The sequence below is a fragment of the Lathamus discolor genome, chromosome 2 (genome assembly GCF_037157495.1).
Source record: "Lathamus discolor isolate bLatDis1 chromosome 2, bLatDis1.hap1, whole genome shotgun sequence".
In the NCBI taxonomy this organism is placed as follows: domain Eukaryota; kingdom Metazoa; phylum Chordata; class Aves; order Psittaciformes; family Psittacidae; genus Lathamus; species Lathamus discolor.
Window position 1 is genome coordinate 73540591 of NC_088885.1, and position 71401 is coordinate 73611991.

Consider the following 71401-nt stretch of genomic DNA (forward strand, 5'->3'; position numbering starts at 1 on the left):
CTGGTGCAGCCGTCTGACTACTACCCACTGCTGGTTTTTCAGGTTGGCAGTGACGAAATTATTACGAGGAACGTAAGGGCAATGAAGAGAGACTACAGGGCCCTGGGACGGCTGGTTAAAGGGTCTGGAGCGCAAGTGGTGTTTGCCTCCATACCTGTTGCAAGCGAGGGTGAAGGGATATATAAGAAGACTCTGCAGGTTAATGTATGGCTACGTGACTGGTGCCAAAGGCAGGGGTTTGGGTTTTTCAGTCACGGGCTGCTGTATGGGACACCTGGTTTGCTGGTGACAGGCGGGATACACCAGTCCCAGAGAAAAAAAAGGGTTTTGGGGCAGGAGTTAGCAGGGCTTATTGACAGGGCTTTAAACTAGTTATGAAGGGGGGAGGGGATTTAACTGGGCCTGTTGGGGACAAGCCCAAGAGGAACATGCTAGGGATTGAAGGATGGCGGGCTAAGGAGGACTATCAATCTCTTGTTTCACTTGTGGGAAAGGATAGCTCTTTAGACCCTGTCCCGCAGGGGAAAAAGGGTACTAGGATTGGCTCCCTGAAATGCCTGTACACCAATGCACGCAGCATGGGGAATAAACAGGAGGAGTTAGAAGTCTGTGTGCGGGCTAAAGGTTATGATCTAGTGGCATTTACAGAGACATGGTGGGACAGTTCACATGACTGGAATGTGGTCATGGATGGCTATGTCCTTTTTAGGAAAGATAGGTCAGCAAAGCGAGGTGGTGGAGTTGCTCTTTACGTGAGAGAGCAACTAGAATGTATTGAGTTCTGTCCGGGGTCGGATGAGGAGCAAGTGGAATGTCTGTGGGTACGAATCAAGGGGCTGACTGGCACGGGTGATACAGTTGTGGGGGTCTATTACAGACCTCCTGATCAGGACGAAGGAGTTGATGAGGCTTTCTACAGGCAACTGGAAGTAGCCTCGCGACTATATGCCTTAGTCGTCGTGGGGGACTTTAATTACCCCGATATTTGCTGGAAGACTCACACAGCCAGTCATTCACAGTCTAGGAGGTTCCTCGAGTGCATTGATGATAATTTCTTAATGCAAATGGTGGACGTACCAACTAGGGGAGCAGCGCTGCTAGATTTAGTACTCACCAACAAGGAGGGTTTGGTCGAAGTGGTGACGGTCAATGGCAGCCTTGGCTGCAGTGACCATGAGATGGTGGAGTTTAGGATCCTGTGTGGGAGGAATAGAATACCTAGCAAAGCCACAGTTCTGGATTTCCGAAGGGCCAACTTTGGCCTCTTCAGTCAACTGCTAAGGGAAGTCTCATGGGAAAGTGTACTAGGCGGTAAAGGGGCTCAAGATAGTTGGTTAGCATTCAAGGACCGCTTCTTCCAAGCTCAGGATCGGAGCGTCCCAATGAGTAGGAAGTCAAGTAAGGGATCTAGGAGACCGGCGTGGTTAAACAAGGAGCTGCTGGGCAAACTCAAGTGGAAAAGGAGAATCTATGGATTATGGAAGGAGGGGCTGGCCGCTTGGGAGGAATATAGGACAGTTGTTAGAGGATGTAGGGAGGCAATTAGGACAGCTAAGGCCTCCTTGGAACTCAATCTTGCTAGTCGGGTTAAAGACAATAGAAAGGGCTTCTTCAAATACATAGCAAATAAAACTAAAACAAGAGGCAATATAGGCCCACTGCTGAACGAAGTGGGTACCCTGGAGACAGAGGATATAAAGAAGGCAGAGGTGCTGAATGCCTTCTTTGCCTCTGTCTTTACTCCTGCAGACTCTCCCCGAGGGCCCCGGATTTCTATAGCCCCAGAAGGAGTCAGGACAAAGGAGGAGTTTGCTTTGGTAGATGAGGATTGGGTTAGGGATCAGCTATGCAAACTGGACATCTGTAAATCGATGGGTCCGGATGGAATGCACCCACGGGTGCTGAGGGAGCTGGCGGAGGTCATTGCTAGGCCACTTTCCATCATCTTTGGTAAGTCGTGGGAAACGGGCGAGGTGCCTGAGGATTGGCGGATGGCAAAGGTCACACCAATCTATAAGAAGGGCAAGAAGGAGGACCCGGGTAATTATAGACCGGTCAGCCTTACCTCCATCCCTGGAAAGATGATGGAACAACTTATTCTTGACTCCATCACTAGGCATATCAAGGATGAGGGGGTCATTAAGAACAGCCAACATGGTTTTATGAGGGGGAAGTCATGTATGACCAACCTTATAGCCTTCTATGAGGAAGTGACTAGGTGGAGGGATGATGGTAGAGCGGTAGATGTGGTTTTTCTTGATTTCAGTAAGGCATTTGATACTGTCTCCCACAGCATCCTCATAGATAAGCTAAGGAAGTGTGGGCTTGACGATCAAGTAGTGAGGTGGATCGAGAACTGGTTGAAAGGAAGAAGGCAGAGAGTTGTGGTCAATGGCGCAGAATCTAGCTGGAGGTCTGTGACTAGTGGAGTTCCTCAGGGGTCGGTGCTGGGACCGGTGCTGTTTAATATTTTCATCAATGACCTGGATGAGGGAACTGAGTGCACCCTCAGCAAGTTTGCTGATGACACAAAACTGGGAGGAGTGGCTGACACACCAGAGGACTGTGCTGCCATTCAGCGAGACCTGGACAGGCTGGAGAGTTGGGCGGGGAGAAACTTGATGAAATTTAACAAGGGCAAGTGTAGAGTCTTGCATCTGGGGAAGAACAACCCCATGTATCAGTACAGGTTGGGGGTTGACCTGCTGGAAAGTAGCGAAGGGGAAAGGGACCTGGGGGTCCTGGTGGATAGGAGGATGACCATGAGCCAGCAATGTGCTCTTGTGGCCAAGAAGGCAAATGGCATCTTAGGGTGCATTAGAAAGGGAGTGGTTAGTAGGTCAAGAGAGGTTCTCCTCCCCCTCTACTCAGCCTTGGTGAGGCCGCATCTGGAATATTGCGTCCAGTTCTGGGCCCCTCTGTTCAAGAAGGACAGGGAATTGCTTGAAGGAGTCCAGCGCAGAGCCACAAAGATGATTAAGGGAGTGGAACATCTCCCTTATGAGGAGAGGCTGAGGGAGCTGGGTCTCTTTAGCTTGCAAAAGAGGAGACTGAGGGGTGACCTCATCAATGTTTACAAATATGTAAAGGGTAGGTGTCAGGATGATGGAGCTAGGCTTTTTTCAGTGATATCCAGTGATAGGACAAGGGGCAATGGGTGTAAACTGGAACATAGGAAGTTCCACGTTAACATCAGGAAGAACTTCTTTACTGTAAGAGTGACAGAGCACTGGAACAGGTTGCCCAGGGGGGTTGTGGAGTCTCCTACACTGGAGATATTCAAGGCCCGCCTGGACAAGTTCCTGTGTGATGTACTGTAGGTTACCCTGCTCTTGCAGGGGGGTTGGACTAGATGATCTTTTTAGGTCCCTTCCAACCCTTGGGATTCTGTGATTCTGTGAGAGCATGAGGGACTGAAGTCTTTGATCAGAGTAAGCATTACTTAGCAACAATTAAAAACATCGGTGTTATCAGCATTCTTCTCAGACTAAAGTTGAAAACACAGCACTGCACCAGCTACTAAGTAGAAAAATGACTGCTACAGCTGAACCCAGGACATAACTAATATATTATCATGGAAAATGATGAATTTGCTGGTAGAAGCATTAAACAGTACTCAATCTCATCTCTCTTCATCCCATTGCTTCCTGTAAACTGGTTTAGAAAGTAGGTATTTTCATTTACTTCAAAAGCCCAACTTTTCTTTTACACTGGAAGTGAGTTTAACCAGAAAAATTCAGCCACTCCTCTAGAAAAACAAACAAAAAAGGTCCAAAATCAAACTCTGCATTAAAGTTGCTTTAAATCTCAGTGGCTGAAGCCCAGATTACTGGAGGGCAGAAATGAAGGTAAAGGGCAGACTTTCATAAAAAGGGAAGCAAGCAGCCAGCTGTAACTAGTGTTAGACCCTTCGTATTTTATTCTTCTGAGGTTTGGTATTTAGAGAATGAAAAACAGTAACGCGTGGAGCTGCAATGTGGGAATAAGAAGGGGTCTGGGAGGACTAGTGAGGTGACTGAGGGACAGATATTAACGGGAAGGATAAAATAGGAGTTGGAAAATTATGTACCGCAGAAACAAGGTAATCTTGCTTCCACATATGCAGAAAACCTGTGCTTTGGGTTAATTGAGTAATGATGCAACACTGCAACCGAATAAAGAAAACATTTATATTTTCTTCCTCATTCTGGTTTTGCCACATGGACGGAGGGAAGCAGCTTCTTAAGACCTGGCATCAAAGTTTTCAGTAGAGAATCAAATACGCACTGAAGGTAGGGCCATAGAGACCAAAATCCTCTGTGTAACCACAGAAAGGCTCACACAGGCATCAACAACATAGACTTCCCAAACATCAACATACAGCAATCTTAGAATAAGAGAATCACTCCTTCCAGCCTTTTTTCCATCCTTTCATCCTCCCTCCCTTCCTTCCTTTCTTCCTTCCCTGCACCTACTCACCCACAGTACTAGAAATGGTAGGGTGACCTTTTCTATATCAGAAAACTTTCAGGCTTTTCAGTGAATGTTGCACTGATGGGCTGGAGCTGGCTGTCACCTTTTGGTTTCAAATAAAACATAAACTTTGTTGGGGGTTTTTGAAGACACAGAGTAGTTTGATTTGACTCAGCAAAATCACCCCTTTTTATGAAAGGTCTATTTCGAATTTCTTACAGAGGCAGAGAGGCACTGAATGCGCAACAGGGACAGGATGTCATAGCTCCTGTTCCTCGAGAGCCAGTGCTTTGCCTTGGTCTGTTTCCTGATGAATTGAAGAAAATATTATTTCCTGTCATGTGTTATAAAATAGTCCCCACTTTTGGAGTGAATAAACTGGTAGAGGTCTGAATGGTTCAGTCAGCGTCTTGCTGCTACATATGACTGTCCACCAAAATGTCAAATGGAAATACTTTTCTTCTGTATGATCACTCATATAGGTGTCAGTTATGTACAAGTGGAGGAGGCTTCAGCAAGGAGAGCCACTGAACAGCTGCCATTTCTTTGTGTGCTGTATGTACATTTTTTTCCCTTGAGCTTCTTGGGATTGGTATTTCAACCAGCGTAAGTTATTGCCACCTGGCCTAGCACCAGCTCTGCTGCTCAACTATGAGTCGTAGCAACATACATGGCAGAAATATGTCTTGGGAAAGTCACAGCAGCAACTACATACTCCAGGGGATGTTTATCCGAATGCCTGCAATTTCCATTAGCCCTCCTTCTACCTACATCCTTTCTACTGAAGACACTGCTTTCAGAAAAGACAATACACAAAATGATGTGTGGAAATACTAATTTGCTTATCTCTTTATGTTCCTTCTTTTTTCCTGTATTGAAGGGGACAACATATTTGATTAATAGAAGATGCTAAGATGACTTTTGCAAATACATCTGTCATCATCCTGCTGACCCAAGATGTGGAATGAAGGTGAATAAGGTGAAGATGTTTAGATTCATGTGTTGGGTTTTTGAAGTTCTTCAGGTTTGGAAAAACTGCATGTCTTTTACCTCTGGCTTTTCAAGCATGTTTTCTGGGCACTGAATCTCTGGAAACACTTCCAGGAAAAGGGATCTTGGGGTCCAGCTGCCACAGCATATTTCTGAAAGCATTTTTATTCTAGTAACTTTTGTCTTTGTTATTTCTTTCCTACAGTGATATTTTATGTTCAGCCCTGCAGACAACCTGGTGCCATTAAGCCACATCCATCCTATTGTTCTGCAGTGCTTCCAATTTGCATGGAAAATTATTCATGTTAATAACTCTCCATTGTTCATGTCTTATCTTCCTAAGTCATGTCAGAGAGCTACACATTACAAATGCTGCTGTCAAAAGGCTTCTGTACATTTCATAGCATGAAGTGACTTGTCTTCCATGAATTCCAATGAATTCAAGGCTTTTAGGGACTTACATAAAACCAGACAGAATTCTTAAGATTTTCTTAGCTTCTCCTCAGGTCATGTTGTTCACCTTGGCCTTTGCTAGCCATCTCTGACCCAAATATTTCTGCCTATGCCACTGCTGAGACTTGTCGTGTTTCAGAGGGAGACCACTTGTCATTCTGCATGGCGATGGAAGGTGTTCAGCTCACAGTGCAAGGGAAGGGTCCTTTCTCAGCTGACGTCCAGTGAAGGTACTGATTACAGGTATCACTTGAATTCAGCAAACACTATCTGTCCTACCTTTGCATTTGCTGCAAAGGGGTTTGCCTGTTTTGCAGACCAATGGGATAACTGCTGGTCTTGTGAAGATACCAAGGCTTTTAGGTTCATTGCCATTTTTCCCCATTTGTATCCATAAGATAGTACTCTGGGGAAAAAAAAAAAAAAGGTTTTTAGCAGTTAGGTTCATGGACATGTTTTTCTAATCTTCAAAAACTGCTGACATGCTCATTTAAGAAACAGGTTAATGTTTGTTGGGTATAATCTGAACTACAGGAGCAACACTAATATAAGATGCAATGTGCTTGTACACAACTGCAGAAAATTGTAACATGTTTTTAGAGTACAAGGGAGTGCTTAAAAAAACATCAAAGCATCTTTTCAGTTGCTGTTTAAAACCACTCTTGTTTCTCAGTTTTTAAACACTATCACTCAGCACTGGTTTTGCTTCCTAATGTTGATTTGCTTTCAGCTGAGCTTTTGTTTCACAAACTTTGTGAAACACACCTGCTTAAACACTTTGGCAATATGGAGCAAATCTGAAAATGGCTCAGTATCTATTATTTCATAACTGAAACCCAGTCAGGTTTCTTTTGTATTTTAGTATGATACTGTAAGCCACACAGGAAACCTACCTTCATTTCTATAGTGACATATTCTAGAATATTTGGTCAGATATTATCAACTATATAATATATTAAAATTACTCAGTGTTGGCACCACTCCTAAATACAAGCCCATTGACATGCAGTATAGCTCTACTTGGATATTAAGAGAGTATAAAATGAGTTTCATTTTCTGCCAGATGACAAATAAAGTAACCATCAAGCAGGTGAAATAATACTAATAAAATGAAAGAAGACAGTATGAAATTTCCGGAAATAGCATCTTTCTTTATTTACAAAAAGATTGGGTCAGGTGAATCTTTTATGACAAATGTGCTCCTGTTCCTACTGAAATCAATGACAAAGTTTTATTGACTTCACTGGCAGCATAAGCTGTTCCTGTTAGGCAGTAAAAATATAAACCCTGACTGTGCCTTCATGGACATCAGTAGAAGGTTGCATTAACCCTACCCAAATCGAATTAGCGTTTGACTATTGCATTCCATCCAGGTGGGTCTGACTCCTTCTGAACAAAGTAGAATTGTTCGCAATGAAGAGACAAAAGTATTTCTGCTTACAGACCCATGTGCAAAGACATGAGTTAATGAAACAAAACTCAGTAAATCTACTGATAAGCAGACCACTCAGCCTGTATCATCAGCATCACCAGATGTATTTCAGTGGAAGCAGTGCTCTGGCAGACTACACAATTTTCTCAGGTTAAGGGGAAGCTTAGACATCAGGAAGTCTAAAAACTCACTGGTCTCAGAGGCAAACACATCCCCTTGCTCCCCACCCTTCTCCTCAGTACAGTTTCCCCCAGCATTTGCATAATGGCATTTTTCAGAAACCTTTTCACAGGATTCCCAAGCCTCAAAAGGCTCATTAAAAAGCCTTAGTTTGAAGGAAGGTCCTTTTATGAATTATTAACTGGTTAGGGGATGAAAAGCGAAGGTGGGAACTACTGATCATTTTTCACAATTAAAGGAAGTTGCAAGAGGAAGGCAGGGGAAGGAGACTGTTCCAGGTCCTGCATTGTCCAACACATTGACAAATGGGCTGGAAGAGATGGTGGATAGCCAAGGTGGCTGATGATACAAAGTTGTTTCCAATAGTCAAAATCAAAAGCTGCCTGAGAAGGTAGCACAGGGATCTCACATTATCAATTGACTGGGCAGCAAAATGGCAGAGAAAATACATAGCTAATAAATACAAAACAGTGCATTTGAGAAAAATATAGCCCTAATCAATGCAACCGGTTCTGAATGAACAGTTGTCACTCAAGGAGAGTTCTTGGCATCACTGTAAATGTTAACATAAAAACACCAGCTTAACATTCAGACCAGGGACTGGGTGTGCCCTTGGCTCACAAACCTGACCTTCTGGTTGCCAGAAACTGGAAAATAAAAAAGGGGAAGGAACCCTTTGTACTCACCCTGTCTCCCATAGATGTCCACTACTTGCCACTGTTGTGAGAAGATGTGAAGCTATATGGATCTTTGCTATGACCTAGAACAGGTGCTCTTACATCCTCAGGTAAAATGAACTGTCCAAGATAGTAGATCTAACCTGCAGTCACAAAGGAAAGTGAAACTATAGAGAAGCGTACAACCTGAGAACCAATGTCTCAAGTTGTGTATGTAACCAAGTTCCAGACAAAGGACCAAAGGATCAGAAAAACAAAAAAAAAGCCTCAGAAGAAACCACAAGGAGACCTGAACTAACCCCTGACAGGTTAGACGCCTGCTAGGTGCTGCTGGTGCTTTAGCAATGGGGATGACTGAGACTTCAAATAAATAATCACAATAAAACATCAGAGGAACACCTAAAAAGCTCAGAGACAGATGTGAGCAATATGTCCTGCAACTGCAAGGTGTCCAGTAGGTACAGAGACATACTTCAGCCTAGTGAACAGAGTGTATACAAGTGTCTACATGGTACAACCCAGTTGCCAGCTGGACTTAAACCATGACAAGGAAGGCAGTTATCAGCAATTCCAGTAGTTCTTCCCTTGGACAGAGACACTTGTTGAAAAGAAGATCAATAAACTGTCAACCTGAAAGCAAAAGAGACTCATCGCACACTAGTAATTCTTCTCTTCTGTGACATAAATTTACTGATCACTGTTGTACTGGACAAGGCATATGGCATATTATGATGTCTGAAAATGTCTTTAGTGTAATGACCCTGAATTTACACCCTGTGCAGTGGACCACAGGTTTACATATCAACATCAGATGTTAATCTGTACTTAACCAGGCCTTATCAGTGGAATAGTTTGCCAGCAGTTGATACTTTGCTCAGCAGACACAGTGCTCAGCAGATGATGCTAGAAGAATAGAAATTTGCAGAAGTATGGGGAGACAGATAAAGAAAGGAACAATAGAATTTGAAGTCCTGGCATTGTTACTACTTCCTGAGCCTGAGATGGTTCACATCCCCAGAGGTACTAAACAGCTGCTGAGAACAGTTGCTATCATACTGATCCAGAATGTCTCAGGTGACCATATACCTAGAGAGAAAACGCATTTTTTTATTATAATTTGCAGAAGGCAGTCAGGCAAGGAACACTGGGTCTGCTGCTTAACCTGAGAACATCTTAATCGTTTATACTGATACACCCAAACAGGCCTGTCTCTTGCCTACGAGTGGGCTTTGGGCTCTGCTCCCCACTCATCTCCCATTCTCAGCTGCCCCACAGAACACTCACAGAGAGCACCCTTTAGTGTCCTGGGTGTGCAGAATCACAGATGCACTGGAGACGTCCTGCCAGACTTTCTAGGTAAGCAGGTAGCTTGGAAGCAACTTTGGAGGGGCACTGCTCCCATGATCAGGTAGGTAATTACAACAGGCCAAAATAACCAAACCAAGTGAAAACTCTGCAAGAAAAAGCAAATTGCTAACTCTGGGTGACAGTATTGTTGTATCAGGAGTGAGCCACCAGAACAAGCAACGATGCCAGGGCTTCAAGAGTAACTGAGTGTACTTGGAGAATATAGTGAATGTGTTGGAAATGTAAGTATTTGGACTGCGGTTTTCATAAGCAGTATTTAAGGGCTACTATCTTACATCTTGGCCAAGAAAATAAAATACGTAATCAAGAACTGTGGCTTTAACAGTTTTCAGTTTTCCAAACACAGGACATTAAGACATATCCCTTTAAGCAGAAGCTATTGGGAAAATGTCATCAAAATAAAGATCTGTACCCGTTGTTTTGACAGGAGGCAGGCAGTGATTACCGAAAACCACAGTCTATGCTGAGTACCATGATGGTGAAAGGATGGCGAACTACCTCTTGGCTCTGACCACACCTTCTTCTGCATAGAAGCTGATTCAAAGATTCTGCTGGCTTTGGTGAGTCACATCCTAATGGCTCTCAGCTGGTAGCTTAGCATCTCAGTGATGTTCACCAAGTTCCAATGTGAACTTCAAAACTGACCTCTTTCTACTCTGAAGAATTTTCATGGACCATGTAAGCAAAGTCCAATGGATACTATGGTCTACGGGGTCCTGCAGAGAGATGTTGGGAAGGCTGTGCCCCTTTAGGGACATGAACTGGGTACGTACATGAACTGGAAGAGAGGTTAAGTTATTGTAACATTAATTTTCCATTTGAGGACACTCCGACATGTGCCCAGAGAAACGAATACATAGCTAGCTTATCAAGCGAACGCATCTGGATATTTTCCCTCACACTCAGCAATGGACTATTCTTAGTAACTAATAATACACATGTGCCTTGCAGCATGCTTTCTGATAGCCTTGTTTCTATTCCTTAGGGATCTAATATTCTACTGTATTTCCAAAGAAACATGGATTAAAAGAGAATATATTTCCAAAGTAATCTGGATTAAAAGAGAATATCTTACTCTTTTTATAATGTGGCTGTTTCTTACAGTGAAAAATCAACAGAGCTGCTGCTAGGACCAACTTCTTTCTTATATATGCATGGGAGGTAAAGGTGTTGGGTTGACCTGGTAATACATGCAAGTCAAAGCAGTACAAATTAAGGGTTAGAACTGACTGCTATAAATGTTAAAGAAATGATGTAGTTTTTAACCACTTAGAGATTAAAATCAGAATTTTCATGGTGTACTATTTTTTCTATCTCTATTTTCTAAACATTTAAACCAAGCACCCCAAGGCAATCCCAGTATCTGCACTTCATTTGCAATCCATCGTGTGTTTTAAGGTGGATTCTTATAAGCCTTAAGTACATGCAAACAAAGGTAGCTGTTGGCAGGTTCAGAGACACAGAAGTGCAGTAATTTGGTACACAGTTGCCATGGCAGCTAACCTACATCTAAATTGTCCTATACACTTTTCTCAGCCATTCTCTAAGCATTGTTCATACTGTCTGAGTTGTCGGTTCTTTTTTTTTTGGAGACCTGCCTTCTGCCAAACCCTCCTTTGTGCCACTTTGGAGTATCATCTGCTGGCTCAGTCCTTTTACCACAGTGTACTCCATATCCTGTTTGTATTACCTATTAGTGGAAGGAGGAGGAAGGAGTATGAGGCAGAAGCAGGTGATGGTCTTCCAGCTACTCATAGCTTGTTGAAAGCTGGATTTTGCTTAAGTAAACCACAGCGGTAACTCCCTTCAGTTTCAGGACTTATAGCTTGCTGCAACACCACTGATTTTGACAAAGTTACTGCAGATTCAGTGACATAATAAAAACCAAATTTGTCTTTAAGACTGAATTTATCAAATGATGAATGAATTCTGCTCTGTGGATATGTGGCAGTAAGTCAGGGGGCTAACTCTTCTGTCCAGAAAACAGGCTTTGATGTGCTTTAGCAATGCTAATTACGAAGTAGAAATATTAAAAGAAAGGGCAGTTAGTCCTCCAAGCTCTTTCCCTTCCATTGACCTCCCTCTGAGCACAGACAGAAAACAAGCCTAGTGCTATTTATGAACAGGTTTCATTATTTATTTCTGGTGAAAAAATTCCCTTCTGTCAAATTGCTCTGTTTCAGAGGAAAACCATCCCACTGGCTATTTCTGACCAAACATCCTTTTTATCTCCCTTCTTGCCTCCTCTGAGAACTAAGTTGTGACGCCGCTTCAGGGGAACCCAGCCCAGGTCTTATCAGTTCCTGACAGATCACGGGTAGCCAACATGCCCTCTGCCTATGGTGGAATGTGAGCTCAGGGTTTACAGAAAGTGAGATCAGAAGATAAGAAGCAGAGAGTATTTACTTACTTATGTTTAAGTGAGTAAGCTCAGTGTACTGCCAAAGCAGAAGTTCTGTCTAATTTTTAACAAGGTTCAGTTTTGGTATCAGTTTGACTGTTTGTTAGTTTACAGGCAATTGCCTAGAAGATGATTGACGCTGCTGACGACTTGCCATTGCCAAATACATCTGTGTGTAAAGTCAAGAAGTGGGGATTACTCAATTTATCATCCTCATATCACAAGAAGTAGAAAGATCCACAAATTTGGAGGACTACAGGCCATGCTAAAGTGAACTCTTTTCAGGGATACTGAAATCTATGAGATTCACCAAGAGCTTTTGCTCTTATTTTCTGTGTTCACTTATTCAGTCTATCCATCCATCAGACTATTTATTCAAGCTATCCAGGACAGCTTGCTTTTTAAAATGGAGTTCCAAAATACTAGAAACAGTGCAGATGCTAAGCACAGGGAATAGGGTCTTGAGAAATGACAATGAATAAACACTTTATGATAATTCAGGCTTGATGAAAATCTGCCCCCATAAATGCATTATGTGGTAGTTTATTAAACAACAGGTAAAGAACTAAAACAATCAGGTTTTAGAATAACTGTCAAGAGAGGTATGGCAACAGTATCAGGATTCCCCTGTGAATAGACATGTGGAGAGGAAAAGGATATACTATACGTCATGGTAAAAGCTTAAGAGAGAAGTGGATTTCCTCCCACTGCTTTTTCATATCAGTACGTTACTCTCTCCCACTCTAATTTTGGTCTCTCGCTGTAAAATGCTGCCTGCATACAATAACATTCTAATAAGGGAAACCACTGCTGGCTGAAGTAGGCATCCTGAAGTGAGCCACGAAACTTGAAAATAAAACAGAATCAGGGTTCCCATTCAGAATGGGAATGCATAACACTTCCCATTCAGAAAAAAATGTCAGATACCAAGTTAGATAGACTTGTTTCCATTTGTATTTCCTAATATAACAATTTCACATGGATTGTTGTACTTGTGCACGGGACTTTTTAGGGCTTTGTGCAAAGGTCAGAAATACTGTTATTTGCATTTTACAGATACAGAAGCTGAGTTATGGGGAAGAGAATTGCTGAGTCCAGATTTCCAGCTTATTGACTGGAAGGCCTTCCAATTATATGATCCTCATAGCACAACACAGATCCCTGCAGTTATCAGGGATATTATTTGTTGTTTACCCTTTTTTTTCTCACAAAAAAAAGAAACTACTTGCCAAAGTTGCTGACAAGGAATTCTATCACTTTGGGGGCATGATGTGTTTAGTAGTTATTACTGCAAGCCATGATTCATACCATTTGGATCTCAGTTCTATTTTGCAAAGCATGAGAATAAAGTAAATTACATTCTGGAGAGCTTTGCCAATGAAATATTAAAGCCAGCATCTGTGATCAAGCTCACTGCTATGCTTTTCAGCAGTACTGAGGGGGAAGGGAGAAATGCAGTACATTAAGTTGGAAGAGTTATCCTTTGTGGCCTTGCAGAGAGACTGCTATAATGGTTTTGAGGCTGATGATGGCATCATACAGCCCCCAAACGCTGTGAAGCCTCAGTAGGGATAGGTTCAGGAATAGTTAAAAAACAGAATTAGTGTCTCACTGGTGTTCCCCTGTTCTGCTGTGTGCTGAGGCAGGGCCAGGCACACTGCTAGGTCTGAGAGGCTGGGGATAGGGGGAGTCATAAAATGAAGCTGAGGTCAGAATCCTAAGCGATCTAGGTTGAAACGTGTACTGGCTTCCACTGGCACGGCTCCATGCCCTAGTATGCAGAAAGCAGCAGGGGCTGGCTCACATTGAGCCTCCCCTAACCTGGGTTAAGCTATAGCTTGGCAGTGCTCCCAGGGCCACCCAGTTCAGATAGAGCAGAAGCAGCCTAGCCTCACCAGTCCGTGCTTCTTGCTTGCCTCTTACAACCCCAGAACAAGATAACCCAGCAAATCTCTTGCTAGCTCCCTGCCTCCTCACTAGCCAGGCCTGTCCTGCCTCAGCTGCCCTGGGCTGCACTCCTCAAGCAGCCTTGCTCTTAGGCATGTTCCCTTCTCCAGAAATTCAAGCAGCTGTGGTGATGCCATGGCTGTTTCAAGGCAAGAGTTTTTCAGCCTTCTAGGCAGCTAGTCTGATGGCTTAACTTATGTTGGTTTACAAGCATAAGTTGTTTACAAGTTGCTGGCTTCTGTGGGAGCAGCACTAGTTTTTGAGGATGTAGCAATCTAATGGCAAGCCACTGCTGAGGTCCATGTGTGCTGGTCTGACCCCATGGGAAGTAGGCTGGCATCCCCAGCTTTCTATGATCTTTATTCTCTGCATGAGTTTGGCGCTGGGTCAGACAGGTGTTCAGGGTTGCTTAAGGAAGGGGCACAGAGGTGCTGTTAGGGTAGTGGGGAGGATGGCCTCTTTGGCAACAGATGATGTTTGATTGCAACTGGAGGTTGTAAGATTGTTCCCTTAGAGTTTGCTTATACTGGCAATCACTGCCTCTATGCAAGAGTCCCACCGCCACCCACCTATCATTTCAAAGTTCATCCATCAGTTATTTGATACCTGTCAGCATTACTCTGTTCTCCATCTTTCACCCTTCCACTGCCTACCCTGGGCTGCAAATGCCCCTGACCTGCCCAGTCCTACTGAAGTGTGCTCAACAAATGACATCTGACATCTTATTTCATGCACATTTCACGCTGATGCACATACAAATGCATAGGGAACCTGATGGTGGCTACAACAGCACCATCATTTTGCACTTGAGCCACTAAGAATGTCAGATATTATGTAGTAATAGCCTGTGCCTGGATATTTAAACTATGTGTGACTCTTAGGGCCTTGCCTGCATTTCTTATCACATTAACTCTTTGTGGTAAATTTCCTTCACCAACCACCATTATCGCCCAATCATCATGCCTCCCTGAAACACATCCCCGTGGCTAAGGGGATACGGCTGTAACATGTCACGTTTAGCTGTGCTAACATGGAGCAAAGTGCGGGTTTGGAGGGACCAAGCGTGCCTTTGAAGCCATGCCTGCCAAAATACTGCCATGAGCGGCTTTCCCTGCTTGAGTGTTGGACCAGGTGACCTCCAGAGGCCCCTCCCCACCTCAGCCAACCTGATTCTGCAATGTTTGCTTCAGACTATTTGCTTTCTCCTCTCTGTTCGTCTCACTTAGGGACACGAATGTCCTGCGTGCTGGCCCACCACACCTGTAGCGTGGCTGGGCTCAAACAGCAGGAGACCCATGGCAGGAGTGTACTGTGACAGGGCAGAGGTCGCTCTGCCAGGCCTTGCTCTACCCATGCAGCCCAGGCCTCACACCTGCAGCCTCGCACCAACCCTCGGCACACCGGAGAGGCACAGCCAGGCAAGCGGCAGCAGCCCTAGCACCCAGTACCTGGTGCCTTCTTCCAGGCAGGCCACTGCGCCTGCCGCCATGGCCCGTTTGAGGTCGAAATAAAACCGGTTTCGGGACCGCAGAAGCAGGCAGGCAGCACCTGCCCGCTCCAGCAAGGCGTGCCACAGCTCTGCCCTCCCCGGGCGCAATGGCAGCGGGTGGGTCATACCAGGGAGATGATCCCACCGACTGCTACTGCTGCGGCCGCCACCGCCGCCGCTTCCTCACCACCGCAGGAATGGGGCGAGGCCGCGCCGCACCGAGCGCCCGCAGCCTGCTGCCGGCCGCTACAGGTGGGGCAGGTCGGCGGCGCGGGGGGCGCTGGGATGTGTAGTTCCGGCGGGCGGGCGGCGCGGAAGCGGCTCGGCGGTGTGGACTACAAGCCCCAGGGCGGCGCTGCGCGGTGGGGCCGTAACCGCACCGGGGGAGGAGGCGGCGGCGGCGGCCGGAGGAGGTAGTTCCTGGTGGCGCGGCCCCGCGGCTCGGCGCGCTTGGGGGCGTCCGAGTGGAAACCTGTCTGCAGCCGCCGGACAGCCAGCAGGGAGCCGCGGCCAGGGCGGGGGGAGATGCGCCTTACCCTTCCCCACAGCGGCAAGCCGCAGCCGTCCTTCATTAACAATTAGCTGGTTCCCCAGTCACCCCCGGCAAGCAGTGTCCCATGCACGCTGACCCGCAGCCGGCAGCTCGCTAAGCCGGCAGCTGACGGCTCCTCCCGCGGTGCTGGCGTGCGGGTCGCTTAAGCCATGGGGAATGGGATGAACAAGGTAACGCCGCTCGTCGTTGTGGCTGTGCGTGAGTGCATGTGCGCGGGCGAGGCGCGGCGGTGGCCGCGGGTGGCGGTCCCTCCCCGCGCCCCCTCCTTTGTGTCGCCCCTGGGCGTTGGGCGCCGGCGGGGCAGTCCGCGGCCCCCGCGTACAGAACAAAGGCCAGGGCAGGGAAGGCTCTTCCCTCCGACTTCAGGGGTCCCCCGCCCCGCTGCGGGGAGGGGGGAAGGAGCCCCGGCTGCGCGGCTCCCTCGGGGCGCGCCTCTCCCAGCCGCAGCGCGGGCAGGCGGGAGGGGGGCCCCGGTTTCGGTGATGCTCCTCCGGGCTTCCCCTCCCCGGGCGAAGCGGGCCCACTTGGCTGGGGGCGGCCCCGCGCCCCCAACGGTCGCGAACGGCTGCAAACAGCCGCCGTGCCCCCCGGCGCTGTGCTCCGGTCAGCCTCGAGCGCCGGGCCCCTCTCTGGCGGGGTACCCCGCTCGGGCTGCCACGGCCGAGGCGACACCCCCGACTTGCGGCAGGACCCGGAGCTGTGAGCCCGGCCGGCCGACCCATCCTTGAGCTTGTCCGTCTCTTGCCCCCCGTCCCTGACCACCCCTACCCTCCCGGACCCCCTCCTCCCGCGGACCCTCGAGGGTCTCCCAGGGCAGGCCGGTGCCAGCGCCGAGCAGCCGGTGTGTACGGGCAGTGGCCAGAGGGCTGTCCCCCGTGCTGGTGGGACAGGAAGGCGCTTGGCCCCAGTGGGGATCGCAGCGAGGAAGGAAGATGGATCTGTTTTGCAAAGGGTGTTGGCTTTTTGGCAGTGGGGGCTTATTGTAAGTGCTGATTCCCCTGGCATGTCGTGGTTTGTATCAAGGGACAGCTGTGATTTTTCTCAGTATCTCCACCTCTGTTTTAAACCCAGGTTTGAAAGTGTGGTGGTAACTAGCCTTTTATATATAGCTTACTGTGAGGAACAGGAGTTGAGTCATCTCTTCTGTCAAACATCCTGCTTTGGGTACTTTGGGAGTAGCTTTGCTGTGAGCGTGGCCGCCGCCAAAGTGGAGAAGAAGAGCTAGAAATACCTGCTCATGAGTTGTCCAAGTCTGACATCTTTACCCCTGGAAGCCAGATTTGTGAATGTCCAGTGTGCTTAGTGTGCCACCTGGGAGGTCAAGCCTTTTCATCCTATGGGTTAGAAGCATTGAAAGAGAAGCTTTAGGCAGGGGAAAGATTTGGCTAGTTAGCTCAACTAAGTTAGGAGGTAGAACCTCCCTTGGTCCTCTCTATTTTTTATTTTAGAGTCTGGCGATAATGTTGTGGTAAGTGGCCACTCCTAGAAGGTACCTACAGGGACTGGCCAGTTAGGAAGAAACACAGCTGGAGAGACTTCTTTTGGACTTCTGCTATGTTTGTAGTGTTCTTCTGAGAATGCCTGAAATTATCAAAACGTTTAGAGGGACAGGATATGGGATGCTGAAGTTGCAGTCTTGGGCAGGGGGAAAACAGTTCTCAGTCCTTTGATGGTTAGCACTCTTTGTCTGCATTACATCTTCCTATGGTACTGTGGGGGCAGGAGTTGGCAATCTGTGACTCCAGGCAATTTGGTTATTTTAATGCTGTTAGTTGTTGCCCTGACACATACCAACTGGAGCTTTCAGGACAAGCATAGTACTTTTATTTTTCCTCCTTTCTTATGACTGTATCCAAGAGGAAATGTTCAGCAGTTTTCGGAAGAGCTGGCTCCTTTAAGGAGGCTACAACCACATTGGGTACTGGCCATCAGGGTTATTTTTGTAGGGGTCCCGTGTGTAGGTCTGGTACTTGCCACCTTCAGAATGTGCCCCTGGATCATCTGTTCCTTTTGATCTTGCGAGTCAAGTGAGTGCTGGAGGGGCAAGGGAAGGTGTGGATTCATCAATGCTGATATTGGGGCATTTGCTTGACTCAGTGTAGTCTATCAAAACAAATTACATTAGTTTCAAACTGAAGTGTGTGTTTTTTTTTTTTTTTTTTTTTTTTGTGGTAGAGCTATATGCAGGCGGTAGGAGAAAATAAGCAGGTTATCCGATGGTGGATTATTTCATTTAGGGAATCTGTTTGTACTGATGCCAGGGGAAGAGGATTAGTGGTGACCTGTAATGGGTATGGTAAGGAAAGGCTCCAGAGCTTGCTACAGCTGCTGTGGCTGCTCTTGGATGCTGAGACCTTCTCAGTGGCAGGGTCCCCTTGTATTTTTCTGTCACATGATATAGATGTATTTCATAGCAAATAGCAGTCACACCTGACTTTCTGTGGCCATTAGTGCTGATGAAGGGCTGGAGGCCTTGCATTCTTTTTAGGTGGGGTTGGCTTTTGTTGCTAGTTGTCTCTGTAAAATTAGCTGTGCCTAGGGTTTTTTTTTTCCTTAAGCCCACCTGAGCCTCCTGACTTTTCCTAAATTAAACTGAAGGCACTGGTTTATAAATACCCTTCTTACTCTGCTTGGAGGAAAATTGGCTAGTGAGTGTGTGTTGATTTAGCTACTATTAATTTCCAGTGCTTTTCTTTTTACATCTTTTAAGTATAGGATGAGTAATGGAGTCTGACTTGGGAAATTGTTTGGCCTGATTTGTCTTCATGCTTAATGTCTAACTTTGACTTGTAGTCAAAGTTCACGCTGAACTGTCTTTAAAAATTACAAAGGTGTTTTCCTGGAGCTGAAGTCTAGTGGCTTCAGTGGTGACAACAGACTGCAGTCCTTAGATCTGATTATCTGTGAACAGCATACGCTTAGTAAAGAGTGTTTCCTGGGTTTTTGTTCTTCACCCTGTTAGAGTTAACTGCCTGTTATCCATGCAGACTTTTCTGAAGGGTTGAGTGTTATCTTTACAAAAACACAGATAAACCCCATTCGTTATAGAAGTTGATGCATAAGAAATGTAAATGCGTGTGGATAGTCAGAGCTGATGCAACTGGTTCTGTGGAAGCCAGTGATACTGCACCAGTTCGCGTGAGTGGCAAATCCCACTCCCTGACCTGTGCCACTTGCCTGTACTGATGGACAAGGTGGGCTTATCTTCTTCTTTAACAGAACCTGACCATCTCCAGAGAAAGCCCAGTGAACTCCTCTGGAGCACCATCGGTACTAGTGCATCTAGAAGCAAACATTGGGCCAGGAGTTAGATGCTTTATTATAAGTGTATATCTGTATAGGAAACAGCAGCAAAGTAGCCCTTGAAGCCATTTTCCAGAGGGGTGTGTTTTCAGGAAGGACTTCTCTGGACTTCTTTCCAGAGAAACACTGCCAAGTGGAGCAGCTGTCATCCATTGCAGGGCTCTGCCTCCGTGCAAGGTGGAGAAGGTGAGGTGTTTTCACGTGAGGTACAAATAACGACGGGCGTCTCTTGGTTGTGTGTTCTTCTACATCTGTTATTTAGTCCGTGGTCATTTTCTTAATGTTTCGGGTCATATAAGGAGGCTACTGTTTTTATTCATAAAGCAGTGGTTGAAAAGTTCACAAAAACAACCACCTTATTTTCCTTCTCTTCTGACTCCCACCCCTTCTCTCTCACACACCCCTAGCAGCCATCGGCCTTCATTTTGCACAGCCCGGAGTTGCAGTTACTGAAGGCAGTGTGAGATGACACAGCTGCAAGTTCCCAGCCGTAGTCTAGTGCCGAAGTATTAGTCAGCACGGCATGAAGATTCACTTCTTTCCAGGTAGCTTTCACCCATAGTTATGTTTCTTGCTTCTAGAATGACTAGGACAACATGGGTAACATGTGTTTTTGGTTGCACGGTGTCCTAATTTCTTATCTAGCATACAGCGTTGCTTCACGATGCAGAAATGCAAACTTCTGGACTTTTCCTCCTTTGCCAACAACAATCTAAAAAGCCTATTTTTGCAATGCCAACACCCCCCAGTTTCTTGGTATCTTCAATTTATAATGACTAACCTTAATGACTGTGACTGGAATTTAAGCTTTTATCCTCTCTTGAGAGCACATATTCGATATAGAAATAATGTCCTGGAGTCTAAAATGCTATAGTTTACAGTAATGGTGATGTGATTTGAGATTTGTGCTGCAGATAGGAAACACCAGATAGCTATTAAAAAATATCAGACAGGCTTTTTTCATTATTTATTTTTTTAAGCTTAAGATGAGGGAGCTGGCTGGGGTGATCTGATTGGTGAAATTCATTCATAACTTGAGTCTTCTTTTGCTTTAGAGCATGTTTCCTGTTTGCAGAATTTGGGCCTTAGCAATGGCCCTTGGGTACTCTACTCTCTGGAGCAGCTACAGGCTTCTGATTCCTGGCCTGGGATGGTAGCCTTTGAGAGTTGCACTTCTAGCAGAGTCATCAGGTGTGCTTAAAATAATGAATTGGGCCATGAAACCATGAGTTTTGTGGATGCAGAAAGGGAGCACAGAATGTTTTAAGGGTTCTTTTCCCTACTTGATAACCTGGCATTGGAAACTGCCCTGCTGATTTCTGATGGCTTTGTAAGAATGTGGAATTTGTATAAATGAAGAGGGAAAGAAAGAAAAGGCTGTCTGAGCTTATCTGCGCAAAACTTACAGGTGTCTGTACCAGACTTAAAGGCACATTTTCTTATCTAGCTGGTGTTGTCAAGCAGCCCTTGATTTGTAAGCAGTTCAGGGTACAGCAAGGGTCCCAGAGAAGTGGTCTTTCAGTATCAGTGGCGGAATTGAGTGCTGTGGTTAGAGCTGGTATAAGAGAGATCATCCAGCAAAGCTGAGAGGGAGGAATGTTTGCACAAAGTGAAGCTGCAGAGAGTGTGAGAAGTGCTCAGGCTTTGTTTTTTTGCAAGGCTAGATAAGTAACAGTGAACATGATGTTTTTATCACATGAAAGCCCTGGAGTTAAGGCAGGTCATAAGCTATTTTGCAGGCCCTTCTACCACCTTGCTAAACTTTGCGTGGTAAGCTGGGTCGCCTTTCAGTGGGAAGGCTGCAGTGAAACAGAGGCTGGGGTGATAATCCCCGATGAAAAGTCCTTCATGACTTTTGGAACTTCGTGGCTGCTGGGCTGAGCAGAATGGGTGGAGTTTTCCCTTTAAATAGCTGTGCCTGAGAGACTGTTGCTGCTGTTGTGGTGACACTTGGGTGTTGCTAAGGCTTTAGGAAGTCAGTGCTGACATATCTGTATTGGTGGTATGCTGTGCATGCCCCGAAGTAAATGGATCATATGGTTTCACCACCACAGTTTTAGTCTCTTCAAAGGATATGGGTGTGGGTCAGAGACTTCAGGTGGCAGAGAACAGAATTCATGGCCAGAAAATGTGGTTTTGGTGTGCCTGTTTTTTTTTCATGTCCTTACTGCTGTTCCCAAGTTGGGAGGGTTATGAAAGAATGGCAGGGGTAGTGCTGCAGTGTCATCTGCCTCTGTGTGTGTGTGTGTGTGCGCACATGTCCTCAGACTGCACAGGCTGGTCCTCGGGGTAACCTTGAAACTCCCCAGTTAAAGTCTTGTAACTGAGCACTGTGCAGACTTTTGGGAGGTTTGGGGTAAGTGGGTAGGTCTGGAAGAGAAACATGCAACTTGAGGACTTTCAGCAGTTCTCTTACACAGAGATTTCCTCTATGGATGAACCCCACAGTGCTGCAGCCCTTGACTTGCATGGCTTTGCATTTCAGAAGACTTGAAGGATGTCGTTTTGCAGTGCTTTGTCCAGCTTGCTTAGCAACCTTAGGCAAATCACCTTTTTTGTATGAAGTTTCATCATTAGTTAAACGAGGGTAACTTTTCCTGCTGGGGGGGGGGGGGGGGGCGGGATGTGCTGTGAGGCCCACTTGGTATTTGTAAACCACTTTTGCTATCCTTTGAGAGCCTCCTTTGTGTGAGCGTCCCCATGATTAAAAACCCCTGGCTGCCAACAAATGCTCTCCAAGTGTGGAGTACCTAAAGCTATGTAGTTTGAGAATGTTGCAAAGAGGCACAAAATGTTGTCAGTGCTTTTTATACTGTGCTTGACAATAGTCTGCTGAAGTAGTATGTTCCATCCTGTATGCAAATTGAACTTTGTCAAATTGTCTTACCACAAGATATCTGTATTTCATACTATATTTCTTTCTCACAGATTCTGCCTGGCTTGTTCGTTGGCAACTTTAAAGGTAAGATCAGTTTTATCATTATCTCTAGGATTACTTAGCAGGGGCCTTAAGGTGTTTTACAGGCCTATGGAATTCACTTACATCTCTGCAGTTTCTTTAATCCCATCTTGCTTCATTTCTGGATGCACCTGGTAGCACTTAAAGAAGAACTTGTCTGCTCTCTCATCCATGCGCTGTTCTGCAAGTACTTTAAGAGAAGAAAAATGAATGCCATCTCCTCGGAGCATGCTTCAGCTGGAATTCCTAAACGTTGGCCTGCCTTAAATGATTTCTGTGCTTGGCAGGCAGGCCGGCCTGTGAGCCAGACAGATGCTTTGTAAGGCTTATTTCAAGCCTTCCTTATAAGTAAACACTTAGTATGCCTCCTGCTCGTTGCTTTCATTATTTTGGTTATTTATAACAACTGCTAAAGAGTTCTGTTATCACTGCTTGTGAGACGGATAGGTCTGCATATTGCTGTCTGACCAGTGATACTTGTACCGTCTGTGTCACAGATGTAGTATTACATGGATTTATTTTTTTTCCTTTTTTCATGAAGCTTATTTTTTGTGTACTGAAAGACAGAACCATATTTAGAAAACACAGGAAACTTCATGTAGGCATCCAAATAAATGACCTGTTCTGAAAGCACCCTGTTAGCAGCAGTTTGAGCTGATTGTTTCCAGTTGTGCCCATACAGTCGTTTTCATACATGTAAACTGTTTCTGCTATGCTTGAGTACAAAAGCAAAGCAGGACTCATAGGGGCTATTGAGATATCTTGTCCTTCCTGGTCTGGCTGATATCACAGCAGGCTATTAAGACTGGACAACATCTGCATTAGATTTAGATGGTGCTGCACCTCCTCTCTGCCTCATGCCCCCTTCTCCTTTTTCACCTCTATCCCAAAACCTGTGAATTCAGTGGGTTTTGCCCAATTTACTTGCTTCTGCACCTGCTGACCTGTGTTGCTGGTCTGGTGCTTGCTGCTCCTTGGGGAAGCCGAGCACCTTGAGAGGCAGCCCAGAGGTACATGTGAAGTTAAAAGCTGCCTTTTGTCACACTGGGATGCAAACGCAAGTATATCAGTTTGATGGGGAGTTGATCATGCCATGGTAAGGGAAATGAGAGGATGGAGGTGAGTTTATACTGGTGGAAGTAGGTAATGAAAGGAGAGAAAAAAGAAAGCTAGCAAGAAAAAAGGAAAACAAGGGGAAAAAGGATAGTTTTAAGTGCACTTAGACATATCACTGCAAGGATGGCCAGCAACAAAACTAAGTTGCAGCCATGTTGCTTCCTCATTTTTATTTATTTTGTTCCTTTTTTTTTTTTTTTTTTCCTGTCAAGAAATTCAGGAGAGGGGTGGGATGGGAGGGTGTTTGACAGTGGAGTCCTTTAGGTTTCAAGCTGTCTGGCAGGATGGGCTCAGGGAACATGGCTCTCAATCTGCCCCTCTCACTGTGGCCATCCAGTAAGCCCTTGGTTGTCCAGCCAGGGGAGCAACACTTAGCCAGAGCATCTGTTTCTTGGTGCAGTTCTGGTTTTGGGTGATGAACCAGCTAAGGGGAGTTGGCCAGGATTGCAGAGTGAGTCAGCATCTCTGCGGAAGCCAGGGCCTGCGAACCTCTGGCTGATGCTTCTCTGGCCACTCAACTGTGTGCCTTGCAAATGGTGCCTAAATGGCATGTCAGGGCACTTCTATGCAGAGTAGAGGCATGCACATGAAGGTGGTGTAAGTGGGCAGTGCTTATGGAAGTCAGGCTGAAAAAAAAAAAAAAGCAGAGGCTGAAATGGTTCAGCTACTGCCATAGAGTGTAAGGATGGGTTGGCTTTAATCCCAATGTTTGTGTTTGAGGTTCTGTTTATCAAATTGATTTAGAACACAAGCAAAATGTTCATTTATTTATTGCTGTGACCTTTGCTCATAATGCATTTAATCATTATGTTCTACCATCATGAGTATCTGTTGTTATAATCTTGAGTTAGCTTTCATACCTGGAGAGGAAGAGAGAAGGTTGGTGTTACAGTACTTCACTAATACAACAGCCAACTTTCTGCATGCATTGTTCCTCAGTACCTCCCCCCTCCTGCCCTGCTTAAAAGCAGTTTACATGAGCCCTCTGTGCAGTCAGGTCATCCCAGTTAGGAGTAGGGTGCTGGTGAACCTCCAGTGTACTTTCCTGGAGGAGTTTGATTGCCATGTTCTTGGGGCATGTGCTGATGTGTGGCACTTCTTGAAAAAGCGACTAATAAATTTTGAGGCTGCCATAAAAGGGATCCTTGGCTGAGAAATACTCAGCAGAATATGTAGTTGGGATTGGTTAGAGTATCCCAGTTTGGCAGTTGAAATGTCTAGATACTGTCAAAGACATGGTTTACACAATTATTTTGTGGAATGCATGTTAGAGCAGGCTCCTATTTCTTCAGCTTGAGACAGCTAGCTTGAGTTAAGTGGCATCTTGTCAGTAAGAGGAGTAATACTGAATCCCTAGCATTGTGCATCTCTCCTGGACCTAGTGCTGAGACTTCGTAGCACCGTCATGGCCTCTGTGTAAGGGGTAGTAGCGAGGAGGGAGCGTCTGCAGAAGGCGGGTCAGGGGAATCTCCCGCAAGCGCTCTGATCTGCCCTCTGGAGGAGAGCTCTTCCGGCACCCCAGGCAGGCAGGGTTTCTATAGCTAGGTCAAAATAACTGCTGCATACACTCCTGTCTCCCTGCTGCATGGGATAACCCTGGGGACACTGACAGACTGGGAATAGGTGCAGTTGTTCCAGATGGGTGCCTTCCTGCTGAGCGAAGGCAGGATGTTAAAGATGTTAAACACTGTAATCCTGGATAGCTGTTGTCTGGAGAGAAGGTATTCAGCAGTTGTTCTGATTGGGGAATTATTATTCAATATTCAGCAATATTTCTACTTTATGTATAGGGTTTCTTACTGTCTTTTTAGGTGTAACCAACTTAAAAACAATCTGTGACAGACAGAGCAAGTGCAAACTCATCTGCTGAGGAGATCTCTGACTGAGAGATAAACAGAGTCCCAGGAAAAACTTGTGAAATAAATCTGTGGCAGAAAAGGTTTGTTGTCTTCTGCTACTCAAACTTTTAGGCACATAGAATGAAAGGGGCTTTTATAACCACCATAGCATCTTTAGGATAGAAATTTATGTGTAGTCCTGATACGGAAAACACTGAAGAATATGCTAAAAAATCCCCACAAGTCCGCATAACTTGAGTGTCTCTGGAAAACTGAAAAATCATAGATCTTGGCATGTCTTTAAGTGCTTATTATCTTGTAAGATCTATAAGCATGATTCTGCTCATTAATAGCATGTTAAGACTGTGTTATGTTGCAGAGAGAGGGTATTTGAGATTGGACAGCTAGAGGGCAGAAAAATTCAAGAAGAACCACAGTTGCCCATGCGAAATGCCAAGACCTGAGTTTGGTCTAAATGCTCAGAAGAAAACTGAGCTCTTGGGCTTCTTCACTGAAGGTTAATGAGGAGTTATTTCTTTGCAAGTGGGAGAGTGGTGGCTAAGAGAAAAATGAGGGAAGAGAAAGAAGTAGTTAACTCTTATTCCTGCCTCTAGTTTGGAGAAAGTTTTGGATTGCTCCATGTGTACCTTACAGATGAAATTTAGTCTTCTCAAAAGACAAAGAATTTATTGTGGGATTGCATGCCGGCATGTCTACTGCATTGGAAACCTGATGTCCCTTGAAAGGCATCTGTGCTCATGATGAAAATAGATGCTTTGTTCCTCGAGAGACTGATATGACAGGGCTTTTTAGCCTGTTTCTCTGCACAAATAGAAAAAACCCTGTTTCTTCTGATAGGAGGCACTAAATGAATGCTTATTTGGTTCCAATCCAAAAGGTGTAGCAGTAGTGATCACCACAGACTCAGGAGTGTTTCTACCTTGAATATTAAAGAGCTTGTGTCCTTCCTTATAATCATATTTGGAAGACTCAAGTTTTTCCAATGGAATATTTGGGGGCTTTTTGATTTGAAGGGGAAAGCCACAATATGAGGTTTAATTCCCCCCCCCCAAAGAGTCCAGTGTTGCTGTGGATGAGCTGGAGAGTCTAGGGAAAGTTTCTACCCTTCCAGTTAATAAGTGTGTAAAAAGGCAGTGCCCACCAAGTGGTTCTGCTGTGTTTATATATCCAGTTAATCCCTGTTATCAGCTGCTTTATTTTTTGGGAGGGTGGGAGATTGGGAGTTCCCTTTTCTAAGGTTTTATTTCAGGTACTGAAAACAGGAGAGGGAAAAGATTCCTTTTTTCAGGTTCATCTTTTGAAAGAAGATGCGTACAGGTGCTCTGATTAAACAGAGTATGAGACCCTTTCTCCCACCTTTCTCGCTCCCTGAAAAGGTCATTCTGAGATGCTGGGACAAAATATGTATTAGAACATAGTGTGAAATGGGGACAGGAGATGTGGATTTTTTGTTTATGTGCTTAGTTTCTCTGTCTGTGTGTGTCTGTAAGTGCAGATGGACTTTGGAACAAAGCTTTCATGATGGGAGGCCATTCTCAGTAATAGCTCTTAGTGCTCTGAATTGCTAGAGAGGAGGTTCTCCTTTAGGCAGGTATCTATCTCTAGTTCTCTCCAAAGCAGAAAATAAAGTGTAGACAAAAAGTTTCTTTATTTAAAAAAATAATCTAATGATGATGAAACTGCAGTCTATACATCTGCAGATTGAGACTTCATACTGTTGTGCATACAGGGCTGACTTGCCTTCTCTAAGCACTTACTTTGTAGAGATAAAAAAAAAATAGATAATTGTATACTGAGAACTTAATACTAGCTTACAGTGCTATAGGAGCATGTGTGTCTTCTCAGACTAACTAACAACATAGTCAGAAGTGTGAGCTTTGGAGGAAGAAGGGAGGATGTCTTTAGTTTGGGATAGCTGGCTAATGGGAGTAAAGGTGACAAAATTAAAATAAACTAATCTCAGTTATTTTGTGGAGACACTTAATCTTCTAAATTCACAAGTGAGTTGCAGTTAAATGTTGCAGATCAGGTCCGTATCACTGTAATGTTTTTTTCCCCTGTTCCTAGCAGGATGCTTTTGTATTTTGTTGTTAGCAGTAGACATGGAAAAGACTCTACATTCCCATCTAATGCTCCAAAAGGAGAAATCTTTATTCCTCACCTTGATCTCTGTGGAGGTACTAAAATACTAAAGTGAGAGGGAATGATTGTATGTACATTTGAGACTTCGTCAGGCTAGTGTTGGAGTCCCTCAGTCATTGATGTCTTACTTGGAGTGGTTGGAGCAGTATTGTCTCCCTTTTGCTTATGGGGGATGAAAGCACAATATGCTAGGCCGCTTGCCCCTCAGACACACAGTAAGGCTTCCCAGAGCTGCAGGGAGACAAATTCTGGCACACACACCCCCAGTGCACCACCCACCCCCCCAGTCCTATTTTGATGACTGCCATTGCTTCTGCAATTGAGTGCTTGCAGTTCTGTGTATGAAGAGAGTAAGGCAAGTCATACAGTGAAACTGAGGGGAAAGAAGTGTGGGAGGGAGAGAGGAAGACTTCTCCAATGTGAATTGGGTCCTTTTTTGTACGAGAGAGTTTCCTGAAGGCTTTACTCAAAAGTCCACATCATCTTAGAAGTGTTTTGCTGTATGAGAAGGAATATTTGGTAACCTACTGTGAAGAATAATACTGTATTTGATGGATCCTTTGGGGGCAAACAAGGTGGACTCTAATAGGTCTATCTCATCTTTAAATTTGGAAATGGAGTGTTGCACACAGTGATTTCAAAATGCAAGCCTGCCTGTAGTTGTACAGCACTGTGCTGTGGTAATAGTGATTCTTCTGGCTTTTGGTGGTCCTTTGCATAGCCCCTTAATTTTTTGGGTAATCTATGGTATGAGACCATGAGTGACAGGATATCTCATTTTTACTGCTGTTTAAGTAGCTTTGTCTGTAGTATGTGTAGAGGCTTATGGCAGGTGCCAGGGGAATTTCCCATTTATAAACTGCTTAAAGTCTAGATCCAGATAATATAGTCTTTGTCTGGGAAGCTTTTTCTCCTATATGTTTGTGATTTGAGTGGTTGTTTCCTAAATATATTGAGGACCTGCTGGTTACCCTGGGATGTAGGTCTGGTTTAGCCATTTCCAGCTTGTTTCTGGTAATACCTGAAATCTCGCTGTCTGTATAGTTCTGATGTGTCAAAATTCCTTTAGCCTAAGACCTTGATTAACTGAAGAACTAAAATAATTCAGTCCTTTTGAGTTGTGCTGTGTCCATTAGGCCTTTCACACGGATTCAAAGCAGTCAACATTTAATTTGGATCACATCTTCTTTTAAAGCTGTTTGCCTCATGTGGCAAGCCATTTCTTACCATGTTATTATATGGTAATTAGAGATTGGGGTCTGGTGGTGCTATGTATTGTGCTATGCCTGGTGGTATGTATTAATGCAGTGAGTTCTAGCCAGCAGGTTCTGAAATATGCCTTTAGCCTTTGGATAACAGAAAGCAGTGATTTTTAGGGACATTTAGGCTGGCTTTGGGACTTCCAAGTCCTTGTCTGCTTAGGTGTTCTCTGAGGAATCACGACTGCCCTATAAATCTGAAGGTCAGGTGGATTAGAAGATGTCCCCTGGCAAACATTTGTGTTTCTTCTTTGAGATGCTTACTCTGACATCTTTTTAGGAAATTTTTATTGTTCTGTGAAGCTAGACCTTAATTCTGTTTCAGACCTAAATCTGCTAATTTCTTCCTGAAGGATTAGGCGTCTGTGGTGGTTGTGCAGGCTTGACCATTAGCAAGTGAAATCAATGCAATTTTGACCCATCTCTCTGTTTTATTAGCCTTAGAGAAGCTTTCATAATTGGATTAGGTTTAAATTTTATTGCCTGTTCCTGTGCTCATGTGGATCTTGTCTATGGAGCAGTATAATTAAATGCCCAATTCCTCTTTGTGATGTAGAGAAGGCACTGAAACTTTATAGTAGAGTGGAATAAGATGAAGTAAGAGATGCTAATTGAACTCTTGCACGTACATAAAGAATGTCCAGGTGATGCTATTGTTATTTTTGTACCTAGAGAGAGACAGTTTGAAACCTTTGTGGTCAGTGTTCTTTTTTTTTTGTGTGCAACCAGGCTAATGTGAACAGATTGTATGGGCAGATTTGGAAGGCAGGTGTTCACAAAACTACTGCTGTAGTTGCCATGGTGTACTGTGCCATTCTCAAGCAAAAAGGGCAAAAGTAAATGGACACAAACTAACTTTTACCTGAATTAGTGGTTCTTTGAGGTAATTTTCTAGCGCATTAATGGTTTGGTATGGGGAAGGTTGCTCACTCATGATAGATGATCTATTTTACCTTCTTTCTCATAGAAACAAACCTATGTTTTTGCAATATCTAGCATCAAATTTTCAGTCTCCCTAGTTTGCTTTCCAGTTTTGAATGTTTGAAACTCTTGGTTACAGGTCTAGGAACCACCTTTTTACAACTGCACTTCCTTGCTGTAGCATTGTGCTTTTTCACACATTGTGCTATTTATAGCCTTGATGTCTCTGCAGAATTAAAATTATGGTATGTATTGGCGAAATGCACATTTTACCCTACTAGTCTCCAGGAAGTAAGAATCTAGTTATCATTTTGGTTTGCCCGATTTCCTCCATTGAGTTTACCTCAATTCAAGTGTTACAGTTGGCTTTACTTCTCAGCCCTGGATATCACAAGGTTTGTCTCCCAAGTGAAACTACATCTCCTGAAGGGGTATTTGTGGGTAGAGAGGAGGTAAGCTATTTCTTGTACAGCTCTGACTGCTTGTTCAGATGGCTGTCACCTGCACATGGGCATACACAGACTTAAATTTCAGATGCAAAATACATGAAACTTCTGACTTAAGAACATATTCCTGAGTCACTTAAGCTTGTTCTTTATATAGTATATAATTTGCTTTGGAGTTAGAAGTGTGTCTTCCCGTTACCCGCTCTGATGGTGTTCTAGAACAGCTGCATTTGGGGTTTTGCTTTACTTCATGAAGCTTAAAAAAAAAAAAAAAGTACAAATGATAAGTGATTTTCAACATGCACAGTGGAAAGCAGAGTGGGCTATTTCACGAGATTAAAGAAATTCTGTTCCTTTTCTTCCCTTTATCACAGATGCCCGAGATGTAGAGCAATTGAGTAAGAATAACATTACGCACATTCTTTCAATCCATGACAGTGCTCGCCCTATGGTCGAGGTAAGAGGTGTGGGGGACTCCATGGTAAATACTGACTTTGTTGTTGTTGACTGTTACAGTCATCTTGGGGTTAATTTCTTGTTCTGTACAATTGATGTTTTGAGACTGGTGTTCCTGTAGAAATGTTTGACAGCTGTAGTTTTGGCATCCAGGCTCAGATTTTGTTGTTGCTGCTGTTGTAACAATAAAAAATCTAAGTGACAAAGGAAGAAGTAATTAGTGTCAGTGTAATGCTATAGGGGGATTGTGTTACTAATTTATAATAAAGGTAAGTTTTCTTTTGTGTGCAGGTCAAACAAAACATAAACGATAACATTCCCTCTCCCCTTTCCCTATTACCGAACCTCCTTTGTGCTTGGGCCCCTTTCATAGCAGATGGTTGTGTGAGAGGTTTGTAGTCCTTTTCTGTGTAAAATAGCCTTATTTGGGCTAATCATTTAATATAGCAGAGGTTTGTAGGTCTCCAACACTTTAACATGAAGTAGCATTACACATTTTATTGAAGGGAAGCTGATTTGAAGAGCTGAAATGACTTAACTTTTTGTGTCATGTTGAGCAGTGAAAGAGCTGGGACCTGGCTACAGGTCTTCTCTTTTGGATTGTTTTGCTCTCTTCTTTGCACCAGCTTACCTTGGAAGGAGGAGAGTTTGGGAGTTTGGCTGGGCTTTGCTATACCTTAAGATCCTGCTGTGTGATTTTACTTTGGGAACAGTTGTCCCCTTAAATTTGTTTGTCCCTTTTCTGCTTTCTACTTGTCATGAAAATATGCCAAAATAGTGGGTAAAGCTGGTGTTAGCTCTCAGGTGCTGCTGGGAATTTCTGCATTTCATTCTCTTCAAGTAAAGTCTTTCCTGAATTCAGTCCTTAAACTGCAGAATTTCCACGTGTCCCAGGCAAGTCAGTAGGTAAGCTGAACAAAAGGTGTCCCTAATACGTCATGGTTAAAACCAAAATCAAGTTAATGGTGAACTCGGGGTCGACCTTGAGCTTAGGAGTGTGCTGAAGCAGAGCTTTAGCTGTTGACTTTTATTATCTCCATTTGACTTCTGTTGTGCCTGATGGTTATTAAGTCTGAAATGTACTGAATTTTAAGAGTGCTCTTAGTTGAAGAGAGAAACTGGGTAAGGGACATTTAATGTTTCCTGTAGGGTGCTGTTGTCTAAAATGAGTAGGAGCTTGCTTTGTTTTATTACCTTGATTAGAAAAGTAGGAAGACTAATTATGGGACAGATAATTATGGCCAGTGTTTCTTGTGGAGGTGGTAGTTTTGGCAGCCCGCAAGGCACCTTCTTGCTTGTGGTGGTGCATCTGTTTGTGAGGCTGCATGGTAAATAGACCTGGGAGCTTTTGTGGGTTAAATATAATTAAGTCACCATTTCTTCCTCTAGCTACTGCCACAAAAGTCGTGAAGGATTGTATTTACCCAGATCTGTTCCTGAGCTGGTTTTACAATAATGTATAAAAGTTACAGTGGCATGAGAACAGCTAGTGGCTGTTTGAGGATGGGCTTGCTTTATTCACCTGTGCGTCTAAAATAAATGTTTCTCCAACTGTGCCTTCTGTTTTCTGTGCACAATATATTCCTTTTTGTGACAGTGGTCTGGAAAACAACTGCTAAAACTTTTCCCTAGTTCTTAAAGTAGTGGAAGCAAGTTCCATTTGTCTGGGAGCTGATTATTAATTACTTTATCATTCATGGTCTTACTGTGGTGTTTGTGTGCAACTAAATGCTTCTGTTAGGAACAAAAGCCTAGAAAACATTTGCTAGGTTGTGTTGCTTCCTTTGTTATTTACATCTTTGTCAGGTTGTAGGTAGGTTTGTTTACAGCCTGTGTATCCACATTGTGCTCAGGGCTTGTTCTCAAGTCCACTGAAGTCAAATGGGAATGCTTTCCCTGCGTGTCTCCCTCTTCCCCTTTCCCCCCAGATTTCACTTGTGGAAAAGCTGGGTTCAGAAATTTGATGTTATTCAGACCTTTAAACATGGAACTGCAGTGATACGAGAATCTCCTCTCCCTGAGATTTTGTGTGTGTATTAATGTTGATTACTTGTAAAAAGCTGCCTTTTCTTGGACTGCAGTAGTTGCATTTGTCTTTTGCTAGCAATATTTTATCTGAAGTATTTCCTATTTAACCTGTAGGAAATGCTGCAAATACTTCATTCAACAAAACTTTCTGTTTAGCGCAAGCTATGGAAGGTGTTTTTAGACATCAGAAACTCAGTAGTGTTGTAGTAACATGTTATCAAAGAGAATCTGGCCTTTTTTTGGCTGTCTGTGGAACAAGTGAGTATCTGTGCATACCTTAGCTTTCAAAGAGTTCACAAAGTCGGATATTGAAGTTTCATTAAGAACTGTTTTGATGCAGTAATACTTCTGATACAGCACTTAAAGGTGATGATGTTGGGTAAAGAAATGACCAAATGAAAATGACCAATCTGGCTTCATGGTCCATGCTCAAGAATACAGTGCTAAAAAAATAAAAGCAAACACCAGTGTATGTGGTGAACACCAACTTGCTACAGTTTTCCATGGTAATAACTTATCATATTACCCCTCCCTGTGATGTTACAGTCTTTTACTTGATTGTTTAAAATGCTCACAGTACCTTTTAAAAAGTGTGGTTTCCTCTGTGCTTTATATACCGCACTATTTGGATATATGTTCCTTTAGTTCCTCATAAGTTGGTAAGCTATTAGAAAATGACTGAATCATTTCACAAGAAAGTATTTTATTGGTTTAGGTTACATAGCTTGTGCCTGTTGTGAAATAACTTGAAAAAGTGTTCTTACGCAAATTTGGTTTCAGACATTACATCAGTGATCTTCTACAAACCCTCGTGGATGTCTGATTTGTGGGTGGCTCCTTATCAAAGACTGGACTTAGGAAGTTGTGTACTTTCAAGCAGGAATAACGGGGAAAAAGTAGGTTTAAAAGTCGGTTGGATTCTAAGACTTTTTATATCATTAGACATTGGCAGCCTGCATTAAGTATAAGATACGGAATTGTTCTGTAGGGTTTTGAGAGATTTAGACTGGAAAGAATTTGCCAAAATCTGACCTGAACTATCTTGCAGTATCGCCCCTTAGTTCTTTTTGTATAAACTGTTTCAAGGAAATTTGTCCTCTAATAAACCCTGAAATTAATTTATGTTTAGAGAGCATCCTAAGGCTGTTGTTCCAGTAAAGTATACCATGGTTATACAGGGTCTTAACCACTTAGGTGGTTTTGTAAAGATGCAGGTTTGTAACTCCGTCACAAAAAACTACAGGTAGCTGGTGGTGGGTCCAAGAGAAAGGACTGCATACTGTATGAAACAGGGTTTGTTATTTTACGTGCACAGAAGTCTCGTGTCTTCCCACCACCCTCCCAGGTAAGAGCACTGTCCAACAGTATCATATGTGTTCCTACAGAGGCACAGAAGCAATAGCCTTGGTGAATTAAGTTGGCTCTTCCAGGTCACTTTGGTTGTCTACCCATGGAATACTGACAGATGTTTTATAAATCCTCACAAAAGCCATAAATGGAGGTGAATAATTAGTTTTCTTGCCACCTGCATTCTAATCTATATCTTGACTGCTTCAGGTTTTAAAATCTCTGTTCAAAATGTGAGATACACTGAAAGGCAGAGGGGGAAACATATCTCAGAGTGTGCTTTAAACAGTAGTGTATCTTGTGGTGGTAACCTGTTGAATCTATCCAACAGGTTATCATCTATCTGTAAGGCCTTTGACAGGGCCCACCACAACAGCCTCCTCTCTAAACTGAAGAGATGGATTTGGTGGATGGACTGTTTGACAAACGAGAAATTGGTTGGACGGTCGCATTCAGAGGGTAGTGATCAGTGGTTCAATGTTCAGATGGAGATCGGTGATGAGTGGTGTCCCTCAGGGGTCCGTACTTGGACAAGTACTGCTTAAAAAAAAATCATTAGGGGCGGAAAACCTGTGCTATGAAGACAGGCTGAGAGAGTTGGGGTGGTCAGCCTGGGGAAGAAAAGGCTCCAGGGAGACCTAACAGCAGCTTTCCAGTTCCTAAAGGGGCCCTACAGGCAATCTGGAGAGGGACTTGCTGTGACGGCATGTAGGGATAGGACAAGGTGGAATGGCTTTAAACTGAAAGAGAGCAGATTTAGATGAGATATTACGAATAAGTTCTTTACTGTGAGAGTGGTGAAGCACTGTAACAACATAGAGATGCACCACCCCTGGCAACATTCAAACTCAGGTTGAATGGGGCAGCCTGAAGATGTCCCTGCTCTTTGCAGGCAGGGTTGGACTAGATGATCTTTAAAGGTCCCTTCTAACTCAAATTATTCTATGATCTCTTGGTAGAACTCTCTTTTTGAAGGTAGGACAAATAGCCGTTGGAGTTGGAGACCAAAAGGCTAAAGGTCTGACTGTTGTGATATCTATAAATTCTAATCAAGCTGTTGTGGTCAGTCAGAACTCACAGAGAATGTGGAAGCAGTCTTAATGACTCTTCCCCTTAAGGGCAATTCTTCCCCTTATTGCTTCAATTGTTACCAGCCAGTTGTTACTCTACTGCATTAGCTCTGGACTAACAACTTTTGTGTCAGTTGATGTAAGTGAAGTAAGTAAAGGCAAAGCTTTTACTTACCAAGAATCTGGTTGCAGGTCTGTTGAAGCTAAGAGTGTTCCTCTGGATTTTCCAGGTGTTTGACTCTGTTCTGGGGGATGTTAAATGGAGATGAATGTGGGCCCAAGTCAAACAGGCTTTTGATGTGGATTGTGCTGCTTGAAGACAGCTGCTTCACATTCTGGAAAGCAAGTGTTGTGGTGGACTGTCTTGTCCAAGTAGCTGCTGCACATGCAGCATCCTTATTCCTCTCTTACTACTCTTCCCACTACCCCCCACTCCCCCCAACTATAGACTTAAATACTGGCAAGAGCAAGAACACTTCCTTTGCTGCATTCATTAGCAATGGCTGTGTGTAATGCAGGCAGGAGTATGATATGAGTCCTGGGGAAGGAAGGTGTGCTGGAAGTTCTTCTGGTCAGACAGTTGCTCAGGCCCTGTCCTAGAGCGGGATTATCTGCAGAGAGGCAGGCATGGATAGACATTCCATGGGTCCCCATGTAGAGAACCCACATTGGAGCATGATATGTGTGGCTGGCAAATGGCATCATACAGGTTCAGACTGAAAGTAAGCAAGACTTTAACTGTGAGGGTAAGTGATTGCTGAAATATAGGGATGCTGGGGAGGGACTCTTCACTAGGGACTGTAGTGATAGGACAAGGGGTAACGGGTTAAAACTGAAACAGGGGAAGTTTAGGTTGGATCTAAGGAGGAAATTCTTTCCTGTTAGGGTGGTGAGGCACTGGAATGGGTTGCCCAGGGGGGTTGTGAATGCTCCATCCCTGGCAGTATTCAAGGCCAGATTGGATGAAGCCTTGGGTGAGATGGTTTAGTGTGAGGTGTCCCTGCCCATGGCAGGGGGGTTGGAACTAGATGATCTTGAGGTCCTTTCCAACCCTAACTATTCTATGATGCTATGAAATATATTGCCAGAGGCAACAGTGGTTTTTCTTGTGTGCTCCATTTTTGTGCAGAAGTTGATTCTGGTAATGCTGGGTTATGGAGGTCTTTGAGCTTTGCATTTTACAGCCAGAGCATTCCAGTCTTCAGGCTGTCTGAGACCCTTTGAGGTGCCAGTTGTGGCTTTTGTGTGCATTGTAGACATCAGTCAGGAAATGGACTGAAACTACCAGCTTCTTTCATTCACATGGTCCACCACACAATAGTCAGTTACTAGTAATTTTGCTGTTGCTCTTGACCTGCACCAGGAGTTTGATCTAATAAATGTATGAATACTGTAACCAGTTACCTGTGTTTGTGGAGTCCTTTGGCATTAATTTATTTATCATTGTCAGATTGACCACTGCTGCATCACAGGAAGCTCTGTATACTGGACTCATCTTGGAGACATTGTAATGATCGCAGAAATGTAGATCTTAAATCAACGAAGAATTTACTTGCACATTCCTGTACTGTGCTATGCCACAAAAGCTTTCTGTTGTTCACTCTGTCCATGACAAATTGAATCAAGAGTAATCTTTTCATATGTGCTGTTTCTACAGGCATGTCAGTCTTCTCTCTTCTGTTGCTACAGAGCATTTGTTTTGGTTTGGAGTGTGTTGGGGTTTTTTGTGTTTGTTTGGGTTTGTTTTTATTTGGGGTTTTTTGGGTTTTTTTTTTTTAGATGAGGAAAGAATATATCAGTACATGTGATAGTTTCGATCAAAGTCATTTGGATGAAGTTTAAGTAAATGAAATCCCAACAAAATATGCACAATTTTTTTGGGTTGGAGGTTGTAATCTCTCTCTGCTCAGTATCAGAGCTGTCATAACTTTCAGGTGTTTCCATATGAATAGGTGATAGGTGTCCCTGTGGTACTCATATACCAGATGGTTCTGTTTCAAGTCTTACCGTTTGTGGGATTTCTTCTCCGACCAAAAAGAGTGATCTTGGAGCACTGTATGCTATTTTTTGAATGTTGCAATAATGTTTTCTGGTTGCTGAGAAAATACTCAGTGATGCCTATGAAACATTTGCTCTTCATTTTTCCAACTTTCCTAAAATATTAGCTGTAAAGGTTACTTTTTCCCCTCTCATTCTACATAGTTAACCAGAGCACCTCCAGAGGACAGTTATTCATTATTTTTTTCTTTGTATTCTGATGCAGTTAACGATACCATCTTAATCTGGTACATGCTATCTCCCGAGCAGTAGTTTTCCTCCCCTTTTTCCTGAACTGCTGACTGAACTAAGCATCTTCTTGTTCAGTCTTAGCTTGTGCAGCCAACTGTATCTTTGGAAATAAAAGAACTTCACAGGCCAGCTCATTTTATAAAGAATTTTAGATAATTTTTTTCTTGCAAATGTTACATTTTTAATCAGAGTAGAAGTAGGGTTTCAGGTACTCAGTATCCAAGAAGCTGAACTGAAAGGGAAGAGCACAGCTAAAAAAATAATCTCTGATGGTCTTTCAGAACAATCTTTCATACTCCTTGAGTAAACAGTGAAATGCATTAATAGAATACAGGCAACAGAAAGATGCTGTGGCTGGAACAGAACTAGTAAGTGTGAGGAGTAGAAGTTGTAGAAAAATAAGGATGCTATAGAGAAGCTGTATAACTTATTCGCACCAGTTTTATCTCTGCTAAATGCTGTGATATGCTTGTTTTACAAGGTGCTAAGAATGGGAAAGTTGCAGCTGGGGAAATCACAAGAGCGAAGTGCTGGTTTAAGTTCATGAATTACAAAAGAAGTGTGTGGCTGGCTGGTACATCCAGAACTTCGGAGGACAGTGAAGAGCTGAATGACTGAACACTTACCCAAAACTGGGAAGTGTTTCTAAGATCAAATGGTCACAGTCTGCAGGCTGTGAGTAATGCATTCATGCTTGCATTAAGATCTGGAATTTTGTTTTGTATCTTTTTTAAGCCTGGCTGGATGTTGTAAATTTTAATGCAGTTTTAGCTGAGCATGATAGTCTGGCATGTTTACCAATGAGCTTTACACTATACCTGTGCAGGTTTTTAAAGAAGGAAAGCAAACCAAGTTCTTCTAGAGGAATTGAACTGGTAGGTCTGGCACACTGCAAGTAATCTGCTAAGCATAGTTTGTAGATAGCATTTTTGCAGGTATTTTGGGGTTTGCTATAGAAAGCTCTCATATCTGCTGTTAGCACTTAGGTGATGAGGTTTACTATGGGGGAGCTTTTACTGAAGCTTTGAAGGGAATAACTTCACGTCCTCTTAGTTTTCTAATTCTTTCTTTCCATCACTGGTTTGTGGAAATTTTTCTTTCTGGTTGCACATTCTGGATTGACTTCATTTTTTAGGTGTGTGTATAACAGGATTACCCTGTACTAAAACAAAAGAAAAACATCCTGTGTTGTGTCCCCAGCTCCTTCGGCTGGTAACTCTGGAAGTGCTGAAAGCTGTCTTAGTGCTTTCTTCTGTAGTTCTGTAACCTGACAGAATATCGTCGCACAGGCACCAGAAAGCATTTGTCTGGACTCAAAAGCATGTCACTGCTCAACACAAAATAACTAAATAGGGAAAATTTTGGGAAACCAATCAGCCCTACTTAAACAAAACAAACAAACAAAACCCCCCTCAAAAACAAACAAACAGAAAAACCCTCCAAAAACAAAACACCAAAACAAAAAAACACATGCTAATTCTGGACAGATGCTGCGCAGCAAGTGAGAACCACCAGTCTATTAAAACCATGTTATGATGCTGGATAGCATAAAGTAGTCTTGAGCTGTGGGAGGCCATTCATATATGAAAATTGCATCTTCATGACATGATGAGAGAAGTCCCTGCTGGATATGGCTGGGTAACATGTGCACTGCACAGGCTCTGCTGTCTTTGGTATCAAGCCCGAAGACTGATGGGAACTATTTAAAAGGGGGATGGCAAGACAGTCTTCAAAATCAGAGTTGCTAATATCATATTGCAAGGTCATTACTGTTGTATAAAGATCAGCTCTGCAAATTAATAATTTAGTCAAGTCAGGCTGCTGCATTTCCATCTATAGCACTAAGCTCTTATATCACCAGTGTTGGAAGCTGTCAGTTTTCAGCCTTTGTGCTGCAATCAAGAGGGAGCATACAAGCACTTTTTCTAATTAAAACCTTAACTTTCTTCTATGATGTTTCACTGCCTTTTCATGGTAAGGGTTTCCCCTCATGAGATGTTTCAGAAGACCATGCTGAGCAAAATAGCTACCATTTTTCTTTCAGGTGTAGTGGCACCAAACTATTCTCTCGAGTTTAAAGTGATGCCCTGTCTGGCATTGGCTCTGCTTGGGAAGTTGGGAGCTCTAACTAATTTTTCAAAAATTACATTGATAGCCCACTAAGAAGCCTCCAAGAGACTTCCACAAGGTGGGTTTTGAAGTGTGTTGGGCTGAGCATTCATCATGAGGTACCCTGGGCAGAGGCTGCTGAGGTGATGCACTAAATTGGTTCACTGTTTGAATTACTCAGCACACACTAGCTGTGTCAGGGAAGTACGTTCCAATAGTGGCAGATGGCAAGGAGAAGAGGGTGAGGACTGTATCAAGCTTTCAGTGATGAGGTGTTTGCACAAGACATGTTTAGACCAGTAAATGCCTGATGCTTCTCAGAGCTTGGATACAGGGCTGACCAGAACAGAGTAAATGCTCTTGACTCACTCTGTGCAGAGGAGATGGTGTGGAGAGTGTGTTAACCCATGCCTGTAATGTCAGCATATTCCAGAGGTGTAGGGATCATGTTCCATCATTCCCTGGAATGAAAGGCAGGTGGGATATACTGTTTTACTGCAGTACTCAGATCCCCTTGGGGGTTCAGGCACCAAGTGCGATAGGTAGTGCTCAGATGTTAGATGTGCCCTGACGTGCCTGGGAGCTTGAATACACCATTTACTCAGAGCAGGCTAACAAGGTCCTTCCTCTAAGGTGAAGTATGTAGTCCTGTAAATATTCTTGGTGAGTTCTAAAGAAGATAAACCACAATTTAGGATAAACTCATTAGTCTCTTCTCCCACTGTGCTTCAGATGAGCCAGGATAGAATTGGAATTCAGGGTTAGAATTAGAAATAGTAAGTTCAGCCCTTTTTGCAAGTAAAGGAAAATCCTTAACTCTTCAGCATTTCCCCCTTACAGTTTTAGAAGGGGGATAGAGAGGAGAGATGGTGAAGGAGTGCTTTAATAGGATGTGCTTTTGATTGGCACATTCCAGCCTTAATGATACAGACTTTTGAAAAGTGTCACTAAGTCTACTTTCTAAAAAACCCATGAACAAACATTGCAAAGAAACCCCATGACTTGTAAAAACTATTGCATTATTCAATATAACACAAACTGAGACTGTATAAATTCTATTGCAGAAGCATCCCACTTTCTCCTGTTCATAATCTTCATGTAATTTCAATTTCCTTTATATTTTTCAAAACTAAACCTGTGTGTGTTGTTTGCTAAAGTCAATTGGTGGTTGTTTCTGGCTGAAACACAAACGTATTTTCTATGAGTCATTAATAAAATCAGCACCAATGGTGATTGCTACAGAAAGTAACTGAAAGGACAAACAAACGGTTGAACGGTTTTCAGTTTAGCAGGTTCGGTTTGGTGCATTACTGGACAAACCCCTTGATTAACTCCTGTTGGTTTGGTTTAAGGAAGCTTTGTGCTGGCTGTTTCCCACTTTAGCTTTTTTGCTGAAATGCCCCAATACAAATATAAGTCCTCCTGCCCTCATCTGTTGATGTGACGACTCAAATTAACACATGGTTTTTGACTAACCTGAAAGAACTTGCCAGGTGCTGGAGGTTTGCTATTTGCATCTGGGTTCACAAATGTAAGTTTATGGGTTTAGGTTTAAAAAAAATTTCTTGGAAGTCGTCAATGGTATCTTTACATAAATTTAAATAGAGAGGTTTAATGCCAAAAATACAATCCTGCTCTTTTTTAGACTTCTTTTTTTCAACCCCCTGCCCCCGGAGAACAGAAATTTTGTAATTTGAGGTTTTTTCCCCCTTTCCTCACCTTTTAACATTTGAAGTTCTAGATTCAGGTTTCCAACTAGATTTAGTTAGTGCCAACTAAAACCTCAGAAATACTGTATATATAGCAGTGGCGGGGACAGTGTTCTGAAGAACATCTGTAAAAAAGAAAAATTACGTAGAAAACCCACTAAACATGAAATACTCAGTAGCATTTTTAGTCCTTCCTCTTACTCTCATGCATACTGTTTTGCCTGACTACTCAGTTTTATATGAAAATTGCTGACAGTTTTCTTTCACAAATAAACCCTGTTAGTGTGATTTAATGTGTAATCAAACTGAACATAATTCTGAATGATTTCAGAACATCTTTGATCATTACAAAGGAGCAAACATCCTTATAGGTGCTGCATTTGTCTTTGCACCTTATCCTGTGGGGAGTTGAAATTCTTGGTATCATGCAATTAAATTCGTTTGTGTTCTTTAGAGATCCTATTCTCAGTCACTGACCCATTATCTGACATGTAGCACTTCTAGATGTGTCATTTTGCTACTGCTAAATTCTGTGGGTTCTACTAAAAACAAAAAAAAAAGCAAACCCGTTTTTTAATGTTTAGTTAAAATGAAGCTGGAGTTTTAAAAATAGATTATAGGTAAGTAGAATAGAAACAGAGCCTTTCTTAAACTGGACTTTTCCTGAACACTTCCTGGAATACTGGATTTAATAACAAAGATTTAATTATCTCTTTTTTTTTTAAAGCTAATGATAATGAAGGTGGTGTTCTATACTCTTACTGAGTTTTCCAAATACAAGTTAACTGCTCAGTTTCCCATCTTAGCAGATTGACCTCTAAAATCATTCGTATAAAGTAATCTGAACTGTAATTCCATGATTATTAACCGTAGCGTAAAACCTCTGCATATATCTGTGCACCTAATTTTTTTTTTGTTTTTATATTCGTATTTACTGCAGCAGAACTGACTTAGTTCTAGGATCTGTGATGAAATTGTGCAAGTGTTGTTGCTGTTTCTCAGATAACAGTGAGTTTTACAAATTATACTTAACTCTCGCTTGTTTCAACTTTGACAGTCCTGAAATCAGAATACTTGCTCTAGTTCTGTTAGCTCTCACTGTATCGGTTTAACTGTGGCACTTAGTTTCAGGGCCTAAGAGAGACAGAAATCTAGTTTTGGTGGTTACTCTGCTGAAACAAAAAACTCAGCAAAGTAAATTATATGTTATTTTACTGATTTGTTTTGAGGGGGCAATTTTAATACATTAAATACACCAAAAGAAATGGGGGTGCTGCTTTTATTTGATGAGGGCATTGATTAGGGTCATCATGTGAATAATAACAAAAAAGGTTAGAGAAGTGTGTGTGTTGAGGGTAGGGGTGTTTGGTGGTGAAGGTGGTTGATGGAGAAAGGAAAGTGAGCAACAGTAACAAGTGTGAAGAAGTAGTGAATTGAAATGAGCAGAAGAAAGCTTTGTTCAGCATCTCATTGACCTAGAAGCTTGGGTTTGAACACATTCCACATGTACGGACTGTTTTACCTTAGAACATACATAAATTCTATTTATTTTTTTCTTTTTTTAATGAGTAATCTGGAGAAAAACTTGTTTGGAGAGGTAAGACAGGACTGCCACAGCTGTCAGCTGAAGAAATGTTTGAATAACAGCATATTGGCAGAAGTATTCAGTAAATAAAGTGGATGTATTACTTCATGTAGGATTTAAAATTATTTCCTCAGTTTTTATAATTTCTAGCTTTTTGCTTTGAACAATTATCACATTTTGGGATAAGTAGCCTATTCTGTGGCACCTAATTTAGTGTGTGTAGGTAAAGTGGTACAATGCCTATTTTGAGTTGTTCTGTCCTTCCTCAACTGAATAATTTTCAGTGAATTGTCATTACTAGGGAACAAAATAGAGTTAATTTTAAAATAAATAAATAAAATAAAGACTTCCGTATGATTGACATATAATTTCTATTTGTTTTCCCTTTGTTCTTAATATGCTATTTTGGTTCAACTTGGGATACTGCGTCTGCAACATGATTCAAGTTTAAGGAAACTGCAGACTGGGTACTGATTTGGGGCCTGTTGAAATTTTCAATAGGAGCTGGTCTGCTTGACTCTTCAACAGTCTCTTGATTTGGCTTACTCTGTTTTAGTTGCTGTTTCAATGATCATTGCCTTCTTACATCTTATATTTTGCAGTTTCAGAATGGCAAACAAACTGCTAGGTAATAAAAAAGTGACATGTCTCTCTTATGTGCTATTACCCCATCTAAAATGTTGTAGGTATTTACTTGTTTGGTTGGCATAAACTGTTCTGCTTTGAAAGGTCCCTTTGGGACAGTTCTTAGATGTTATCTGCAGTGTATGTGCACAGGAAGGACAGCAGTGTCTTGGGGCACAAATATACAAATAACATTGTGATCCTGGGTAGTTAAAAAAATCACAACCAAACAACAAAACAAAGCAAAGCAACAGGCACAGACAGTGGGGTTCAGTGATTACGTGTCTTCCTATTGCCAATATATTTGAAAAATAAAGTCTATCCATTGTATGTGAGGAAAAGCTAATTCCAGTAATCAACACAGAAAATCCGAAGTCTCATTTATGAATACCTGCTAAATCTTGTTTCGTTGTATTTCAGGTATTCAGTTTTAATGAATGCTATTTGATTCTGTTATTATTACTTCAACCAAGAGAAGCAAAACTTGATGGTAGGGTGGGATCCTCAGGAGTTACCAACTCTGGCCAAAGTGTTTTTGGGTCGAAGTCACCGAAAGTTTCGCTGTTGATTTTTGTGGGAGTCAGGTTAGGTCACCGCACAGTACTTTTGAAATCCCACCTATAACTATTTCTGAGTTGAGTGTGTGATTATTTCCTCACAGGGAGGAGTCCATCACCACAGCTTTCCAAAAACACCATGCAAGTGACATGCGTTGGTCAAAATACCAAATTCCAGTAACTTTAACCTTTGCCTGTCTCCAAAGCTATATCAGTAAAGCTAATAGCCTGATGCTGAACATCTCTGAACAAAGTAAGGAGAAGTGTGGTGTGGGCTTCACTGGAAGTTGTAAGTGCTGAAGCCTTCCAGGATCGGGCTCTGGATGAGCCATTCAGTACCATGTGCGGTCTCTCATAGGCTAGTTTCATGCTTGCTTGCGGTAGTGGGAACTAGTCAGCCATGACAAAAAAAGAACATTGTGGGTCTTAAACTTGTGCTGGTGCTACTTCTGCTTTTAAAGTGAGCATGATCTGAAAGCCCCTCTGCACTCAGCTTGTGAAAAGCACTCAGCATGTGCCACAGCTTCTGAAATCTGTGGAACAACTTGCTTCAGTGCATGCTGGAGGAGAGAACCTTCTGGCATATAGTGTGCTCTGGAGTTAACCCGTCTCCTACCTTCAATTATCTTTCTGTTTCTGTCCTTGGTGGTGTAGAGTTAGTGACATGGCGTTGTCTAGAGGTGTGGGGGAAAGAATAGCATGTAAATTTACTTTCAGGCCGTCATTCTACTGGAGCGACTTACTTGAAGTGATACTGTCTGAGGCAGACCTCTCAGATGTGTCATACAAAAGGCTTATTAACATTATTAATCTGTCACAATATAATTATCATCTTTGGTTCAGCAGCCTATCAATATATGTATTACTGCTGCATTGTCTTTTGAAATGAATGTATTTGTGTGGGCTGCTGTGGGTCAGCTTATGGTTGTGGAGCCATTCTGGTTTCCCACAGCAGGCATCCCTTCTGATGCAAGGCAGGAGGGACTGTACTTGTTGGTGTCATTGCCTCCAGCAGCGGGCTGTTTTGGTTTACAAACTGACTTCATTCTTAATCTCTCTCCCCTCAGCTGCATTTTGCCATGCAGCTCTCATGCAAAATGCCATGTGCTGTCACCGCCTTGGTGTTGGCCTTCTCTGTTGTAAGGCATTGCCATGCCTCCATCTCCATGCTTAGCACTGTCTGCAGAGTGTTCCCCTCTGACTCTGCCTTCCCCAAACCAGAAGGCTATAGACAAGTAACTCTCCTCCAGTTGTGGCATGCTGGGGATGGCCTGTCAGAATGAGAGTCTGATAAAGCCTGGTGAGGACAGGGCAGGCTCTCAGGTCTGTGTGGCTGTGGAGAAGATGCTGGCTGAAGGGGTTCTGCTTTGTTGAGAAGATGGCTCTACCATGTATAGTGTCTTGGGGGTGAGGTTTCACCGTGTCCTTTCTGACACAGTGGTGAAGTTCTTGCATCTTGCAGAGGATTAGCATGATGGTGTATCATGATGCGAGGGGTCTGGACATTTTAGAAAAGGGATTGCTCTTTGGTGTAAGATGACAAGTGAAGTAACAGAGTGTGTATAGAGGAAATAGAGATTTCTGAGACAGCAAAGGTGGTGTTGGGGAAGATGCCATAACAGTTGAGCAATGAAACACTGTCCTCACCCCAGCTGGCAAATGAAATGCTGGGTAGGTGCATGTTGTGTTCCACCTTGTTGGCAAAGGATCTCTTACAGATAAATGTATAACTTTCCCTGTGTGTTGAACATGCAGGATTATTACAGGGGTTTGCATTGTTACAGAAAGATAAACTAAGGTGTGTTTTATGGTGGATATTTTGCTATGAATCGTGATCTTTAAAAGTAAATCTGAAAAATTCATATTGCATCTGCAACAAGTTAAAAGACTCCCAGTGAATGATTTATTTTTTTTGTGTCTGAGCTGCAACCTATATTCTTGAAAGTCCTATTTAAGAAGCTAGCTAAATATACTTTCAGAAGTGTTCTTAACAGTTATGGGGTAAAACACGCTTTAAAATAAAATGACAGTTAAAACAAGCGTTGACAATGCAAAACAGTAGTGCGTGATTATAGTGTTGTTTTAAATATAACCAGTAATATTTTTAATGCATCAGAAATGGTTATCTGACTTCTTACTTGATCGTGTAACTTTTCATGATAGCTAAGAAACTAAGGCTAAGTTTGTGGAAGAAGTGTGAGTTTTACAGTTGTCCTGCTTGAAGTTTCCCCAAAACAAAATACAAAACCCATGCTACAGACATGTTTCTTCTCTGAAATGCATTTTGTTTGGTTTATCAATGAGGTAAAGAAAAATGATTTCATGGAATCAGAAGAAATTTGCTATCACAATTTGAGGTTGTAGAATTTGAGGTTCAGAGAAAATGAAGGGCAGGAGAAGGTGCAATTGAGTTTTACTAGAAATTGAAGAAGAATGAGATTATAAAAAAGAGGTTTATGCCTCTACTAAAGATGCTTCTATTTTAAGAAGCTGTATTATTGGGTGTTGGGATAAGCATGACTAAGCTATGTTGGTGTCTTAGCAACAAAGCAGATGTGAAAAGAGTTTTAAAACTAAAATTTGGCTGCATGGAGATGATGTCTGCTTGTCTGAATAATGGTATGCCTTCCTCAAAGTCAATAAAACTGCACCAGTGTAGAGCAGGACTTGCACGGTGGTAGATAAATGTATTTAACTTGGATGTTTTATTCTCGTTCCTTTTTGCTTCTTTACACAGGGAATGAAGTATCTCTGCATTCCTGCTGCTGACTCGCCCTCACAGAACTTGTAAGTTTTCTTTAAAAATAAATTGCAAAACCCCAGAAATCCCTCAGTACTGTGATGCCTGTCTTACAGTCTTTCAGATCTGATTCTGATCTCTCACAAGTATTACACAAATGGGGTTTTTAATCTGTTAAGAAAACACAGTGGCACTTTATCCCAGCCACATTGGTTCAGACCCTGCTTTTTGTGTGTCAGGGTTTGTAGGAGGATCAGTTTGTAAACACTCTTTGGTTTTGGCCTTAAACTTCAGGAATTTCTTAGTGAGTCTGCTCCTGATTTAGTCTCAGTTTATTCTAGCCATTGTTTCTGTAAACCTTTTTGCTTGGCTGTTCTTTGTGCTACCTCCAGCCATTAACAAAAAGAAAATATTTGAAGGAGGTATGAAACCTGGTGCTTCAAGGGTTGAAATAAGTTCCTTACAGTCAGCCTTCAAGATAGAGTCCAGTGTGCTAACTACCCCTGCAACTATCTGCTCTGGACTTTTTGAACCTACCTCAGAAGGCCCCGCTGCTCTTGGTGGTAGGCTGGCACCGCAGAGTTTCTGCCCTGCAGTGACTCTTGCCTTGAGGATATATGTACTGCAACTAGGGCATCCCAGCCTTTCTCTCTCACCTCTGCTAACATTCATGAAACACTCGTGGACTTACCCTTGGTTTTAATGTTTTGAATCATTGAGCATAGGAAGTTTTGATTCCAGAGAGAAATCAAAACAGGTTTTGTAAGAGAACTTGAATGGTGACCAGCTCTTTCTTCTAGAGTTCACTGTTTATGCTGGAGAGAGGTGAGGGGGGTTACAGCCACTTCCTGCTACCAAGTTTTGTAGAGAAACAAGTATTTGAAAGAGGCCTGGTAGGTACGGAAGGAAATGCAGCACTCCTTTTTTCTCGCATCACATCAATATTCCGGCTTATGCTTTCAGGGGATATTTTTAGAGTATGTGTGTATCATACCCTAGAAAGATTCCAGCATGGCATTAGATGTGTGGTGATTTGCCTTTTCATTCTGTATTTCTGTCATGAAAGGAAAAAAAAAAAGACCAACCAACCAACAAAGCAAACCAAAAGACACACACTCCCAACCCATAACAGAAAACACTCCAAACCCCTAAATTTCAGGACAGGTCTGTAATGAGAAGGCAGATGACCAACTGCCATTGTCATGGACAACTGGGCATACTTAAAATAAATAAAAATAAATGTAAAAGATTATTTTGGGAAGGAAAAAGAATATGAGAGGGGAATACTCATTGTCTGCTGGTACTCTGTAGGTCTGTAGCATTTCTGAAAATGTTTTGAAAATCTGTTCCCTTTGTTAATAGAGATCTGGATCATTTGGGAATGGAAATAGAATGGCATTTGTGATGAGCATTAATCAGTGTACAATTCAGCCCTTCCCTCACTGTTAAATATCAAGGAGCTATATTGAAAAAACCACCTCCAGCGCTTGAGCTGTCTGGCACAGTGCCAAAGCTCTCAAAGCTTCAGTAAGAAGATACAATATTTGCATGAGTGTTGTTTCTGTTATGCTGCAGGCATCTAAAATACTTGCTTTAGTATCAGGTGGTTGCAAGCAAACATCATTACTTCTAATACTGATACATTTTTATCACTTAAAATAAAACTTGATGAGTAACTGATTTTTCTTTTTTGCTTTGCACAGTTCAGATCTCGAAGTAAAACCAGATCACAGTGCTCACAAATAGCAATGTTGCTTGCTTTGCACATGCAGTTTTCTGAAAGCAAGAGGAAGTTGTCTTTGTTCAGTCTGCAAGGATTTGACACAATCTTATTTGGGAGCAGTTAACTGTACTCCCCTGTGGAGGGAGGGATAGCTGAGGAACAGAAGAGGGAATTGGTCCCTCTGCAATATCTTTGTGTATCTACCCTCTTCTTTCAAAAGAGGGATGCTGAATTGCAGGTCCTTGTGTTTTCTCAGCAATGGTTCACAGGCACAACTGACCAGATACACATTGCTGTCTTACTCTGAGTTACCAGCTGGGCTTAAATCATGACACTATCTCTCCCAATAGCAAGTTTGTCAGAAGCTTTACTGCAACTTGCAGCTGCTGGCAGGTTGGTAAGGTCCAGCAGGAAGCCTTTACCTGCTGAATTTTGGGATTGTGAGCTCTTAATTCACTTCAGCTCATTTTTGTGATGGGAACTTCTGGTTTCTTATATGTGTAATGCACGTTTACTCCTATTAAGTTTGTTTAGTGGAGTTCCCTTCCTCAGAGGCATGAATTGCCAGGGAAATACAGCAGGGATTCCCCTGCTAACATGTGGTGGTTCACTAAAGTGTCTCCAAAGTGTCTTGCTTCTGCTTGCATGTTCCGCTGATACCAAGCCTAGGAATCAAGCAGTTGCTTTTGAGACTCCGTCTGCTTCCTATGCATAAATGATTGTTTTCCCAGAACTGAGAAATTTACCTTGGGCCTTTGACTTTTCCAGATATGTCATCTCCTATTAGAACCTGTTGCTAAAACATTAATTCTATAGAAATGAAATCTTCCCTTCCTGTCCTGTTCCAGCTAATTGTCTTAGCCTACATATTTCTAAGGGACTAACTTCCAATGGTCAGGCTGTTAGTGGTGATAATATAGAAGCCAGATAACCTATGAAGAAAAATTTAGGTGGGTCTTTGTTGCATTTACATTGCCAAAGGAAAGATGCTTCTTTCTATCTGATTTAGATGCTTTCTTTTTCACCTTTATAACATTCATAGAAGGCTGACTAGCAACAAAAGAACATGCAGATCTGGTATCATAGCTGCCTTCAGCCTAGTTTTGGATTATCCAGCATGCTAATGTGTAAGTTTAGATAACTTTTACAATGTGCTGGTAGGGGCAATCCGCTGGTGGTTCTTCCTGTGGTATTTTCCCACTGTGAAGATGATGCAGTTCAGGACCCATCTTTAAGCTTGGAGATGTAAAAGCCAGATATCATGTAATAAATTGTCTTGAAGTAACTGTTCAGGCCAACAAATAGGCTGCAAATCAACACATTTGTCAAGGGCTTTCCTGTTACAGATGATAATCAACTGTTTTGCGGTTAGTGTAAGACGCCATTCTTCTTTGTGTCTGGCACTTGCCACGCAGATGACTGGTCCTTAATCTTAGTTTTCGTGTAAATATGGTTTGTACCATAACTTTGAAAATGAGTGTAGGTAACTGTGTCTCCTGGAGGCAGCAGAGACCCTGATACCATAGGGGTGTGGAGGAATACATGTCTCTTACTCTCTGACTCAAAATGAGGAGGGGCTGTGGTTCTGCAGAGCAGTGCTTATTCTGAGCTTGGCTATTTCTCTTCTCTTTTTCATGAATACGCGAAACACACTTGGCAGTGTTTCACCAATAAGGAAGGTGAATAAAGCTGAGTGAATGGAGTTTACTACTAGCTATATTTAGTACCTTGCAAAGGTACTAAATTTTTATAGCTAGTTTACTACTAGTTATATTTAGTACCTTGCAAAAGGTGTACCTCATTCGCAGGTATTTTTCAAGCCAAAGCATTGAAGTGTTTAACCAAAACTTGCGCTAGACCATAGAAATGCATTCACTGGTGCTTGGAGCTATGCTGTTGGCCAGATTTTCTAGAAAGAGAAAGGATGGATGTATGAGAAGATTAGGATGTTGTCCCTAGCCAAGTTTCATTTGACTGAATCCATTCAGTCTTAGATAAGAGCTCCTTCACTGTGCAATAGCAGCGCCTCTTGGACACACAGCCCAATGTGTTGTTTGTCCTTTGAGTTTGTTTGTGTGAAGCTTCTTGTGCCCCCCACACAGATCTGAGTGCCATGATTTGTTAGAACTTAGCCAGTGAAAATACGTGGAGTGGCTGGCTGAGTAGAAATGCAGATTAGTCTGTCTTACATGCTCAGTTGGTTTCTTGAACAACAAAATCCCGAGTTGACAAGTTGTCCTAAAGCTTGGGATTGCACTGTGCCTTGAGATTTTCCAAAGAATTTACTTAGGTCTTTTCCAACTGTGTTTTCCATATTGTATCCAGTGATGTAAGAGCTGCTTTGGAGAGGGAGTCCTGGCCTTTGGGATCCTTCTGCTTTGGATGTTCAAGTTTAGACATTATTGCCTTTGCAAGTTCCACAGGCACTGTCGCTCTATTGCATCACTGTTGTCCTCCTCCAGGTCTTGAGTTTTTATAGTATCAGCAGCTGCACTGTTGGGCAGGAAGGGAAGCTTCCCTTTATGTGGGTATTCCTGATTTTTGTGTGGCTGCTGGTGCTGGGCTGAGGTTTTTTTTCTTTTGTGGTATAATATTCACCCTGAGAGGGGAAACATCTTGAATACAGGACGTTGCGTTTCATGGGTGTTGAATGCAGTGTGCTTTCAGGTTCGTCCTTGCCAATAAGCCTGGTATTGATTACCCCTTAAGAAGCTCTTTCCTCTGTGTCGCACAGATTGCTACTGCTTGCAAGCTTAAACTGCGGGAGCACTCAAAGACTACAGTGAACTCCAGTTCTTTTGAACAGGAGGTGCTGCTTGTACCCGTGATTAATTGCAGGCTGCCCCAAAGGCTTTCCAGTCTGAAAGGCAGAGGCAGGGTGAACCAGTTGGGACTGGGATGCTAAGAGGTGGTGCTGCAGATTTACTGAGGTAATAACAGCCGCCCACTTCCTTACCCTTGGAGTTGCCCCACTTATAATGAAGAGGCATAATAAGTAACAGATAATAAGAGTAAAAACCTTAAGGTTTATAAACTGAGTCTTTAGCTTCTCCACATTCCCTCCTCCACTGCTTAAAAAAAAAGAGGTAGGCTATAGGCAGGGGTTGGCTGACACCCTGAGTAAGGGCAGGCAGAGGGGTACTGCAGTCTGAGGTGAGAAGACTGGAAGAAGCTGAAGAAGACAGGGCTTGAATTGAGTAGTTTTTCATAGCAGGGACAAAAGGGAGAGATTTCATGTTGCAAAGAAAGTAATAACACTTAGATGTGTCCTAATACATGGTTTGAAGGAGAAGGTGAAGTCAAAGTTAAGTGTAAGTTTGGGTAGTGGGTAGTGGATGCTTTGGGAGACAGTATACCTTGAGAACTGTTCATGTAGTCATGCTGAGTTTCATCTGACACCTGAGCATTCATAGAACCATAGAATTATAGAATAGTTAGGGTTGGAAAGAACCTTAAGATCATCTAGTTCCAACCCCCCTGCCATGGCCAGGGACACCTCACACTAAAGCATGCCACACAAGGCTCTGTCCAACCTGGCCTCGAACACTGCAAGGGATGGAGCATTCACAACTTCCCTGTGCAACCCATTCCAGTGCCTCACCACCCTTACAGTAGAGAACTTCCTCCTTATATCCAATCTAAACTTCCCCTGTTTAAGTTTTAACCCGTTACCCCTTGTCCTATCACTACAGTCCCTAGTGAAGAGTCCCTCCCCAGCATCCCTATAGCCCCCCTTCAGATACTGGAAGGCTGCTATGAGGTCTCCACGCAGCCTTCTCTTCTCCAGGCTGAGCAGCCCCAACTTCCTCAGCCTGTCTTCATACGGGAGGTGCTCCAGTCCCCTGATCATCCTCATGGCCCTCCTCTGGGCTTGTTCCAACAGTTCCATGTCCTTTTAATGTTGAGGACACCAGAACTGCACACAATACTCCACGTGAGGTCTGAGAGCAGAGTAGAGGGGCAGGATCACCTCCTTCTACCTGCTGGTCACGCTCCTTTTGATGCAGTCCAGGATACGGTTGGCTTTCTGGGCTGCGAGCGCACACTGAAGCCGGCTCATGTTCATTTTCTTATCGACCAGCACCCCCAAGTCCTTCTCCACAGGGCTGCTCTGAATCTCTTCTTTGCCCAGCCTGTAGCTGTGCCTGGGATTGCTCCGACCCAGGTGTAGGACCTTGCGCTTGGCATTCCTAAAGACATGCAATATCAAGTTACTAGTTTAAAGAGGAATAAAACTCTGAAATACAGACTTGACAGTCATCAGAATAAAGTGGTAGTGTTTATCACATCGTATTGCCTAAGATTACCAGTTTCTTCAGGTACAGTGGAGAGTAACTATGCCAGCGAGTTTTGAGTTTCATTTGCAGGCATTAACTTTTACTTTGTAAGACCTGTATTCAGTTCAGAATTCTAGAAACAGCATTCAGTATGCTTTCGGATACATTTCTCTCTTTCTAAGTAGTGATTTTACTAAATGGAGCACTTTCTTTATTCTGCTTCTGTTTTCAGGGCAAGGCATTTCAGAGAGAGCATCAAATTTATCCATGAGTGCCGGCTTAGAGGTGAAGGCTGTCTAGTTCATTGGTACGTATACCACTTCTTAAAGGTTTCTTTAGCTTGATTTGGAATGTTCATCATTTTAACTAGTTAGTGTTCACCTCCATTTTATAGCAAAATCCTTTTGGACAGAGACACCCCCTTTATTGGAAGTGGCCTAGAAGATTTACAAATGCTGTTAAAGCCTCATGCTAAGACTTTTGAATCACTTGGGTGGGCAGCTGCCTGGAGATAAAAGGAGCCCAAGAAATTATTCTTGAGCTTCTCTTCTTATCAAACCTTGTTGTAGGATTGATTTGACTTGTGATGCATTGACTAGAGACATACTATTTATTTCTCATTATTTTAATCACTGTTTCTAAATGTGATTGCCATAATTCCAATTTAAGTAGTTTCTGTAACAGCTATTTTGCTGACTTCAGAGTTGTTAAAAAAAATTCCTCTGAAAAGAATTTTTTTTCTCCTTTCAAGTCAAACATTGCAATATTTCTTCTTTATGGCAAGCAGCACAGCAGTCTGCTGTGACGTTGGGAAGTGATGTTTTTAACTGTGATAGATGAAGTACAGCACTACTTCAATATATTACACCACCTTTTTCATGCAGCCTTGCAGGCGTCTCCAGGAGTGTGACATTAGTGGTTGCCTACATCATGACCATTACAGACTTTGGTTGGGAAGATGCACTGTCGGTTGTTCGCGCAGCAAGATCGTGTGCCAATCCTAACATGGGCTTCCAGAGGCAGCTGCAGGACTTTGAAAAACATGATGTTGATCAGGTAAATGAACTGCAAACAAATGACCTGTGAAACAAAACCCCCAAGTCAGATCATAGGCTACTTCCCATTATTTTGTGGTCTGGGTGGCTTATCTGACTCCCTGTTTTTGCTTTGAGAGAGTGGCTTCTTGGCCAAGCCTGCTCCACTGAGGAGGTGCACGTAGAACTGAAGGTGTCAGGGAATGCTAGATGAGAGAAGAGATGAAGCACAACATCTAAACACCTCCTGCCCAGTTGTGCTCTCAATGCAGTGATTGCTGCGTGTGTGCTAAGATAATACAAGACTGACACCTTGAGAGAAGTAAAAATGAGTTGCTCAGAAAGCAGCAGAAAGGCCAATCTGTAAGTACCAGTTGCATGGAAATAGTGGGTTTCCCCTTAACACATTTATTTGGAATAGTAAGCAGGAAATAAATCATAATCAGAAATCTTTACTATCCAGGAGTTAAACTAGATTTTCATTATGATGTACTTGTCATGTTCTTCCCAACTTCTGTGCCTGAGACTTTATAAATTTTCTGATGTGTAAAACAGTCTCAAACATGACCCTTTTTTTTTTTTTCTTAGCCTTGGAAGGCTTTGTAGGACTAGGGGAATTGAGGGAACAGTAAGACTGAGTGACAGAGTCTGATGAGACAGTGGTTTTCATAATACAAAAATTAGTTTCTTACCCTTAAAAAGCGCATCCCACGCAAAAGACCTGCTCCCTGTGGGTGATCTGTAACTTCCACTTATGTTAAGAACCTACTCTGCCGTCCTCTGTTTTCCATTGCTCAGCATGTTGCTGTTCTCTGGGCTTCTATGCCTATCATGCTTATTAAAAATCAACAGAGGCAAACCAAAATCGGAAGGCAAAATACATGAGCGAAGGTTGTTGTTTTCATTTTTAATTCCATGCCTGTCATTCTGCCGCAGAGAGCTCAGAGTTTAGAAATTACATTTGTTTTGCATGATGCAGTTGGCAACTGTAAATATTCGTGTGTTTTTGTTAATATTTAACTGAATGTTTCCTGGATCGTTTGGGACTGGTGTAAATGGTAGAGTAACTGATTTTTAAGAGACAAAAGTCAGAGGGGACTTTCCAGGCTTGTCTCCTTCCTCCCTTACAGTCATTTCTGCTCTAATTGGTCTGGGCTAACAGCAATGACAATTAAGGCTATATGCAAATAGCCTGATAAAGACAGTAACGTCTCTTCTGGTTTGTTGGTATTTTTTTTTTTCATCCACCATGGACGACACATTCTGCCGTTTTTTACTGAGGGGGAGGCAGTAGATTGCAAAAAGCAATATCCACCTGTAGTCACTGGCTGGGCTGTAGTTTCCTACTGTCTTTTAACAGCAACCACATCCTTAGCAGGTGTCTGTTTACATACCTGATTTCAGTGGAATAATGCCATCTGCCATGGGTGTGAACTTTTTTCTGATTTCATGAGTGTTTTGCTGTGCCACTACAGGGTGGTATCCGGTGAGGTTTCTGGAATGGGGTCCTCTAGATATCAGTCTTACAGGAAGGGATTCAGTCACTAAGGTCACAACATGGTTTGGACCAATTCCAAACTTCCATGTGGTAGTCTGAGGCTTCAGGTTTGACTCAGGATATTACGATCATTTAGAGATGGGAGGGAGTAAGTATACTGAGTTCTTGTCTCCCAGTGTAAATTATCTCTATGGACAAAACTGTCCATAAGCCCCAAACAGAACAAGGCTATGAAAGCTAAGGCTTCAGAAAAGAATATTGTCCCCACTGGAACAAAGTGGTTGGGGTCTCTGTCTACTTGCTGCTCCTGCAGAGAAGAGCAACAAGATTGTTAGTGGACTAAAATTCATCAACTGGCAAAAAAATTACAGAGAAGGATTATAATAAAGGCCTAAAAATTTGAGTGGAATAGAGAAAGTGAACAGGTGTGATTTCCACTCTTCCCTGTAATGTGAGATGGAGCTACTAATTGGCAGGTCTCAATCAAGGAAAAGGGGAGGGGGTTTTATACAATATGTATGTATGGAACTTGTTGGCATCCAGATACCTTATGTTAAAAATTTGTGGATTCAAAAAGTGATCTCATGGCAGAAAAATTGATTTGTTGCTATCAAACACAGAGAATACTGCCTCAGCCTCTGAAAGTACCTGAGCTGAAAATTGCTGGAAGCTGAGGAAATGGTTAGGAAAAAGGTCACAGCATTATTGCCCTGCCATTACCTGATTCTTTCTTCAATATTTAAATCTGACTACTCGTACCAGGATACAGAGCTGGGCTGACCTTCAACTGGACCTGGTACTTCTGTTACCGTGAACCATACTCAGTCATTTATGTCAGTAATATAGAGTACTATTCTGTAGCTTTTAAAGCTCCTGTATTAGCTTCCATGCTAATTCATCTGATTGTATATGCAACAGGAGGAGGGTGCTTTTAAATCCGTATGTCCTTGCCTAATAGGCGTTCCTTACTCTGTATTTCTCCAGTCAGCCAAGCTGTTGTGGATGTGTATCATTTTTAGGGGATATAAGGGATCTCAGTGATTTCAAATGTGTGTTCCTATGCCAGAGTATTCTGTGGTGGTGTTGAAGGACATGCAATATTTGCAGAGCTTTTCTTTAAACTACTTGTGTTCTTAAAGGCTGTCAATTCTGTAGGACAGGAGGGAGAATTGCTTCTTCAGTCTCATGTTATTGTCTCATCATATTGTATATGTATGTTCAATTTCTGCAGTTCAGGCAGTGGCTGAAAGAAGAATACGGGGAAAACTCTTCTCAGGATCTGCAAGAAGCCAAAAATCTTCTGACTAAATATAAAGAGCAGGCAGAGTTGCAGCAGAGTACTGGAGGAAGACAGTGGAATAACAACTTCTCATCTGTGCAGTCTCTCTCATACAGTAACTACACAACAGAGACCTAATTGTAGAGGGTTGATTTTCTTTTCTTTTCTTTCTGCCTTTGAAAAACATCTTGCCATAATTTCCATCCCATCTTCAGGACTCTCAGCAGTAATCCTGCAAACAACTGATTTGTCAAAAGCTTCTTGATGAAAATACTGCATTATGTGTGTGTGTATGAGTGTGTTTCACACAGTTTTATAATATGGGCAGGATCAAGCTCTCTGTATGCCCAGGGACATGATCCAGTTACTGTGGCTGAGCCAGTCAGCCAGCCACAGCTAGTATCTATCGCCTTAGGCCCACATTGCCTGGCATTTGCTGTGAGGTTAGCTCAACTCCTTTTGTTGGAGGGTAGCAAAGGGCTCTGAGAGATGAAGTCTGGTGATTCAGGCTGTGACAGTTTGATGTCTCTGCACTATTAATGTGGCAAAGATATTATTGCACCTGGACAACTCAAGTCTGTCTCTGCTGTTCCAGTTCACAGTCCATTGACAAGTAATACTGTGGAGGTGGGCTTGAACTTGAATGTTAGGCTGCAAATTGGAGTAGGTGAGATATGGGTACATGTACCTTTCTGCAACAGTAGCATCTAGGAGAGAAGTGGGACAGACAGCTCTGACTAATAACACCTTCAACTGCCACAGTTGTACTTGCTTCAGTGCACGTGAGACAGAGTTGTTGGTAGAACTGCCACAGACCAAGAGCACTGAGACTTACCACAGCTCAGCTGATGTGCAGTGATTTAAGCCGTAGTCCCTTGATTGAGCATCTTGTCTCCCAACATAAGCTTCTCTGGAGAATAGTTTATCCGGTCTCCAGTGCTGCTGAACTTCATTCCCTGTGGAACACGTGCCTCTTCAACACATGCCCCTGCGCACATGATAACGTGTCTCCAAAGAGTGGGCTCGGTGTGAGCACGAGCACCTGTTTTTCTTTGCTTGTGCTGTGGTTTGCTCTTTGACTTCAGCTACCTCAAAAATGCTGTTCTTGTCATTGTGGTTGTAAATGCAACCTTGAAAATTGCCTTGTGTGATCTTAATCTGACACTGAGTGAAGTAAGTGGGTACATGTGTGTGCAAGAGTGTGAGTGTGCATGTGTATTCCACTAATGTCTGTATTTGAGGAGTTTATTGTTTTCTTTCAAAACTGCCCATATTTCTCACTGGTTTAAAAATTGAGTTGTTTGAATTCAGCTTTCTGCCATTTTAAAACCACTATATATTTTTCTGTGATCAGATTTGTAGGAATGCATTTGTAAAATGTGTTAAACTAGGTTAAAACTGGGGGCCATACTCTGCTCTTGGCAACATAGTGTGTTTCTGGAATGGAGCCATTGCCTGACTCAAGTGTATTCTAAGACTGTAATTTCAAATATGTCACCAGGGATGCTGGACAGCATATTGACTTCTGATGGTGTAACGGGGGGTGGCACTGATGGCCAGAGAGTGATTTCTTGTCTTTGACTCAGAGGCTGGAAGGCCTGTTTTTTTTGAAGATTTCAGAAAATAAGAGTACTTCCCAAACAGCCGGGATAGAAAAACCAAACCAAACCAAACCCCTCATTTGTTTAAATGTGGTGTATATCACGCTAAAACCTATGCACTGAGCAAGAAGCAGTCGGCACGCTAAATAGACTGTAGCCTCTTTCAAGTTCTTCATATTTTGACCTCCCATCCCTTCAGGAGATTCGTCTTCATGTGATTTCCTGCTTGCTTCGCGTGGCAGTGAATTCTTTGGGTGGGAGCAAGGCTGTTGGGGTCAAATAAGCTCTGGCTGTTAAATATCTGTTGCCAAGTATGTTCCAAAAAATGTTATGGCTTGTGAAATATGGATCTTGCATCTCAATAATTGTCAAAAAGGGAAAAAAACCGAAATGGGATGGAACTGGCCTGACCATGTTTCATGTGAGTCTAAGGCCTGCATCAGGGTTTTCATTGCACTAAGTGCTCTAAGTGTACTGAACACAAGAGCAGGATAATCATGTCTGTGTTGCAGTAAGAGATGCTATTACATTTGGAAAGGTGCTGGAATTGACTTTGTTTTCAAGCTTGTAGTTAAATGAATGAGTACCTACTTAGTATATCCAGCAACTGCTCTGTTTGCCTGTTAAGAGTAGCCTTTTGCTCTTGAAAATGTTGATCTCCAAATAATTGTTTGTTCAGGAATTCCAGCACAGCAGTGCCCCTGTTAAGAGTAGCCTTTTGCTCTTGAAAATGTTGATCTCCAAATAATTGTTTGTTCAGGAATTCCAGCACAGCAGTGCCCATGTTGGCAATCACCTCTGTGCTCTGAGGGCTGATGTAGTAATTGGAAATGACTTTGCTCGGTAACAGGGTCTGACATGTGTTCAGGATTCTGGTCCACTTGTTCAACCCTCTACTCATAATAGGACATGTAGTGCAACTTCAGCCTGTCCCCAAAGGGCAGCTTTGCCAGAAGCATTCTGCTTGTGCTCTTGCAGGTATCTAGTCAGTCCATTCTGTAGCTGACTGACAACACTGTGTATTCCATAACACTTGTGGCACTCTTGTCCTTGCAGTAGTAAGCTTTGTGAGTGCTGGTAGGTTGGCAATTCTTTTTTCTGTTGTGACAAATGCAAGGTAGAATGGGAGACACCTGTTAACGTTTGTGTGTCTGATTATTCTGTACCAGATTTTTGAAAATAGCTTGGTTATTCCCAAAGAATCAGTCTCAGAAACATAATTTTTTTAGAGCTGAATTTGGCTTTTAGGGCCATATAGCCACATCAGTGTGTATTATGCTGCAGCTTGAAAGCTGATACAGGGTAAAGGAAGGAGGATGGAGGGAGTGCCATATTGTCAGTAAGTGGAAGTGCTCCTCTCTTCTCAAAAGAGAGAAGAGGTCTGTTTTGTACTCTCTTGCTTACTGTTCAGTGGTTTATGTACTGCATACTGCATTTAAGAGTGGTAAAAGAGCAAGAACAGTCTAAGAAAGCTTGAATCTGGTTTGTCCGTACAGAGCAAAATGATAGTTCACACCTTTATTAGCACAAGGTGCAGAAAGGAGAGTAGCTACAGTTCCCACTTTAGACTGTTAGAAAGGGAGAGGAGCTAACACAAACTGAGAACATGACATGATTTGTCTTCCAACTAGTCTTTCAGTGGCAGCTTGTAGGACATTTCCAGCTATCTGAACATGACTAGACCCCATCCACCTCTTAGTAGTTGGCCTTTGTCGTGTAGATGATACATTGTTTTGTTTCTGTACTTTAAAACACTGTTCTCATTTTCATGTTCACTGGAAAATGTATAAAGTTTATAACACCTTATTGGATATCCAGGTTTTAAATGTAAAAGTGAATTTTTGGGGGGCTAAACTTGATATCCACGTGTGATTATAAGCAAATGTTTAGTGTTATAGGATGTAGGTAACAGGTTAAATGCATTAGTATTTATTACCCTGATTTTTAACCTGGAAAGAGTTGCTTCCTTTTTGTGGTTGAGTAGGAAGATTTGGCAAATCATATCTCTGTTTTTTAAAACAGACACTGGTTGCTGTAGTGGCCACTGCCTGTAAAGAAGTCAGTGAAAAAATACAGTAATTAATTCAGCTGGTCTAAGAACTCTAAACCTGGTAAACTTCTTGATTCTCTGTCTTCCTGGGCATCTTAGCGAAGCCTTGATTGCTTTTTCCAAATGTTTGTATTTAATACGTTACACAATTTTTTTATAAATAAAATTAAATGTTAACAGCTGATCTGCTTGCATATTTCTTGAAATCAATAATAGCATCTCGAAGGCTTCTAGTCACTGTTTGTATCCCTGCAGGTATAGTAAGAGTACAAGACTAACTCATTTGGGTACTTAGATTACTTGTTTTTTCTCTCCTGCACACTCAAGTCTCAAGACTACTTGAGACTTCCCTGTCTTCACAAAGTTCTTCCATGTGAGTTCAAGGATCTGCAGCAAAAGCATCTCTTGGTAGTAGTCCCACAAGAGTCTGTTGCATGTTGCGCTCTCGCTTGTTGCTGGCCCATCATTGTGACACTGGGTATGTGATGAATCCAAACTTTTTATTCTTTAAAAATGCCTTCTTTACCATAGCACACTGCTTTAGGGTTTAATTATCTGTGAAACTTAGCTGATTTACTGACAGTTAAGACTCAAGGCTGTCAGAAGTGGTTTGTCAGAGGAAGCTGATCTAAGTGGCAGATGATGATTCTTGGGGGGTGGAGAGGGATATTAAAAGCTTATATTTTTTTGGGGGGGGGGAAGCCCCATTTAAATTCCCACAGATAACACACTGAATTTCTGGTTTGACACCAGCTCTGCTATGAGGGTAATTCTGGCATTGGAGCAGTTAAAACAAAAAACCCCAAACCAAACCTAAAAACCCCACCATTCTGAAGGTATCTTTCATCATGCCTAAGGACCCAGATCTCATGGCCTCTTCAGTCACTGCTGAAGGCTGAACTTGCAGTTCAACTCCCTCATCGTGAAGGCAAAGGTAAATGCTCAAGCACAGTGGGTTTTGGGTCTTTTCTTTTTCCCCTCTTCTCTCTCTCCCAGTACTTGTTAGTTTCTAGACTGCTTTGAATGTATGGAAGTTTCCTAAGGTATCTCAGGGTTTCAACTAATTAATGATACCCTTTCCCAGAATAAAGTTAGTGTGTCTGTAGATAGCTTTGAATGTGCTAGATGCACCTTGTTCATAATACACTGAATATTAACTGAAATATAGGTTGGATGGCTCTGATTTTATTACTGTTGTCTCAGTCCTCTTCCTGTTTTTCTATGAAGAAACTTTAAATTCCATTTAGCCTGCTATGTGAAGCTTGAAATAGTAGTGTACTTCCTTTCTATCTGTTACCTGTAGCAATGGCTTAGGTGTATGTGCTGTAGGACTGATGAGACAGAAAACATGTCTAAAATCACTTGTAAACTAGAAAAATCTCTAAGTTGTAGAGGAAACTTTCCCCTATCCCAAAAGGAAAACAGCAGCTTTCAAATGGAAAAATACACTGCTGCTTTGTCTTCCTTCTGACCACTTGGCGCTTCTCAAAAGGTAATTTTTACCCAAATCACGTGTAAAAGTTGTGCTGCAACCATGATGCCGTACTTCTGTTCCCAGCTGTGTGTCTCATCTCAGTGTTCTGCGTCACTGTTACGAGTTCTAGAAAATGGCAGTTCTGACTTGATTCATGTAGGCCTGTCCCACTGTGCATTAAACTGAGGGAACTGGAGGGTAAACCTACATGCCCTTGGATGTGCTCATAGCCTGACACAGTTTGGGCTTTGCCAGCAAATTGCAAGAGCTCTTCCACCTCCTCAAGAGGATTGTACACTGGGGGGAGGGAAAATGATGATGGTATCTAGAAAATATTAGACAGCATGAGGAACATGATGTTGCACTGTACAGCGTTTGTGCAGAACCCCCTGGAGACACAAGGCATGAGACAGAAACAGCTATTTTCACACTTGGTTCTCAGCAGAGTTTTAAATGTGGTTCTCATTTTCCATGTGCCCCAGCTCCTGTGTGCTTCACTATTTCACTAATTCACAACTATTTCATTGCTACATTTAGCTGCTGTCCAGTACTATTCTTCTGCCCTCACCCAAGGAACAGCTGCTTCTTTATACATATTTGAATGTGTGCCTTGCTCTAGTGAGTTATGCAACCTGCAATTTACCAAAAGTGAGTAGCTTGTGAGTAGCAAGATGACTTCCGGTAGTTTCCATGTAGCTTCTAGTGTAGTTAACAGGAGCAGGCATCTAATGAAGTGTGACCAGGTGCCTTTTTTTGCCCTTGAATGACTGCATAGCTCAGTCCTTGTAGAAGACTCAATTCTGCTTGTGTGAGCTGAGCACATCTGCAGTAAATTGGGAGTAAAACTCATTTGCAAGCAGGCTCAAAAAGAAAAAAAAGGGATTTTCAGCCAGACTTGCACGCAGTTTCCATTTTAGTTGAGGCAATTATGAATATGCAGGTTTGTAACTCCATTATTCATTGAACTACGAGTAGAGGGATCAGAACCAAGACTTCCAAGCTGCTTTGAGTGTAAAGTGGTTTTAAGTAGTTTGCTCTTTTGGTCATCTATTCACACAGGCACAGGCAAAGCACAGGTTTAGATCTGGGTAGATGCATTTACAAATAGACCATTTGAAAGTCTGAGTTGTTATTATAGAATCATAGAACAGTTAGGGTTGGAAAGGACCTCAAGATCATCTAGTTCCAACCCCCCCCTGCCATGGCCAGGGACACCTCACACTAAACCATCCCACCCAAAACTTCATCCAACCTGGCCTTGAACACTGCCAGGGATGGAGCATTCACAACCTCCCTGGGCAACCCATTCCAGTGTCTCACCACCCTCACAGGAAAGAATTTCCTCCTTACATCCAATCTAAACTTCCCCTGTTTAAGTTTTAACCCGTTACCCCTTGTCCTGTCACTACATTCTCCTTCCCTTCTTTCTGTGAAAGCAAGTGAGTAATTTGTCAGATACAGGAAATGGGATTTTTGTTGATTTCTTGAATCTCTTCCCTTCTTCCTCTCCTTTTCCCTTTTTTTGTGTGATATATATTTTTTTTCAATAACTTGTGTATCCCCCAACTCTTGAGTCAGTAGAAGTGAGTACCAGTGTGTGACTTGCCAACAATGTATTTTCTGTATTTATTAATAAAAAAGCTTATGTTTCAGGGTTGCTGATTGAATTGACTGTGTTAACAAATACAGTTCTGCTGTTTGTGCATGTCCTGTTGGGTAGCTGTTTACCAAGCCTGCCATGACTTCTGTGGATGTTGTCATCTTCTGTGGCTGTCTGGCTCCTGTACGGCACTGGATGCTTTGGAAGAGTAACACTGATCCATGACAGTGCTGAACCTGACTTTTGAAAAATAAAAAAGGGATATTGAACTTTCATTTCTATGCTGAAAAGTAGTGTTTGTTGGGGGGTCAGCATCCTATGCAGGTTACTGATTGCAAGCAGTGTTTTGCTTGCTTCTCTCTATTCCTTACTTTTCAAGGCACAGTGGGACTTTGATGAAAGACTGTAAGTAGGGGAAATCTCTGCCCTGTGTTTAGAGAAAGTATGTGTTGAAGATGTCAGAATTACAGCTGTGTCTGTGCATGCTCACTGCACATTTTCCCAAGGACTGCATTTTGGAAGTCTTTGCAAGTAAGTCTGCAGCATGTAACTTTGCCAGAGAAGCTACCTATGGAGTCCTGAAGGCCTCAAGAGAAGAAGAAAATAAGAGAAAACCACCACAGATCATCCCCCCACCAACTCTGGGTGCTATCTATGCAAGCTTCGGTCAAATCCTCACATGTTAGACATGAGTCTTCTGTTCTCAGGTAACTTACTTGATAAAGTCTGGTTTGCAGTGGGGTTCTTATCCGACCTGATAGGATCTCTGTTCCCCTGGAAGGTAGGGTATGCTATGTAATGGCTTGTGTCCTCTGAGTAGAGCCCCATTTTCGCAGAAGTCTGCAGCCTGGGACCATTAGCAAGAGGCAGAAGGTGCCTCCTACACAGGAGTGAACAGGTTGAGCCTTTACTGCCTGGTGCTACCATTTACTCCAGGAAAAAAACATGTGTCTGAGAGCACTGAAAACCATTGCATTTCTGGAAAACTTGGAGTCTATGTCTCGATCGTTTCTCAGCTGGGTAAGGCTTTATAACTCTAAAAGTCAGTAACAGAATAAAACCCACCAGGGTATATTATAGCAATGAATTGATTCACTCCCAGTGCTGGGCTTTACTGTCACTGGAAGGATCTTAAATAACTCCTGCTTTTCCTTACCCATATTTTCTTTTCAAGGGACTGAGATGGGCCTTCTGACATGCTAAGAGTTGACCTTCGTTTCCCCAGGGTGGTCACCTTGCATCAAGTTGCACTGGAGGAAATGTTGGTCTTGTGAGATCTTGCATGTTTCCAGCTGGTCTTTTCTCCCTTCAAATTACATATCCCTGATATGCGTATAAATTTCCAAAATGGTGTAGAAAGGGTTACAAGAGCACCTGCGATGCAGTAAGACACGCTAGGAAGTTCAGTAGTCTTCTTTGATGCAAAAGTCTTGTGGCTTTGATTTATCAAGAAGGCCATTTAGTCACCCACCTTTGTCCGATCCATAACATTCTGGACTGAGAAGCGTTTGGGATTCTGTTCCCAAATCTGCAACTTGCTGTGTGACCAGGCAAATTGCTTCAGTTCTGGTTTGCTTCATTTTCCCAGTAAACTGGGAAAGAAGTGTTAAGAGTTTCCTAGGTACAGCTCTGCAAAGTCCCTGATGAAAAGCACTGTCAGTGTTGGTTGTGTATGGTTCAATGAAGTATCTGCCATCCATATGAGGGTTGCCAGAATACCTTTGTAACAGGGAGATGTGATGGCTTCTTGCTTATTCTTAACACCTGAGTCCCACCTCCATAGGAAGTACTGCACAGGATGGTGGTTGGGTATTGATGGGAAGAGGGAAAAATCAAGGTCTGATTCCTCAGGTACTGGTTGCTGTATTTCAACATGAATTAATGTGAAATGCAGATGTTGTCATTTCTATATAGAAAAAGATGGAGTGAAATGGAGGAGGTCCGGAGCAATTCTCATTGTGACTGCCTTAGACAAATTCATCCCACAGGTGCATCTGTATAACATAAAATCTTGGGTAAAAATTGAATAGTGGGAATATGTAACATGCCTGTGACATCAAGAATGCTGGGGGAGGCAAGTGGAGGAGGAATAGCATATGGAAAAAATTAAAGCATGGGATATCTAAAGGCAACACTGAAAAAGCTGGCAATACATGTGCTGGGATATGTTCCATGCACTCCAGGAAAAAGTCTTCAGGCAAAAAAAGAGAAAGGGAATCTCTGCTCTTTCCTTTACTTCGGATATATGGTTACAATAGAAAAAGTGATGTCCTGATTTCCTCCTAGGGTTGTGCTGGAAAGCAAGTACACGTGGGGAATGCATCTAATAAAAGCTGCTCTGGCAGATGAGAACTGGAGGAGGAACAAAATTAGTGCCTCCTTGCCAAAGCTGCTGCTGCTACTTTGCGACTGTTTGATGGAAGACATGAATTTGATTCATTTCCAAAGACAGCTTGGAAACTCCAGGCAGCAGAGGAAGGGACTCCCGGTGGACTTTGCTGGTTTTTTCTGAATGCATTGCACTTGTGTGAAATGCAGTGTCACTTCTTGGGTCATTGCTGCGGGGAAGGTCGGTGTGTGGGGACTGACCCTTCGTTCCTCAGTTTGGGAGTGATTCAGGAGCCTCAGCACCTTCTAACACACTGAACTTCAAGCAGGGCTGGGGAACTTGCAGTGACTGCTGTGGGCACCTCAGTTAAAAGGAAAACTCCCGTTAATTTCCAGCCAGAGTAGATGCAAACTGTATATCTGAAAAGCTTCTGTCTTCCCACTGATGGCCAAGATCTCCTTGACCTCTTCACGGCTGCCTCCAGCACTAAGCTGGGTAGTTAGTATGGTTTTAGTCCCTCCAGGCCTCCCTCCCTCCCTTCAAGACTGAAGGCAGTTGCTGAAGTCGGTGCTGCTCATTTGTTCAACAAAATTAAACACCTTAATTCACTTCCAATTTGAAGCATGTATATTAAGGTGGTTAGAAACTAAATCTTTTACCTAGGTGTAAATAACTCATGTGAGGGCTGGGCTGCAGAAATAGCAGCGGTAAGAGAGCATGTTTCAGTGAGTGCTCTGAGAGTAATTTGACAGCTCTGATGGGAAACAATAATGGGGAGGAAGAGACAGTAATCAGTAAATCAATCCACTTGTTTAAAAATACCTCCTTTTTTGTGGCTTTGGTTACAAGAACGCTTTGTGGGAAACAGAAGAAAGGCAGTAGTAGTTGTTTTAAACAGGGCATGTTCTAATTTTGCATTTCACGAAGTCCCGTGAGCCTCTGAGCAAGAGAATTTCCATCCGTGTGTGTGTTGGGGGAGAAGAGGGAAGGCCGATGAGCAGCAGGTATGTTAAGCAAGCAATTGCAATTAAAGAAGCAGGAGCTTCTGTGCATGGTGCTCAATTGTGGTTAAGGAGTACATTTGTTTGAGAGAGGACTGGATGAGACGCTAGAAACCCCATTTTAATAGAACCTACCAAGATGGTGCCTGAAGGAAATGTTTGCCTATGAAATTGTGAGTAAAGGCATTTTCTCCTGGGAAATGGTAACCAATACAGCTGTGCTTCCACCACCACCTTGAGTAAAGCCTGCACAGCAGAGAGGATTGCCTGCCTGTGCATGATCCCATAGGCTCTGTGCTTCACCACGCTGCATGTCCTGGCTTCCCAGAGGGCTCGTCAGCTAGGGTGCCTCCAGGTCTGAGTGCACAGAGCCAGGCCAGAGCTAAGCTAATGACCCTATCCAGCTCAGGCTGAGCTGAGCACAGAGCTATGGCATGGTTTACTGGTGTACCCCAGGGAACTGGGAGCCTATTGTAACCCTGAACTGATTAGCTGATTGCTACTATTGAACATGTTCTGCTTGGGAGAGGATTAGCTTGAAAACCTGGAGGGGAAGCTTTAAACATCGAGTGCAATCCTAAGATAAGCCTTTAATGCACATTTTGACATTCAGAAGTCAACGATGCTTTGGGCAGTTTTGCTTTTTAGCCACCCTTCAAAGGCGGGCGATCAATATTCTTGGTCTGTTGCATGTTGTTGCAGTTCAGGAAACAGGAGCTTCACATTTCAGGGATGATTTTTATCAGGCTCTGCAGATGCAAAGTCATAGCAGCCAGAAAAAGGAATATCTCTGTTATGGTATACGTTCCCTTCCACCTGTCAGTAATAATTAGATGTGGGAAGATTTTCATGAATGTCACATTCTAGAGAGGGGTACCTTATGTATTTGAACATGACTACTGATAGAGTATAGCCTAATATTAAGGTTTCAGAAGAACTTGCAGCAAAGTGGTGTGTTTAAGATCCTCCTGGCATCTGATTGTTTGAACAATAAACATGACAGCCCTTTAACTTCTAGAGACGTCCGCTGTGATCGTCTTTGAAAGTATCACAGAAACCGTATGAAGAAGAAAAGCTGCAGTCATTGTGTGACTTTGGGTTGTCATCAAATTTCTCTTTTTCCTGCAGTCTCCTAGAGCTTTGCACGAATGATTCTCAGTTTCTGCCACTGTTGGTGTGTTTGACAGTCATGATGCATGCTTGTTAAGAGCCTGAAGGTGAACAGTCATAACAGATAACCTGATCTCAATGGGGTTTGTAGTGGCCTGGCTCAGTGAAGAGAAAAGCATCTTGTTTTAAGAGGAAAGCTAAGCAAGGTTTTGATCTTGTTCTGTTGGTTTCCTATCACAAAAGGCATGAGGGAAAAGCTCTACAAGCAAATACCAGTGCCTGTGGGAGATGGAAGGAAAATTAGGTGGGACTTTCAGGAACTGTGTAAGTTTCCTGACAAAGATATAGTGAGGTAGAGTTAAGCTTTTGTTCTGGATTTTCTGAGAGGGCAGAAAAGATGGCTAATACTGTGTGTAAACGGAGAGGTGAAAGGACTCTTCTTTGAGAATTACATTGACTACTGTAACTTAATGCACCAAAAAGAAAAGAGTAATACAAAAAATGAAAACAATGACTAACCAAGCTGATGGTTTCAGACCAGAGCGTATAGACAAACTGGCTGCTAGTGAACAGACTTGGCAGTACCATGGTTACAGCACTGTTGTAATACTTGTACTGAGGACCAGGAAAATGAGGAAAGCATGAATGCATCAGTAGAGAAGTTTGGGCCCAACACTGTTTAATATCTTCATAAATGATCTGGAAGATGGGATCAAGTGTACCCTGACCGAGTTTGCCAATGGTACCAAACTGAGCAGGAAGTGGACACTTTGGAAGGGAGAGTCACCCTGAAGGATGACCTGGATAGGCTGTAAGAGTGAAATAACAAGAACTTTATGAAGTTCAGCAAGGACAAGTGTAAGGTTTTACACCTGGGAAAACACAATGCAAGAATGCAGCACAGGCTGAGATCGATCTGGTTGGGGAGCAGCTCTGCTGAAAGGGCCCTGGGGTTCCTGGTGGACAACAAGCTCCATGTGGGTGAACAATGTGCAGCTGTGGTGAAGAAAGCCAAGAGGATGCTGGGTTGCATCAACAAGGGTATCACCAGCAGAGATAAAGAAGTCATCATCCCACTCAGTGCTTGTCAGGTCACACCTGGAATACTGCGTTCAGATTTGGTCCCTGCTATGCAAAAAGATGTGGACAGGCTGGAGCAGGTCCAGAGAAGGGTCACAAAGATGACCAAAGGACTGGGAAGCCATGAGAGAAGAGGCTGAGAGAGCTGGGTTTATACAGCTTGAGAAAAGAAGGCTCAGGGGAGACCTGACCACCACATTTCAGTAGTTAAGGAGTAGCTACAAAGAAGATGAAGCCTCCCTTTTTACAAGGGATCCTATGGGGAAAACAGGGGTAATGGGCACAAGTTACTCCCAGGGAGATTCTGACTGAAACACAAGAGGAAAATTTTCCTCAATGAGAACCATCAGCCACTGGAACAATCTCCCCATGGAAGTGGTGGATTCCCTAACACTGGACACTTTTAAGGTCCAGCTGGGCAGGGTGCAGGGACATCTTGTCTAGACTTTGCTTTTGCCAAGAAAGGTTGGACCAGATGATCCTTGGTGTCCCTTCCACCCGGAATTCTATGATTCTATGATGAGATTTAGGACTTGCAGACTTAGACTGCATGAGACCATGCTGACATGCCATATTCTCCTGACCAGTGGGAAGTTAGGCCCAGATTTCCATTCTTTGTACTGACGTTTTGTACTTTAAAGTCCTATCTACACAGAGTGGTGAAAGGAAGCCATAAAATGTAGCTGGAAGATGATGTTGCAGGTGGACAACCTCTGCTCCCTTAAGCTCTGAGGAGGTTCATTAAAGTGTGTCCTGAGCTGAATAGGTTTTTCTTAGTCCTGCAGGTATAATAGCCTTGCTTGTATTGTTAGTGGCACCTCATCCCATGGCACTGGAGGCACCTATACTTGTCAACCCTGTGCACTGTAGCTGCTTTGTGCCTTCACAAACTGAAGACAGAGGTGCCACTCTGCTGCCACTCTGCTGGTACCACTCTATCACTTTTCCATGCTGAACACCCTGTTCTGCCCTATGGACCTTCCTTGAAAGGCCTCTGTGCTCTGGAAATGTGAACTAGCATTTTAAAGTATAAATTCATAGATTTTGAGTTCCCAAGAGGATCCTTTAAACTTCTGGCAAGCATCAAAATTATGGGAACTTGGTTCAAGGGGACCTTTGAGGGAAGAGGAAAGAACTGATCCCAAGCAGAGCTGGAGCGGCCCTTGTAACATGGGTTCCCAAATGAGCCTTGGGCAGCAATAATGGTGTTCTTCAGTTCCCTGTCTCTGTCATTTATTTTATCCCCCTAATGAGGACAGCTTGTCCTGCTGCTTCTCCAGCAACATCATATGATCATCATTTGCCTTGCAAAAAAATTAAGCACCAGCTCTTGAAGCTCTCCCAGTCCTTAGTAGAGAGGACTTTATCTGACTGTCTGATGTGGAAATGCACACCTATACCAATCATACGATCACTGGAGTATCTAGACACTGCTTTTTCTAATATATTGAGATACATTATACAATAAATGGATCTTGGTCTAGGTTTCAGGCTGGAGCTTAGGTGGATAGCGAACAACATCACTGAAGCTGTGTCCTGGGGCTGCTGTTAGTAATATGCTGCTACCAGTGCTGTGGAGACTTGGAAGTAAGCAGGCCAGTAAACTCCTGACCCGAGAGATGCCTCAGAAGCCTCGGTACATGTGCCATTTTATGTGGGGCATTTACCATTTCTCAAGCAGCACTGTGCCAGCAGGGAATTTTGTCTGCATCCCTTTAAATGCTGCTGTCTGTCCTTTTCAAAACGTCTTTTAAAAAGTCATTGCCTTGCAGCTGGGGAGGGAAGCCTCATAATTCACAGCTGCTCAGGCAGGATAGCAGCAGGCAGCCCCTTGCATTGGCAGGGCCAGGATTGTCTGTCCCTGTGCAACAGGCAGCTCCTGGCCCAGACACTTTACCCCAGTGAAGCCAGTGGGAAACTCCTCCTGAGCTCCGTGACAGCAGGATCTGGCTTTCGGTGCTTTGAGTAGCAGTTTGTTAAGGCCACCAAGTGGCTTTTTCTTCTTCCCTCCTCCACCCGTCCTCTTCTCAAGGCAGCCATCTGCAGCACTGGCATGGAGCAAAGGCTAACGTAGTAACAAAGAGATGGAACAGGATTTTGCCTTGCATAAGATGAAGCCACATTGCTTCTCTACTTCTCATACCATTGCACTATCACAAACAAACTCTCCCAGCTGCAAGTACTAAACATCTGTGAAAGGAAAAGGGTTAAAGAAGCTTTAAAAAAGAATCTAGCAGCTTTGACAATACGCTCTTTACAGAAACCACTGGATACTTCTCAAGCAGAAGAGCTGGCGAGCTCTGCAAGGGGATTTTGGAGGCCTTTTGAGTTTGGTAGGTCTGAATGTCCAGAGGTGATAATAAGGAGGGATGAATTGGCCCATGATGGGCCTGAGGTGCTGCAGGAAAACCAGTGGCATGTCACCCATGCCATCTTGCTCGGACCAGTAACACACGGTGCCTTCCCACTCAATCACAGCCAGAACTGCATTTGCTGTAAGCAATCACAACAGACAGTTTTGGGGGGGTTTGGTTTTGTTTTTAAAAGGTACTGTGTTTTTTGATGCAATCCCCCCACCAGAAAGAAAACAACCCATGAATTACGTAACAAAACCAGCAGTGCAAAGCGGGTGATGGAACTCCTTGGTGTTTCCTAGCGTGCAGTGCCTTCAGCAGAAGTGCGCGGCTAGGCTTGCATCACTGGCATTGTGAGAAACTTGATTTTGCTTCAGGAGGGAAGCATTCGCCCATGCTGGTAAGTCACCCTTCAGAGTACCCTTCCTGTTCATGCTAACCAAGGTAGCCATGCATGCAGAGATCTCTCTCTCTTTTCACCATTAGAAAAGAGCAGCCTGGTACAAAAGTTCATGAGATCGGCCATCCAG

The 71401-nt window shown here is 43.0% G+C and overlaps 1 protein-coding gene and 1 long non-coding RNA gene across 7 annotated transcripts; both read left to right on the top strand.

The window, feature by feature from the left end:
- The first annotated feature begins 5269 nt into the window (after nucleotides 1-5269).
- On the top strand, nucleotides 5270-10602 carry LOC136008354 (uncharacterized). The gene is made up of 2 exons (XR_010610068.1): nucleotides 5270-5431; nucleotides 9980-10602. It is a non-coding gene; the product is annotated as an uncharacterized LOC136008354 (long non-coding RNA).
- A 5186-nt stretch (nucleotides 10603-15788) lies between these two features.
- Nucleotides 15789-58573, top strand: DUSP22 (dual specificity phosphatase 22). Of its 6 annotated transcripts, none has more exons than XM_065667458.1 (8): nucleotides 15789-16112; nucleotides 19653-19790; nucleotides 22174-22207; nucleotides 30322-30404; nucleotides 46459-46508; nucleotides 52694-52768; nucleotides 53346-53517; nucleotides 56225-58573. In XM_065667458.1, the coding sequence occupies exons 4-8, from the start codon at nucleotides 30396-30398 to the stop codon at nucleotides 56408-56410; spliced, it is 492 nt and encodes a 163-aa protein (XP_065523530.1). In that variant the 5' UTR covers nucleotides 15789-16112; nucleotides 19653-19790; nucleotides 22174-22207; nucleotides 30322-30395; the 3' UTR covers nucleotides 56411-58573. The 6 variants fall into 6 exon arrangements, with proteins under 6 accessions (XP_065523530.1, XP_065523531.1, XP_065523532.1 ...); XM_065667459.1 differs by having other exon boundaries at nucleotides 19656-19790; XM_065667460.1 differs by lacking the exon at nucleotides 30322-30404.
- The last annotated feature ends 12828 nt before the right edge of the window (nucleotides 58574-71401 follow it).

Excerpts from the sequence above, each read along its gene's own strand:
- DUSP22 (XM_065667457.1), top strand. The coding sequence starts at position 16,092 with ATGGGGAATGGGATGAACAAG. Across the intron at positions 16,113-22,173 it reads TGGGGAATGGGATGAACAAG|ATTCTGCCTGGCTTGTTCGT; the intron begins GTAACGCCGCTC and ends TCTTTCTCACAG. Across the intron at positions 53,518-56,224 it reads AAAAACATGATGTTGATCAG|TTCAGGCAGTGGCTGAAAGA; the intron begins GTAAATGAACTG and ends CAATTTCTGCAG.